This window comes from Urocitellus parryii, chromosome Y (assembly GCF_045843805.1).
Source record: "Urocitellus parryii isolate mUroPar1 chromosome Y, mUroPar1.hap1, whole genome shotgun sequence".
Taxonomy (NCBI): domain Eukaryota; kingdom Metazoa; phylum Chordata; class Mammalia; order Rodentia; family Sciuridae; genus Urocitellus; species Urocitellus parryii.
The window spans coordinates 61,738,366-61,810,454 of NC_135548.1; positions in this window are offsets into that span (position 1 = coordinate 61,738,366).

Here is a 72,089-nt window from a genome sequence, read left to right on the forward strand (position 1 = left end):
CAGAATAGGAGTCCTGGGCCATTCATCAGGGATCAGACTAGAGGGCCTGCTGGGCTCACCTGCCCTGTGCTACTCACTGTTACTCTTGAGCTCCTCTGCGACAATCTCCAGAGGCTCTGGCGTCTAAGATGAAGCCTCACCCAGTGTATCCACAAAAGGGCTAGTTGGCCCCCCTGAGATTCCTGGGAGCCTGAGGCTCGGCATTGTCTGCAACCACAGGAGAACATCCTTCTCCCTCCAGTGGCTCCAACCAAGTGAGCTCGGATGGCTTGGTCAGTGAAGTGGGTGCCTGGATACCAGGGTTCCATGTTCTGTTTGATCCATTGTCAAGGCAATGATGTCATTTCCTGTGCCCATACCTGAGCCTCTTTTCACATAAGACCACTTTCAACAGCCCTATGGGCTGCCGATTTCTCCTCCATGCCTACCCATCTCAGGTGCGCAGGTGTTCACCAACAACTACTCAAACATCCCCACCAGCATCTGCCCTGCTTGGTGCCACTAGAGTTCCAGCTTGGAGCCTTCAAAAATGCATTCACAACCAGTCCTTCCCTCTCAGCAGCTTTTGGACCCTGGTCCCATCATTGTGCAACTCATGGTGTGCCCAGTCTTTTCTGGAAAGTAGGGTAGCATCTAATCTCTAGGGTTTATTGTGTCTATTGGCCCATAACACCCTCTGTTCTCTCTGAAACCAGAGATGGGACTCACAGGTGGCTAAAGCACAAATGTAGAGATGGGATAATCACAAGAAAGGGAGAGACAAAGAATGCACCCTAACTCAATCAGGCCTGTGTCCCACACAGGGACATGGCCAATGTCCGTCCCATCGTGGCTGCAGTTCCCTCTCTACACCATGGCAAGTTGGAGGGGACTGAGATGCAGAGGCTGCTCCCCTCTGCCATACAACTTCCCAAGGCTTCTCCTAAGATTTCAAAAGGGCCAAGTGTGTCTAGTGTTGGGGTCTCACAGAGACTCCGAGGTACCACAGCATCCTGCTGCCCAGAACCGGTTCACCCCTCACCTCAAGGGGGCTCAGCCTCTGGATTCATGGGAATTGAAGTGGGTACAGGTGATGGGATATCACCTCCAAGACTGAGTTATGCCAAGTCCATGACCCCTGTCTGCATCCCTGTCTCCAGCACCACTCCCCCCTCTCTCTTTCCTCCTCAGAGCAAACAAATCCATTTAGCAAGTGTGTCCTGTGATAAAGACATGACGGTCACCCATCCTCTCATTACAAAAACACTGAGGCTCAGCCAACATGGATCCTACAGGGAACACAGGCATAAACTCAGACTCCGATCCTCCCAGCCGAGCCTCAGTGGAGCCTGGACTCCCAGCCTCCTGAGTCAAGGAAACAGAGGTTCCTAGCCGAGCCACCTTGGATGCAGCCGCACACAAACTGAACTCATCAATGCCCCTTGCTCTCAGTTGTGAGTAAGAGGGGAAGTGGTGTTTCACAACCCTGGACATCAAGTGCAGTCTCCAGGCTTTGGGGTGTGCCCTGGCCTCTGTCTATCTGCCCAGGCTCTCCAACCCACACTGGCCTCTTACCCAACCTCCTCTTAGGGCCAAACTCAATCCTGCCTCTCAATTTCTGCTGCCTTCCCCAACACACTGCTCCCCAAAATGAGCAGGGCTGGCTCCCGGTTATCATGCTGGTGCCAGCAGCAATGCCACCCCACTGACATAATTCTGAGTCCCAACATAGGCACTCCAGCTGTCTTTGCCACACCTGGCCTGTTTGGGCTCTGGCTCTTGCTCTTTTCTTTCATGTGCATGTGTTTTGAGGTTTTGAGTTTCTCCCACTGCAGAACTGCAGCTGTGGCAGGGTAGAGCTCATGAGGGTGACATTCTGAGCCACATCCAATCCCATCAGGACTGTTCACTGGGGTGACTGCTGGAACACAGTGATGAGTGAACACATGGGAGGTGGTTGGACCCACCTTGCCTCTGAGTGGCTTCCTTTCAGGACAGGAATGTAGGCATGGGAGCCCCTGGCGTGGGATGCTTTGCACAAGGCGTGACCATGGGCTCTCTTTCCTGGCAAAAATGGCTCCACTCAGCATGGAGAGCACTGTCATTCCTGGTGGCTAACAACAGCCCTGGACCCCAGAAAGGAACCCACACTCAAGATTAACGTCTGAGTGTGTGTGTCCTCGAGGAAATGAGGTCTCCTGATCCCAGGTGCAAAGGGGTAAGTCCTCTAACTCCAGGGGCCATGAAGGGACATCTGAGTTTCCCTCGTCCTTCTTTCCCTCTCTAACTAACCACAGTTAGGACCCTGGCCTCATTCCCCAGTGAGGATCATTAGGCTCCATAAAGGACAGTCTCTAAGATGCTCAGTGGACCAACACCCTCTGCACAACCCATAACCCTATTCACCCAAGAGGCAAGAGGATTTCTATTCAGGAAAACCAGGAAAGGGAGAGCCTTTCTCAAGGACACAAGGACATTAGTGAGTGAGGGAGTGATTAATGGATGGAGAACTATTTCCAACACCAACTTGCAGGAGCATATATGGCCCCCTGGAGAATTCTGCAGTGTGTTGGTGATTAAGGAGAACGTGTGAATTCAGGGGTCACTAGGTCCTGTCAGCCATAAGGAGGGAAACTGCCATAAAGGAACTAGGACAAGGGTGCGAGGAATGCTCACTGGTGGGAGATCGGAAGGAAGGAAAGTGTACTCATTAGAAAAGTGTCGCCTGAAAATTCTTAGCCAGCCAAAAGTCGTGCGAACTTGTGTGGGAAAAGAGTCTTTGCACAGTGATGAAGCTAAGAGCTCACATGATGGAACACAGCATCAACTGGGACCAAATCCAATATCTGATATTCTTGTAGGAAGAGGAGAGTCTGGACCCAGATACCAGGGAGACTGGGGGATACCGGATATGTGAGGTTGGAGCCAGGGCGGGATGCCCATATGGGAACCACAGATCGTGGGCAGCAATAGGAGAGTGGGCAAGGGCTGGGAGAGTTGGGGAGACAGTCCCCTTGAAACCTGGGAGGGGTTATGGCACTGGGACAGCCCAACACCTACTGTGTTGAGCCTCTGGAGCTCAACGGAAGACACTTCCTCTGTTGTCGGCCACCCAGTTAACAGAGTTTGGTTGCAGCAGCCTAGGACCCAGCTGAAGGTCTGAGCATGTTGGCCATGCAGGTTGGATCTGGACCACAGACACCCTCATCAGAGATTGTAGGGTCTCAGCCCTGAGGCAAGACAGGCACTAAGTCAGGCCAGGTGGGGAAACGGATAGGCACACACTCTGGGGTCTGGTGCCTGTGTTACTGGGAGCACTTCTGATCGCAATTCCCTGATCTGCTGCCAACACAGGCTACAGAGGAGGGTACAGAAACACAGACCACGGATCTGCCCCACTCAGTGGGCCCAGGCCAACACCACACCCAGCAGCCTCGTGCCATACCCAATGAGTCTCGAAGCGGCCCCCTCTTCCCATCCTGAGAGCTCTTCCCTTCCTCATGTGCCAATAGCTCCCTACTGTCACTGGCAATATCTACTCTGTGAGATGTCAACATCCGTGGGTACTGTTCTCTCATCCCAGGACAGTGTGGTCCCACACACCCTGGTGAAATGGGCCACCTGGAGGCGGGACCTGGAGGTTGTTGAGGCTGAATGGCAGCGGTGGTCCTCTGGCACTTAATATTATTTAAGTTAATAAAAAAAAAAAAAAACAAAAACAAAAACAAAAAACGGGTCTTGGTGCTCAAAAATGTTTGATTTGCATATTCTCATCCCCTAACCCCAATATTTTCATTATTTCCTCACATATGAAATCTTACTAGCATAAAGGTAATTTCGTATTAAACAAAGTGGATTGAAATAACATTGGTAAAAATAATCAATCACCATACTTTCAATTTTTGTTCTGCTTTCCTATTAGAAACCACTTGGATACAAGAGAACAGAGGACAGACTCATGGAAATGCTTGAAATGACAAGAAGCTCCCACTCAAGCTCAGCATTCAGTCCTGGACAGGGTAAGACCAGGCCACTTTGACATCTGTGCCAAAGAATCTACCAGACAGAATCCTCTGACTGATCCCTGACTGAGCCATAGGAACTGGCTAGAAAAGCCTTCACATCCTCAATACATTCTTCACGTCAGAATACTTGACAACCATTGATATCCATCTCTCTCGATAACTTGCTCCCCAGCCAACCATTCTTCAACAAATTCAAAGGAGTAACTCATGCAAGCACATAGAAAGGGGTGTTCACTACACACATCCATGTGCGAAAAAGACAACTGGTATTTCTTGTTTGGGCTATTTCAAATGAAATCCCTTCTGCATGAACTCCATAAACCAAAGGAAAATATTTGTGAAATTCCCACGTAGAAGACAAGATACACTTGCCAAAGAGGCAGTGGCAAGAATTTTGACACTCCAAATGTAGAGTGTGTGTTTAGGAAGCAGTCACAGTTTCCATGAGAGAGTCCCATGAAATCAATTAGGAAGATCCATGCTCTAGCCCTACCATGCAAGTGATGTGACTTGAAAGAGTCACTTAGTCTTAGTAACCATCATCACTAACAAGTAAGTCAATGAATAAAGGTCCTCAGGTGCCAAGCTACAAAATGTGGGATGAGCATGGATGAGGATGGGTGGGAGAAGTCTCCAACTCTAACACAATTAGGGAAGGATGTGCTGACCTCAAGTGGCTGGGGGGGCTGGGATCCTGCCACAGAGGGGGATTCCAAACCTCACATCCCCTGACCCAGGCCAGAAGACCAGGTAGAGTCCAAGGACCCTGGGGTGGCCCAATGGCAATAAAGGTCAAAAGGAACTAGGGATCTGCCTGGTCCCTCAATCCCCTACTCTGAGCAGGGCTGCATGACGAGGCCAGAGGCCATCCACAGCAATCTGCCTTTACAGGAAAACAGGGACTGCAGGCTGCCTCTGGCTCACTGAATCAGGGTGGTGTTTTCATAAAACAAGACCACTTCCTCACATTTGACCAGCAGCTCATGTGTTGACAGCACAATGACTGACTTGACTCAGGCCCTGATGAATGAAATAGAAAATTCATAGCAAACCCATCTTTAGCTCTTCCACATCATCAGGGGCTCTGATTCAATTCCGTCCAGAAAGGTGTCTGAAATGATTTCTAAACATGCTGGGGACTCACCTCTGTGTGGAACTTTTCAGGAAAAAGGGGATCAAATCTCATGAAGCAACTCTTCTCTCTTCTAGCCCATGGGCAATGCAAGGAACCTGCATGATACCAGAGGCTCACTTCTCTCTTCTCATGTCTTCTGGAAAGGATTCGTTAATGCTTCCTGCAAGGTGAAGCAGAAGCCTGCATCCCCAGCTGCACAGAAGTGTTTTAGGGCAGTGTCTCCCTTAAAACCCAAAAATAAAAAAAACAGGTCATTCAACAGGCACATGGATTCGAGTACATGTTCAATGATCCCTCCTCCCTGGAGCCTTCCACATGCCCATCTTCCACATTCACAGAGCAATGCTTGGCCATTCTCAAGACCAGGAGACCATGATGCTCATCACCAGGAAGTCAATAAGGAACATGAAGAGAGCAGCATGGATTGCAGAAGGTGGCACATCAAGGATCTTCAGCTCTGCTGCTAGAACACAAGAGCTTAACTTCAGTATTGACTTTTTGCCAACTACCAAGTACGATAGCAGTGTCAAGCCCAATATGCAGATATGCAAGTAGTAGGTGACACCCCGCATCCATTCACAAAAGTGGGCAACATCTGCCTCAGAACAAGGAAGTATCTTACCCTTACTCATAAAAATCATCAGAAACAAAATAAAATGGATGCAAGACTTCTCATTTCACTATTAGGTAGCTGTTGGAATTCCCTATTAAATAATACCTCCTCCAAAATAAAAAGTATCTCAGACATGTGTCAACTATTCAATGGATGACATTTTAAAAACTATGGACTTTACTTAATATTTATGTATGCTATATCCCTGCCTAAGGCTCTATGAGAAAGGAGCACATAGAATTGGATCTTTGAAAATCTCACATTTGCTGATAAATATTACTGCTGATCTCAGGCATGGCGAAGTGAAAAGTGGGACTTTGGATATTCCAAGAATGCTATGTTGTGGGATTGGTGTCCCTGATTCATACATAGCATATGGTTTCTATGAAATCCAGTGAGGGAGCAGGAGTAACGAAGCTGATTGCACAGATGACCTCAGGGAATACTGACAGATAGGCCAAATGAAAAATATGCTCCAGCTAACCATTGGTATTTGGGCTTCTGATCCCAGTCCTGTTTTTAAAAAAGGTGCAGACAGGCAGTGTTCATTAAAAACTGTCTACCATGTAAAAGTGGGTAATTTAAATGGCATCTAGTTACACATCTGATAGAATGGTCTGGCAACATATGAATTTCATTCTAACAACAACAACAACAACAAAACATAGAAAATGAGACATAAAGATAAAACCTTGTCTTCACCAGGATGCCTAAAAATAGGTTTTATTTGGCTCATGCAAATAAATATCTTTCAATAGAATTTCTGATTTCTGAATGAATCCATTCAACTTCATACTGCACAGATCACAAGGTTTTCTTTACAGAATATTCTCTTCTTCTTCTTAAAGCCTCACATAGAAAATGTCTCACAGGACATAGGAGGGGAATGACCCAAAGGATGAGAGAATGGCTGGAACCGTTCTCAAATGTGCCCATGTAGCCTAAAGTTTGAAGGCATCTAATTGTACTCTTAAACAATTATGAACCTATTCGATCCATTATTAATAAATATCACCACTTTACCACTTGAACCAAATCACAGAAAATTGGAAACAGATGATCATTGGCTTTGATACCTTTACTTCTGTTTCATTACTCAGAGTCGATCAACTCTATACTTCAAGTGACACAGATTTATTACAGAATGCCTAAGATCCTAAGGATCTATTTTAGCTCAGCCCATGGTATTGCTTCATTATTTTATTATTTTGTAAGTAATAAAATATAACTTCATGTTGGATGATATATTCAAGCCATGAATATATCATCCAACATTGTTCTTCCCAAAATATTAGCCCAATTTCTGCGCGCGCTCACTTACTGTTCAGGAATTTTACTAATTGTTTGAAGGTTCTAGAGGACCTGTTAGACTCCTAATGGACAAACCATACAACATACTCCAGAGAACGGACGAGTGCCATAAGAAGAAAATAAGGTCAGCCTACAGCAATGGGCAGCTGCCTGCCCTCGGCTGGGAGGAGCCCTGGCCATGGCACCAGGGCTGCTGGGCAGCAGAAGCCTCCACAGCCCTGCAGGGAGCCTGGAGCACAGCTCTGCCTAACCATGCTCAGCCCTGGACAGATGCACATGAGTTCCCATCACAGGCTCGAGTGTGACAGTCCCAGGTGCATGCCTGTCATGCCAGCCACCAGGGAGGCTGAGGCAAGAGGAACGTTTGAGGTCAGCCTTGGCAACTTAGACCCCGAGGCAAAGGGGAAATACTTTTACAGGGGTCTCTGAGGGTGTAGCTCAGGTAGGTCACTTGCCTCACAGGCTCAAGGCCCTGGGTTCAATCCCCAGAACCCACGTACACACAAAAAGTGAACTTGGAATATTGTTTAAAATGATGGGTCAGGTACACACAAGGACTTCAATATGACCTCTCAGAGGAGCTCAATTTGAGATCAGACTGAACAAAAGACCACCTGGACCATTGACTCAGTGTCTGAAACCCTCTGTGAGCATGGGAAGCACTGCTGGCAAGACACCAGAGGGCCAAAGCACTTGTGCCCCCTGCAGGGGCGTCTCTTGTCTACCGCCAAAGACTGTTCCCCTCCTGGGGCAGCTGAGAGCAAGCTGGGCCTTGGAGCAAGGACTAGTGCTTTAGATATAGACTATGCAAGCAAGGGGCAATGTCTTTAATAAAACTAAAATTAAAAAGTCACATTGAAAAAATTTTAAAAAGAAGAAAATAAGGTCAAGTAGAGGAAGCCCATTTTCACAGGAAAAAATCCCCCAGTGAAAAGCATCAGAATAGATACCAAGAAAAATACCAACAAACACAGTGTGCTCCCCCTATGTATCTACTCAACATGCAAAAGTTAGAAAGCTAGATAATACAATCCTGGCCACAGGTAGAGCTATGCAGAAGAGCCACCTGGCAGTGCTTAGTCAAAGAAGTAAACATGCACACTTTGACCTAGAAATTCCACCTGTGTGTAAACCAGGCGGTGCTTAAGCAGTTTCACAAGGGGACATGCACAGGGAAATTTATCCTCAGGTTCTTATAGAGTTGTCTGTGCTTACAGGGAGTTGATGGTTGTCAAGATGCCCACAGCTGCGAAAGTCAAAAGCTAAAAAAAATAATAGATGCCAACCTGGATATATTAATAATCCCGTATCTATGATCACCTTCATAAGGTAGCTTCCCAACTTCTGTGTGGAAGTGTGTTTCTCCTTGGCCCTTACACTGTTGTGGAGACCACTAGGAGTTCAGCTTTGTGCAGGATCATCTGACCTGGACTTTTGGCAAGACCTGTACAGCCCTCACACATGCTCAGATGCTACAGGACTTTTCAGACCAGTCCAGACAACAGTAGGCATCCATTCATTGTCTGCACTCTACAGATTCCTAGATGCACGACATTCATTACCATCAAATGCAGAATTTTCATCAAAAACTAATATATATATCATTCCAATCTGAATCAAGAAAATCGGAAATATCCCCAAATCCAAAGAGTGGATCCCCATTGTGATGCTACAAGTTGAAAATTCCACAGCTGACCTCATGGGATGGTTCACAGTCAAAAGACAGCTGCATGAAAAATATTACATGACCTTCCTGCTATGTGAAAAGTGGCATGTGAAGTACACATGCATGTCTTCCTCAGACATGGGTTCATTTGCAAGACACCTTGTGCAATTGAAAATACTCCAAAAGGGGAGAAATCAGAACCATGTCTCCAAAGTATTTCAGCAGAGACCAACTCCATCTGTCTATCTATCTCTCAGTGAGTGTGTGTGCTCTTGTGTGTGTTTGTGTGTCTTTGTTTGTGTTTGTACCATCATAGCTGATACTTCATTGCCCCCATTGGAAAACTGACTCAGATAATGCCATCTGCCAAACTCCTAAAAACCAAAGTTCTTGCTGATAGAATGAAACATTCCTTCCTGTTGGTTTGGATGTGTCCTTTAGGAATCACTGCTACATTTAGTATACTCAAATCATCACAGTAGATCAGGTAACAAAAACATATATATTTTAAAATAATAATAATATATTAATGGAAACAACAAATACAGGATAGAGTAACAACTGTGTTACTAAACAAGGTCAAGGACAATGGCAAACTATAGATTCAAACTTTGAAGAAAATAGTAATCAATGTAAATATTCCTGGGCTGCCTCAGCCCCGCCCAGGCACACAGCAACAGAATGGTTTTGCAAGCATCCTCAGGAGGGCAGGAGCCTTCTTTGCAGGACGAGAGGGAGGTTGAGGCTCGATCCACCCATCATTCTTTTGGGAGAGGCTCCTTTTCCTCAGCACAAAGTTGGATTTTTTGTGAGGATTCTTGGCATCAAATACGTTGGCCTCTGCTGGAATCCTCAGCTCTGGGGAGAGAGGGGTGTACAAAAAGAAGGTGGCACTCAGGAGGTGCTCCCTAGGACACGCCAACATCTGAGAGCCTGTGCCAGAAAAGGCCAGAGCCACACACCTGAGAGCTCTCCAATTCAGCACCAATACCAACAAAGACAGCCTCCACAGTCCTCCCTGAGGAAGAACTAGGCAGAGCACTTCAACAGACCTAATGTCTGTTTCTACCGAAGGCTTTGGACTCCAGAATATCTCAGGTCCTCTTGCATCTGCCAAAGAACACCACTAGGGTTTGCATCTGAAATCTCCCACAAAAGGCTCCTGTGCCGAAGATTCAGTCCCCACATGAGCCATCTTCATAGGTGGGTTTGGAGGGAAGCACTGGATGGTGAGTGCTCTGATGTCAACATGAAATTCTCATTCAAGATGAATACACTACTGGGGGGTGGGAGGGACTGGAAGAAAGGTTGAGCATGGTTGGAGTAAGACCTAAACAGGGTTGTGCCCTGGGCAACAGTACCTTGTTCCTGTTGGCTCCACTGAATCCTCATTCTCCAAGGAGAGGTCCTCCCTCTCCATCTTTCTCTCTCTCCCTCTCTGCCAGCCTCGTTCTCTCTCTCCCAGTCTATGCCTTTGTGGCAAGGGCTGAGGAGCTCTCCACTGCCACACACTACAGCTTTATGGACAGCCTCAGTGCACAACCAAAGAGAAAGCTATGAAACCCAGAGAAAAAAGGCCTAGGATTCCTCCTCTGAGTTATTTTCCTCAAGTATGGCCACAGTGAGGACAGGCTGACCAGCGCGGATACCACGTTAGAGCCATGCCTCTGCCTTGGTGGAGCCCGCCTCCACGTGAACCAGGCTTCTGAGAATGGAGGCCACATTCCAAATACTGCCCTACTGAGAACAATGGTTCCAAAGACCAGCAAAGGGACTGCTTCCCTCCAACATGGTGTATGGCCCAGTGGTGCCATGACCCCGAGTGGGGGAATACAACAGCCGCTTCTCCTTCCTCTGAACATGTGTATCCTGTCGCCCTCCTCTAACCTAGAGCCTGTTCTCCATCCCTTCTGGGTTGGATGTGGAGATCTCTGCTATGAATTTCTTAGGCTACCAAGGCCCCAGACAGACTTCCTCTTCCATAGACTCTACTAACCTAACAGTAGGTTAAGATAGGAGACAAGTGATCCTAGAACTCATAGGGATGGTGGTCTTCAGGGTACATAGGCTGGGATAATGGCTGCTGTGGTGTTTGGCTCACAAAAACCAACCAACCAACCAACGAAAAAGCGCTGGCATTATTATCAGATGAGCTCTGTGGCTACGTGCTCAGGAAGCCCTCATCTGACTTAGTTAGGGATCACAACCTGGCTATTGTGATCACTCCTTGCCTAGTGGACTCAGGTGCGTAAGACCATGGAATTTATGCAAAAACAGATGATTCAGGCTGTCTCCCAGGCTGTGTTTTCTTCCCAATTTCATCCTTTTACTGCTTGCTAGAATCCTGGCAATGCTCTGCCCAGGCAGTGGTTTTTTGGTCACACAGAAGGCTTTCAATAGTACTGCTTCAGTCCACAAAATGCCAGTTCCCTCTTTAGCCCATGCATTCCCATGTTCCTTTGAAACCACTCCTATCCCAGACCATGAAATCATACTGCTCCTGGAGAGAGGCTTTCCTCCTCACTCCTCAAAGATGTCAGCTTTGGATGCCTGTTCATGTCCAGGGGAGGGCACCTGGTGGGGAGCCGCAATATCCACCGGGGTATACCATTGGACCTCAAGACCTTCCACCAGCAGAAGTGCAGTTGGCTTTGTGCACGAACCCAACACACCTGTTGGAGTGTTCTTGGGGGTCAGAGACTACTCTTTGTTGCTAAGAGTTGACCTGAGTCCACATCCTGACCCTTGCTCTCTGCTATCTGATTGTCTCACTTACTCTGACGGCGAGAGATGATTTGGCCCAGCTCATAATCCTCTGGAGTCTCCTCAGTAAGGAAGTGTAGGTCGAGGGCTCTGCGGATGACGACAGGAGCCCTATCCTGGCAGGTAACCTGGAGCAGAATGGGAGACAGGCCTTCAGGAAATGGGCCTTGAAGTGACTACTCAAGGACAGTGGGCAGGGGCATTCTGGAGGCACCTCCACTCTAAATACAAGGGCAACATCCATGACCCTACTACCCGAGGCTGACCTCCTGCTCATCGTGTGGGCTCTTCCCACAGGCTACTAGCCCAATCCTTGTACATAGGACTTCCTGGGCCTGCCATTGCTCTTTGTGGAGCTGCACTCCTCTCGGAGTGAAAGGACCCCACTACCTGCATACAGATGCAATCTCATCCCACAAGTTGGGAGGAATGGGACAATAGCCTCCAAGATCCCAGGTCTGCCCGAGGATGCAGGCGGCATTGGGAATGGCCTAGGCACAAAACCTAGAGGCTTTGGTCTGGATTGCCAGGGCCAAAAACAGACCCAGGAACATGACCACACACAGGAGAGCTGAAAGATAGCCACGAGAGCTCCTGGCCTCCAGAGGCTCAGTGCTGGCTGGGATGTAGGAGGGCACCTCATCCGGCAAGGGTGGTCATTGGGTTACCTGGACATTTAGTGTGCTTGCTCCACATCCATATCGACTCTGCAGAGAGACTCTCTCAGCTCCTTGTTCAAGGAACATGGAGAACCTCACACTGCTGTCCTCCTCCATAGACGTCAGCATCCCATACAAGGGAACCTGCAACCTAGTTCCTGTCCTATTCTCATCTGTCACCCATACCTGTCCCTGCCCTTCTGGACTGCATGCTGCCACCTGACACACAGACTCCCTCAGACATGGCAGTGGACAAGCTGCTGCACTCGCTCATCTCAGCTCCAGCCCTTCACACTGACCTCTCCCTTCTTGATTCCCATCTATCCTCCTGATCATCCAGAAGCTCCAAATTCAAGAGGGCATGAGTAGTCCATGGTATTGGACCAGTGTCTGCTCCCCACCCAGGTGTAAGCACCACGGGACACCCCTGCTCCCAGGCTTACCAGAACACTCTTGGCCATCTCTGGACTTTGTGTTTCTAAGTGGACACGAATTAAGCAGGTGTCTCCCACCTGCTTGTGGGAAAGCGGCCTGGAGGACTTGCAGGTTGATTCTGAGAACTGTGGGGGATGGAACATCAGCAAACCCAGAAACAGAAAGCCACCCCAGACTGTCAGTTGGCTCTATGGGCTTCCAGCAAATATGTCCAGGTGCTGAGGCTTCTTATTTCCTCAGGTCGGAGTGGAATGGCAGCACATGCACAGCTTGAATAAGGTAGGTGTTTACCTCCTTTCCCTTGACCTGGGGGCGTTTCCTCACCATGAAATATTGTATTCCCAGATTCATGGACAGACACACGAGTGAGTGGTCAGAGACCTTGATTTCTGCAGAGCGAAGTGGAGAGAATTGTTAGGTGGCACTCAAGGATTATACCACAAAACACCCACAACCCCTGAGAGTCTCCGCCAGGCCCATCACACTTTGGTATTTTGGGGCCAAGGCCCACTTTCTCTTGGCTGTCAGTTATCCTGAGCCCACTGTGGATCATGTCTCCCCACTGTCTGATTGTCCTACTTACTCTCATCCTCAGACATCATATACAGCAGCTCAAAGTTGTCCACATCCTCATGCTGCAACAAATTTTGGTCCAAGGCCCTGCGGATGAGGCTTGTCACCGTCTTCTGAAAGGTCACCTGGATCAGGGTGGGACAAATGTCATCAGAGAATGGCTTTTAGAAGAGCTACCCAGAAGACTGTGGTCAAACATTCAGGAGAAATCTCAGCTACATATACAAGGGCACAATCTTGTTATCCTGCTACCTGAGTGTGTCCTCCATATACCACCTGGGTTCTTGCAATGTGCTACAAGAACAATCCTGGTACAAATATCTGCCTGTACCTGCCATCTCCCCTCCCCCTGGGGAGCCACATTCCACTCATGTCAAAGGACCAAACTGCCTATGCACAGACACACTCTCATCTCACTGAGATGAGAGCAATGGGCCAGGGATCTGCGCACCAAGTGTGATCTGGGATGCAGGCTGCCTTTGTGGGTGGAAGAGGCAGATGCACTGAAAATTTGGGTCCTGACTGCCACGACACAAAACAGACTCAGATACAAGAGTGTGCACTTGAGTGCTTCATGATAGCTTTGAGAGGCCCTGGCCTCTGGAAGCTCGGTGCGGGTCTGGTTGTCATGATGTACTTGACTCAGCACTGGCAGTCACTGAACATGTCTCCTCTGCAGCTGGACACCTGCAGCATTAGCGTGTCTACTGCACATCCATAGAAATTCTGCCAAGAACCCCTTTAGCTCCGTATTTACATACATGCAAAGCCTAACATACCGAAGCTTTGGCATGACCCCCCAGGTGACCCCGACCCCAAATTCCTACACCTAGTCATGCTAAGGAGGTTCTCTTCCCTGCCACCAGGAACACATCCCCTCCTACACATGTGACAAGTCACTGCCACCTCCTCTGCTCCAACTTCACTCATTGAGAATACCAAGTTCTAGGCACTGCAGCCTGCACCCTGGACATATCTCTGCCTTCATCTGTCCACAGCACTTCCGTCTGCACTTCTGGCCTGCAAAACCCACAATACACAGGCCCACTCACCACTGAAGCTGGGCATGCTGATGCTCTCCCTCCTCAGGTCAAGCCCTTAAGACGGACCTCTCTCGTCTTTATTTCCCACCATAGCCCTGGGGTTGGCTGTGTCTCCTGCCTTCCACTGTGTGGACACCCAGGAGGCAGCCCTGCTGTCGGGCTTACCGGGATGCGCTTTGTCTCCCTCAGGCTCTGTCCCTCTAGGAGGACGTGAACAACGCGGCTGTCTTCCACCTGCTCGCTGGAGTGAAGCAGTGAGGAGCTGCTACTCACAGCTGCTGGGGTCCTGGATGCCACTGCCACAGAAGGTTCCAAGAACTGTGGGGGATGACAACATCAGCAAAGCCCAGCAACTGCACCCCACCCAGCCTGGCAGTTGGCTCTGTGGGCATTCTACAACATCCATCCAGAACCTGAGGTTCTTGTCCCCTTGGAGGATGTGGAGTGGCACCAGGAGTAAAGACTGAAGAAGGTGGCTGTTTTGGGAACAAGAGATCCAGCACCTGCTGGGTGGGGATGAAATCCCAGGAGATTAACCCCATGTTGCTGCTGAAATGTAGGTTCCTCCCACAAATGACAGGCAGGAGCTCATTCCTAAGCTGGTCCTGCCTGTAAGGTTCAAGGCTCTGAACCCTGAAGGGCTCCTCCGTGTTCTGATCATTTTCACCCTGGGTTGGGACCAAGAATGGTGGGTTCAAAATGGAAATGGTGACAAACAGAAAAATGACTTGTGCCAATACACTAGAGTCAAAGCACAATGGGACAGTTCCCATCAGTACAAACACACACACACACACACACACACACACACACAGAGAGTCAGAATAGGAGTCCTGGGCCATTCATCAGGGATCAGACTAGAGGGCCTGCTGGGCTCACCTGCCCTGTGCTACTCACTGTTACTCTTGAGCTCCTCTGCGACAATCGCCAGAGGCTCTGGCGTCTAAGATGAAGCCTCACCCAGTGTATCCACAAAAGGGCTAGTTGGCCCCCCTGAGATTCCTGGGAGCCTGAGGCTCGGCATTGTCTGCAACCACAGGAGAACATCCTTCTCCCTCCAGTGGCTCCAACCAAGTGAGCTCGGATGGCTTGGTCAGTGAAGTGGGTGCCTGGATACCAGGGTTCCATGTTCTGTTTGATCCATTGTCAAGGCAATGATGTCATTTCCTGTGCCCATACCTGAGCCTCTTTTCACATAAGACCACTTTCAACAGCCCTATGGGCTGCCGATTTCTCCTTCATGCCTACCCATCTCAGGTGCGCAGGTGTTCACCAACAACTACCCAAACATCCCCACCAGCATCTGCCCTGCTTGGTTCCACTAGAGTTCCAGCTTGGAGCCTTCAAAAATGCATTCACAACCAGTCCTTCCCTCTCAGCAGCTTTTGGACCCTGGTCCCATCATTGTGCAACTCATGGTGTGCCCAGTCTTTTCTGGAAAGTAGGGTAGCATCTAATCTCTAGGGTTTATTGTGTCTATTGGCCCATAACACCCTCTGTTCTCTCTGAAACCAGAGATGGGACTCACAGGTGGCTAAAGCACAAATGTAGAGATGGGATAATCACAAGAAAGGGAGAGACAAAGAATGCACCCTAACTCAATCAGGCCTGTGTCCCACAGAGGGACATGGCCAATGTCCGTCCCATCGTGGCTGCAGTTCCCTCTCTACACCATGGCAAGTTGGAGGGGACTGAGATGCAGAGGCTGCTCCCCTCTGCCATACAACTTCCCAAGGCTTCTCCTAAGATTTCAAAAGGGCCAAGTGTGTCTAGTGTTGGGGTCTCACAGAGACTCCGAGGTACCACAGCATCCTGCTGCCCAGAACCGGTTCACCCCTCACCTCAAGGGGGCTCAGCCTCTGGATTCATGGGAATTGAAGTGGGTACAGGTGATGGGATATCACCTCCAAGACTGAGTTATGCCAAGTCCATGACCCCTGTCTGCATCCCTGTCTCCAGCACCACTCCCCCCTCTCTCTTTCCTCCTCAGAGCAAACAAATCCATTTAGCAAGTGTGTCCTGTGATAAAGACATGACAGTCACCCATCCTCTCATTACAAAAACACTGAGGCTCAGCCAACATGGATCCTACAGGGAACACAGGCATAAACTCAGACTCCGATCCTCCCAGCCGAGCCTCAGTGGAGCCTGGACTCCCAGCCTCCTGAGTCAAGGAAACAGAGGTTCCTAGCCGAGCCACCTTGGATGCAGCCGCACACAAACTGAACTCATCAATGCCCCTTGCTCTCAGTTGTGAGTAAGAGGGGAAGTGGTGTTTCACAACCCTGGACATCAAGTGCAGTCTCCAGGCTTTTGGGTGTGCCCTGGCCTCTGTCTATCTGCCCAGGCTCTCCAACCCACACTGGCCTCTTACCCAACCTCCTCCTAGGGCCAAACTCAATCCTGCCTCTCAATTTCTGCTGCCTTCCCCAACACACTGCTCCCCAAAATGAGCAGGGCTGGCTCTCGGTTATCATGCTGGTGCCAGCAGCAATGCCACCCCACTGACATAATTCTGAGTCCCAACCTAGGCACTCCAGCTGTCTTTGCCACACCTGGCCTGTTTGGGCTCTGGCTCTTGCTCTTTTCTTTCATGTGCATGTGTTTTGAGGTTTTGAGTTTCTCCCACTGCAGAACTGCAGCTGTGGCAGGGTAGAGCTCATGAGGGTGACATTCTGAGCCACATCCAATCCCATCAGGACTGTTCACTGGGGTGACTGCTGGAACACAGTGATGAGTGAACACATGGGAGGTGGTTGGACCCACCTTGCCTCTGAGTGGCTTCCTTTCAGGACAGGAATGTAGGCATGGGAGCCCCTGGCGTGGGATGCTTTGCACAAGGCGTGACCATGGGCTCTCTTTCCTGGCAAAAATGGCTCCACTCAGCATGGAGAGCACTGTCATTCCTGGTGGCTAACAACAGCCCTGGACCCCAGAAAGGAACCCACACTCAAGATTAACGTCTGAGTGTGCGTGTCCTCGAGGAAATGAGGTCTCCTGATCCCAGGTGCAAAGGGGTAAGTCCTCTAACTCCAGGGGCCATGAAGGGACATCTGAGTTTCCCTTGTCCTTCTTTCCCTCTCTAACTAACCACAGTTAGGACCCTGGCCTCATTCCCCAGTGGGGATCATTAGGCTCCATAAAGGACAGTCTCTAAGATGCTCAGTGGACCAACACCCTCTGCACAACCCATAACCCTATTCACCCAAGAGGCAAGAGGATTTCTATTCAGGAAAACCAGGAAAGGGAGAGCCTTTCTCAAGGACACAAGGACATTAGTGAGTGAGGGAGTGATTAATGGATGGAGAACTATTTCCAACACCAACTTCCAGGAGCATATATGGCCCCCTGGAGAATTCTGCAGTGTGTTGGTGATTAAGGAGAACGTGTGAATTCAGGGGTCACTAGGTCCTCTCAGCCATAAGGAGGGAAACTGCCATAAAGGAACTAGGACAAGGGTGCGAGGAATGCTCACTGGTGGGAGATCGGAAGGAAGGAAAGTGTACTCATTAGAAAAGTGTCGCCTGAAAATTCTTAGCCAGCCAAAAGTCGTGTGAACTTGTGTGGGAAAAGAGTCTTTGCACAGTGATGAAGCTAAGAGCTCACATGATGGAACACAGCATCAACTGGGACCAAATCCAATATCTGATATTCTTGTAGGAAGAGGAGAGTCTGGACCCAGATACCAGGGAGACTGGGGGATACCGGATATGTGAGGTTGGAGCCAGGGCGGGATGCCCATATGGGAACCACAGATCGTGGGCAGCAATAGGAGAGTGGGCAAGGGCTGGGAGAGTTGGGAAGACAGTCCCCTTGAAACCTGGGAGGGGTTATGGCACTGGGACAGCCCAACACCTACTGTGTTGAGCCTCTGGAGCTCAACGGAAGACACTTCCTCTGTTGTCGGCCACCCAGTTAACAGAGTTTGGTTGCAGCAGCCTAGGACCCAGCTGAAGGTCTGAGCATGTTGGCCATGCAGGTTGGATCTGGACCACAGACACCCTCATCAGAGATTGTAGGGTCTCAGCCCTGAGGCAAGACAGGCACTAAGTCATGCCAGGTGGGGAAACGGATAGGCACACACTCTGGGGGCTGGTGCCTGTGTTACTGGGAGCACTTCTGATCGCAATTCCCTGATCTGCTGCCAACACAGGCTACAGAGGAGGGTACAGAAACACAGACCACGGATCTGCCCCACTCAGTGGGCCCAGGCCAACACCACACCCAGCAGCCTCGTGCCATACCCAATGAGTCTCGAAGCGGCCCCCTCTTCCCATCCTGAGAGCTCTTCCCTTCCTCATGTGCCAATAGCTCCCTACTGTCACTGGCAATATCTACTCTGTGAGATGTCAACATCCGTGGGTACTGTTCTCTCATCCCAGGACAGTGTGGTCCCACACACCCTGGTGAAATGGGCCACCTGGAGGCTGGACCTGGAGGTTGTTGAGGCTGAATGGCAGCGGTGGTCCTCTGGCACTTAATATTATTTAAGTTAAAAAAAAAAAAAAAAAAAAAAAAAACGGGTCTTGGTGCTCAAAAATGTTTGATTTGCATATTCTCATCCCCTAACCCCAATATTTTCATTATTTCCTCACATATGAAATCTTACTAGCATAAAGGTAATTTCGTATTAAACAAAGTGGATTGAAATAACATTGGTAAAAATAATCAATCACCATACTTTCAATTTTTGTTCTGCTTTCCTATTAGAAACCACTTGGATACAAGAGAACAGAGGACAGACTCATGGAAATGCTTGAAATGACAAGAAGCTCCCACTCAAGCTCAGCATTCAGTCCTGGACAGGGTAAGACCAGGCCACTTTGACATCTGTGCCAAAGAGTCTACCAGACAGAATCCTCTGACTGATCCCTGACTGAGCCATAGGAACTGGCTAGAAAAGCCTTCACATCCTCAATACATTCTTCACGTCAGAATACTTGACAACCATTGATATCCATCTCTCGTTAACTTGCTCCCCAGCCAACCATTCTTCAACAAATTCAAAGGAGTAACTCATGCAAGCACACAGAAAGGGGTGTTCACTACACACATCCATGTGCGAAAAAGACAACTGGTATTTCTTGTTTGGGCTATTTCAAATGAAATCCCTTCTGCATGACCTCCACAAACCAAAGGAAAATATTTGTGAAATTCCCACGTAGAAGACAAGATACACTTGCCAAGGAGGCAGTGGCAAGAATTTTGACACTCCAAATGTAGAGTGTGTGTTTAGGAAGCAGTCACAGTTTCCATGAGAGAGTCCCATGAAATCAATTAGGAAGATCCATGCTCTAGCCCTACCATGCAAGTGATGTGACTTGAAAGAGTCACTTAGTCTTAGTAACCATCATCACTAACAACTAAGTCAATGAATAAAGGTCCTCAGGTGCCAAGCTACAAAATGTGGGATGAGCATGGATGAGGATGGGTGGGAGAAGTCTCCAACTCTAACACAATTAGGGAAGGATGTGCTGACCTCAAGTGGCTGGGGGGCTGGGATCCTGCCACAGAGGGGGATTCCAAACCTCACATCCCCTGACCCAGGCCAGAAGACCAGGTAGAGTCCAAGGACCCTGGGGTGGCCCAATGGCAATAAAGGTCAAAAGGAACTAGGGATCTGCCTGGTCCCTCAATCCCCTACTCTGAGCAGGGCTGCATGACGAGGCCAGAGGCCATCCACAGCAATCTGCCTTTACAGGAAAACAGGGACTGCAGGCTGCCTCTGGCTCACTGAATCAGGGTGGTGTTTTCATAAAGCAAGACCACTTCCTCACATTTGACCAGCAGCTCATGTGTTGACAGCACAATGACTGACTTGACTCAGGCCCTGATGAATGAAATAGAAAATTCATAGCAAACCCATCTTTAGCTCTTCCACATCATCAGGGGCTCTGATTCAATTCCGTCCAGAAAGGTGTCTGAAATGATTTCTAAACATGCTGGGGACTCACCTCTGTGTGGAACTTTTCAGGAAAAAGGGGATCAAATCTCATGAAGCAACTCTTCTCTCTTCTAGCCCATGGGCAATGCAAGGAACCTGCATGATACCAGAGGCTCACTTCTCTCTTCTCATGTCTTCTGGAAAGGATTCGTTAATGCTTCCTGCAAGGTGAAGCAGAAGCCTGCATCCCCAGCTGCACAGAAGTGTTTTAGGGCAGTGTCTCCCTTAAAACCCAAAAATAAAAAAAAAAAAACAGGTCATTCAACAGGCACATGGATTCGAGTACATGTTCAATGATCCCTCCTCCCTGGAGCCTTCCACATGCCCATCTTCCACATTCACAGAGCAATGCTTGGCCATTCTCAAGACCAGGAGACCATGATGCTCATCACCAGGAAGTCAATAAGGAACATGAAGAGAGCAGCATGGATTGCAGAAGGTGGCACATCAAGGATCTTCAGCTCTGCTGCTAGAACACAAGAGCTTAACTTCAGTATTGACTTTTTGCCAACTACCAAGTACGATAGCAGTGTCAAGCCCAATATGCAGATATGCAAGTAGTAGGTGACACCCCGCATCCATTCACAAAAGTGGGCAACATCTGCATCAGAACAAGGAAGTATCTTACCCTTACTCATAAAAATCATCAGAAACAAAATAAAATGGATGCAAGACTTCTCATTTCACTATTAGGTAGCTGTTGGAATTCCCTATTAAATAATACCTCCTCCAAAATAAAAAGTATCTCAGACATGTGTCAACTATTCAATGGATGACATTTTAAAAACTATGGACTTTACTTAATATTTATGTATGCTATATCCCTGCCTAAGGCTCTATGAGAAAGGAGCACATAGAATTGGATCTTTGAAAATCTCACATTTGCTGATAAATATTACTGCTGATCTCAGGCATGGCGAAGTGAAAAGTGGGACTTTGGATATTCCAAGAATGCTATGTTGTGGGATTGGTGTCCCTGATTCATACATAGCATATGGTTTCTATGAAATCCAGTGAGGGAGCAGGAGTAACGAAGCTGATTGCACAGATGACCTCAGGGAATACTGACAGATAGGCCAAATGAAAAATATGCTCCAGCTAACCATTGGTATTTGGGCTTCTGATCCCAGTCCTGTTTTTAAAAAAGGTGCAGACAGGCAGTGTTCATTAAAAACTGTCTACCATGTAAAAGTGGGTAATTTAAATGGCATCTAGTTACACATCTGATAGAATGGTCTGGCAACATATGAATTTCATTCTAACAACAACAACAACAACAAAACATAGAAAATGAGACATAAAGATAAAACCTTGTCTTCACCAGGATGCCTAAAAATAGGTTTTATTTGGCTCATGCAAAGAAATATCTTTCAATAGAATTTCTGATTTCTGAATGAATCCATTCAACTTCATACTGCACAGATCACAAGGTTTTCTTTACAGAATATTCTCTTCTTCTTCTTAAAGCCTCACATAGAAAATGTCTCAAAGGACATAGGAGGGGAATGGCCCAAAGGATGAGAGAATGGCTGGAACCGTTCTCAAATGTGCCCATGTAGCCTAAAATTTGAAGGCATCTAATTGTACTTTAAAACAATTATGAACCTATTCGATCCATTATTAATAAATATCACCACTTTACCACTTGAACCAAATCACAGAAAATTGGAAACAGATGATCATTGGCTTTGATACCTTTACTTCTGTTTCATTACTCAGAGTCGATCAACTCTATACTTCAAGTGACACAGATTTATTACAGAATGCCTAAGATCCTAAGGATCTATTTTAGCTCAGCCCATGGTATTGCTTCATTATTTTATTATTTTGTAAGTAATAAAATATAACTTCATGTTGGATGACATATTCAAGCCATGGATATATCATCCAACATTGTTCTTCCCAAAATATTAGCCCAATTTCTGCGCGCGCTCACTTACTGTTCAGGAATTTTACTAATTGTTTGAAGGTTCTAGAGGACCTGTTAGACTCCTAATGGACAAACCATACAACATACTCCAGAGAACGGACGAGTGCCATAAGAAGAAAATAAGGTCAGCCTACAGCAATGGGCAGCTGCCTGCCCTCGGCTGGGAGGAGCCCTGGCCATGGCACCAGGGCTGCTGGGCAGCAGAAGCCTCCACAGCCCTGCAGGGAGCCTGGAGCACAGCTCTGCCTAACCATGCTCAGCCCTGGACAGATGCACATGAGTTCCCATCACAGGCTCGAGTGTGACAGTCCCAGGTGCATGCCTGTCATGCCAGCCACCAGGGAGGCTGAGGCAAGAGGAACGTTTGAGGTCAGCCTTGGCAACTTAGACCCCGAGGCAAAGGGGAAATACTTTTACAGGGGTCTCTGAGGGTGTAGCTCAGGTAGGTCACTTGCCTCACAGGCTCAAGGCCCTGGGTTCAATCCCCAGAACCCATGTACACACAAAAAGTGAACTTGGAATATTGTTTAAAATGATGGGTCAGGTACACACAAGGACTTCAATATGACCTCTCAGAGGAGCTCAATTTGAGATCAGACTGAACAAAAGACCACCTGGACCATTGACTCAGTGTCTGAAACCCTCTGTGAGCATGGGAAGCACTGCTGGCAAGACACCAGAGGGCCAAAGCACTTGTGCCCCCTGCAGGGGCGTCTCTTGTCTACCGCCAAAGACTGTTCCCCTCCTGGGGCAGCTGAGAGCAAGCTGGGCCTTGGAGCAAGGACTAGTGCTTTAGATATAGACTATGCAAGCAAGGGGCAATGTCTTTAATAAAACTAAAATTAAAAAGTCACATTGAAAAAATTTTAAAAAGAAGAAAATAAGGTCAAGTAGAGGAAGCCCATTTTCACAGGAAATAATCCCCCAGTGAAAAGCATCAGAATAGATACCAAGAAAAATACCAACAAAAACAGTGTGCTCCCACTATGTATCTACTCAACATGCAAAAGTTAGAAAGCTAGATAATACAATCCTGGCCACAGGTAGAGCTATGCAGAAGAGCCACCTGGCAGTGCTTATTCAAAGAAGTAAACATGCACACTTTGACCTAGAAATTCCACCTGTGTGTAAACCAGGCGGTGCTTAAGCAGTTTCACAAGGGGACATGCACAGGGAAATTTATCCTCAGGTTCTTATAGAGTTGTCTGTGCTTACAGGGAGTTGATGGTTGTCAAGATGCCCACAGCTGCGAAAGTCAAAAGCTAAAAAAATAATAGATGCCAACCTGGATATATTAATAATCCCGTATCTATGATCACCTTCATAAGGTAGCTTCCCAACTTCTGTGTGGAAGTGAGTTCCTCCTTGGCCCTTACACTGTTGTGGAGACCACTAGGAGTTCAGCTTTGTGCAGGATCATCTGACCTGGACTTTTGGCAAGACCTGTACAGCCCTCACACATGCTCAGATGCTACAGGACTTTTCAGACCAGTCCAGACAACAGTAGGCATCCATTCATTGTCTGCACTCTACAGATTCCTAGATGCACGACATTCATTACCATCAAATGCAGAATTTTCATCAAAAACTAATATATATATCATTCCAATCTGAATCAAGAAAATCGGAAATATCCCCAAATCCAAAGAGTGGATCCCCATTGTGATGCTACAAGTTGAAAATTCCACAGCTGACCTCATGGGATGGTTCACAGTCAAAAGACAGCTGCATGAAAAATATTACATGACCTTCCTGCTATGTGAAAAGTGGCATGTGAAGTACACATGCATGTCTTCCTCAGACATGGGTTCATTTGCAAGACACCTTGTGCAATTGAAAATACTCCAAAAGGGGAGAAATCAGAACCATGTCGCCAAAGTATTTCAGCAGAGACCAACTCCATCTGTCTATCTATCTCTCAGTGAGCGTGTGTGCTCTTGTGTGTGTTTGTGTGTCTTTGTTTGTGTTTGTACCATCATAGCTGATACTTCATTGCCCCCATTGGAAAACTGACTCAGATAATGCCATCTGCCAAACTCCTAAAACCAAAGTTCTTGCTGATAGAATGAAACATTCCTTCCTGTTGGTTTGGATGTGTCCTTTAGGAATCACTGCTACATTTAGTATACTCAAATCATCACAGTAGATCAGGTAACAAAAACATATATATTTTAAAATAATAATAATATATTAATGGAAACAACAAATACAGGATAGAGTAACAACTGTGTTACTAAACAAGGTCAAGGACAATGGCAAACTATAGATTCAAACATTGAAGAAAATAGTAATCAATGTAAATATTCCTGGGCTGCCTCAGCCCCGCCCAGGCACACAGCAACAGAATGGTTTTGCAAGCATCCTCAGGAGGGCAGGAGCCTTCTTTGCAGGACGAGAGGGAGGTTGAGGCTCGATCCACCCATCATTCTTTTGGGAGAGGCTCCTTTTCCTCAGCACAAAGTTGGATTTTTTGTGAGGATTCTTGGCATCAAATACGTTGGCCTCTGCTGGAATCCTCAGCTCTGGGGAGAGAGGGGTGTACAAAAAGAAGGTGGCACTCAGGAGGTGCTCCCTAGGACACGCCAACATCTGAGAGCCTGTGCCAGAAAAGGCCAGAGCCACACACCTGAGAGCTCTCCAATTCAGCACCAATACCAACAAAGACAGCCTCCACAGTCCTCCCTGAGGAAGAACTAGGCAGAGCACTTCAACAGACCTAATGTCTGTTCCTACCGAAGGATTTGGACTCCAGAATATCTCAGGTCCTCTTGCATCTGCCAAAGCACACCACTAGGGTTTGCATCTGAAATCTCCCACAAAAGGCTCCTGTGCCGAAGATTCAGTCCCCACATGAGCCATCTTCATAGGTGGGTTTGGAGGGAAGCATTGGATGGTGAGTGCTCTGATGTCAACATGAAATTCTCATTCAAGATGAATACACTACTGGGGGGTGGGAAGGACTGGAAGAAAGGTTGAGCATGGTTGGAGTAAGACCTAAACAGGGTTGTGCCCTGGGCAACAGTACCTTGTTCCTGTTGGCTCCACTGAATCCTCATTCTCCAAGGAGAGGTCCTCCCTCTCCATCTTTCTCTCTCTCCCTCTCTGCCAGCCTCGTTCTCTCTCTCCCAGTCTATGCCTTTGTGGCAAGGGCTGAGGAGCTCTCCACTGCCACACACTAGAGCTTTATAGACAGCCTCAGTGCACAACCAAAGAGAAAGCTATGAAACCCAGAGAAAAAAGGCCTAGGATTCCTCCTCTGAGTTATTTTCCTCAAGTATGGCCACAGTGAGGACAGGCTGACCAGTGCAGATACCACGTTAGAGCCATGCTTCTGCGTTGGTGGAGCCCGCCTCCATGTGAACCAGGCTTCTGAGAATGGAGGCCACATTCCAAATACTGCCCTACTGAGAACAATGGTTCCAAAGACCAGCAAAGGGACTGCTTCCCTCCAACATGGTGTATGGCCCAGTGGTGCCATGACCCCGAGTGGGGGAATACAACAGCCGCTTCTCCTTCCTCTGAACATGTGTTTCCTGTCGCCCTCCTCTAACCTAGAGCCTGTTCTCCATCCCTTCTGGGTTGGATGTGGAGATCTCTGCTATGAATTTCTTAGGCTACCAAGGCCCCAGACAGACTTCCTCTTCCATAGACTCTACTAACCTAACAGTAGGTTAAGATAGGAGACAAGTGATCCTAGAACTCATAGGGATGGTGGTCTTCAGGGTACATAGGCTGGGATAATGGCTGCTGTGGTGTTTGGCTCACAAAAACCAACCAACCAACCAACGAAAAAGCGCTGGCATTATTATCAGATGAGCTCTGTGGCTACGTGCTCAGGAAGCCCTCATCTGACTTTAGTTAGGGATCACAACCTGGCTATTGTGATCACTCCTTGCCTAGTGGACTCAGGTGCGTAAGACCATGGAATTTATGCAAAAACAGATGATTCAGGCTGTCTCCCAGGCTGTGTTTTCTTCCCAATTTCATCCTGTTACTGCTTGCTAGAATCCTGGCAATGCTCTGCCCAGGCAGTGGTTTTTTGGTCACACAGAAGGCTTTCAATAGTACTGCTTCAGTCCACAAAATGCCAGTTCCCTCTTTAGCCCATGCATTCCCATGTTCCTTTGAAACCACTCCTATCCCAGACCATGAAAACATACTGCTCCTGGAGAGAGGCTTTCCTCCTCACTCCTCAAAGATGTCAGCTTTGGATGCCTGTTCATGTCCAGGGGAGGGCACCTGGTGGGGAGCCGCAATATCCACCGGGGTATACCATTGGACCTCAAGACCTTCCACCAGCAGAAGTGGAGTTGGCTTTGTGCACGAACCCAACACACCTGTTGGAGTGTTCTTGGGGGTCATAGACTAGTCTTTGTTGCTAAGAGTTGACCTGAGTCCACATCCTGACCCTTGCTCTCTGCTATCTGATTGTCTCACTTACTCTGACGGCGAGAGATGATTTGGCCCAGCTCATAATCCTCTGGATTCTCCTCAGTAAGGAAGTGTAGGTCGAGGGCGCTGCGGATGACGACAGGAGCCCTATCGTGGCAGGTCACCTGGAGCAGCATGGGAGACAGGCCTTCAGGAAATGGGCCTTGAAGTGACTACTCAAGGACAGTGGGCAGGGGCATTCTGGAGGCACCTCCACTCTAAATACAAGGGCAACATCCATGACCCTACTACCCGAGGCTGACCTCCTGCTCATCGTGTGGGCTCTTCCCACAGGCTACTAGCCCAATCCTTGTACATAGGACTTCCTGGGCCTGCCATTGCTCTTTGTGGAGCTGCACTCCTCTCGGAGTGAAAGGACCCCACTACCTGCATACAGATGCAATCTCATCCCACAAGTTGGGAGGAATGGGACAATAGCCTCCAAGATCCCAGGTCTGCCCGAGGATGCAGGCGGCATTGGGAATGGCATAGGCACAAAACCTAGAGGCTTTGGTCTGGATTGCCAGGGCCAAAAACAGACCCAGCAACATGACCACACACAGGAGAGCTGAAAGATAGCCACGAGAGCTCCTGGCCTCCAGAGGCTCAGTGCTGGCTGGGATGTAGGAGGGCACCTCATCCGGCAAGGGTGGTCATTGGGTTACCTGGACATTTAGTGTGCTTGCTCCACATCCATATCGACTCTGCAGAGAGACTCTCTCAGCTCCTTGTTCAAGGAACATGGAGAACCTCACACTGCTGTCCTCCTCCATAGACGTCAGCATCCCATACAAGGGAACCTGCAACCTAGTTCCTGTCCTATTCTCATCTGTCACCCATACCTGTCCCTGCCCTTCTGGACTGCATGCTGCCACCTGACACACAGACTCCCTCAGACATGGCAGTGGACAAGCTGCTGCACTCGCTCATCTCAGCTCCAGCCCTTCACACTGACCTCTCCCTTCTTGATTCCCATCTATCCTCCTGATCATCCAGAAGCTCCAAATTCAAGAGGGCATGAGTAGTCCATGGTATTGGACCAGTGTCTGCTCCCCACCCAGGTGTAAGCACCACGGGACACCCCTGCTCCCAGGCTTACCAGAACACTCTTGGCCATCTCTGGACTCTGTGTTTCTAAGTGGACACGAATTAAGCAGGTGTCTCCCACCTGCTTGTGGGAAAGCGGCCTGGAGGACTTGCAGGTTGATTCTGAGAACTGTGGGGGATGGAACATCAGCAAACCCAGAAACAGAAAGCCACCCCAGACTGTCAGTTGGCTCTATGGGCTTCCAGCAAATATGTCCAGGTGCTGAGGCTTCTTATTTCCTCAGGTCGGAGTGGAATGGCAGCACATGCACAGCTTGAATAAGGTAGGTGTTTACCTCCTTTCCCTTGACCTGGGGGCGTTTCCTCACCATGAAATATTGTATTCCCAGATTCATGGACAGACACACGAGTGAGTGGTCAGAGACCTTGATTTCTGCAGAGCGAAGTGGAGAGAATTGTTAGGTGGCACTCAAGGATTATACCACAAAACACCCACAACCCCTGAGAGTCTCCGCCAGGCCCATCACACTTTGGTATTTTGGGGCCAAGGCCCACTTTCTCTTGGCTGTCAGTTATCCTGAGCCCACTGTGGATCATGTCTCCCCACTGTCTGATTGTCCTACTTACTCTCATCCTCAGACATCATATACAGCAGCTCAAAGTTGTCCACATCCTCATGCTGCAACAAATTTTGGTCCAAGGCCCTGCGGATGAGGCTTGTCACCGTCTCCTGAAAGGTCACCTGGATCAGGGTGGGACAAATGTCATCAGAGAATGGCTTTTAGAAGAGCTACCCAGAAGACTGTGGTCAAACATTCAGGAGAAATCTCAGCTACATATACAAGGGCACAATCTTGTTATCCTGCTACCTGAGTGTGTCCTCCATATACCACCTGGGTTCTTGCAATGTGCTACTAGAACAATCCTGGTACAAATATCTGCCTGTACCTGCCATCTCCCCTCCCCCTGGGGAGCCACATTCCACTCATGTCAAAGGACCAAACTGCCTATGCACAGACACACTCTCATCTCACTGAGATGAGAGCAATGGGCCAGGGATCTGCGCACCAAGTGTGATCTGGGATGCAGGCTGCCTTTGTGGGTGCAAGAGGCAGATGCACTGAAAATTTGGGTCCTGACTGCCACGACACAAAACAGACTCAGATACAAGAGTGTGCACTTGAGTGCTTCATGATAGCTTTGAGAGGCCCTGGCCTCTGGAAGCTCGGTGCGGGTCTGGTTGTCATGATGTACTTGACTCAGCACTGGCAGTCACTGAACATGTCTCCTCTGCAGCTGGACACCTGCAGCATTAGCGTGTCTACTGCACATCCATAGAAATTCTGCCAAGAACCCCTTTAGCTCCGTATTTACATACATGCAAAGCCTAACATTCCGAAGCTTTGGCATGACCCCCCAGGTGATCCCGACCCCAAATTCCTACACCTAGTCATGCTAAGGAGGTTCTCTTCCCTGCCACCAGGAACACATCCCCTCCTACACATGTGACAAGTCACTGCCACCTCCTCTGCTCCAACTTCACTCATTGAGAATACCAAGTTCTAGGCACTGCAGCCTGCACCCTGGACATATCTCTGCCTTCATCTGTCCACAGCACTTCCGTCTGCACTTCTGGCCTGCAAAACCCACAATACACAGGCCCACTCACCACTGAAGCTGGGCATGCTGATGCTCTCCCTCCTCAGGTCAAGCCCTTAAGACGGACCTCTCTCGTCTTTATTTCCCACCATAGCCCTGGGGTTGGCTGTGTCTCCTGCCTTCCACTGTGTGGACACCCAGGAGGCAGCCCTGCTGTCGGGCTTACCGGGATGCGCTTTGTCTCCCTCAGGCTCTGTCCCTCTAGGAGGACGTGAACAACGCGGCTGTCTTCCACCTGCTCGCTGGAGTGAAGCAGTGAGGAGCTGCTACTCACAGCTGCTGGGGTCCTGGATGCCACTGCCACAGAAGGTTCCAAGAACTGTGGGGGATGACAACATCAGCAAAGCCCAGCAACTGCACCCCACCCAGCCTGGCAGTTGGCTCTGTGGGCATTCTACAACATCCATCCAGAACCTGAGGTTCTTGTCCCCTTGGAGGATGTGGAGTGGCACCAGGAGTAAAGACTGAAGAAGGTGGCTGTTTTGGGAACAAGAGATCCAGCACCTGCTGGGTGGGGATGAAATCCCAGGAGATTAACCCCATGTTGCTGCTGAAATGTAGGTTCCTCCCACAAATGACAGGCAGGAGCTCATTCCTAAGCTGGTCCTGCCTGTAAGGTTCAAGGCTCTGAACCCTGAAGGGCTCCTCCGTGTTCTGATCATTTTCACCCTGGGTTGGGACCAAGAATGGTGGGTTCAAAATGGAAATGGTGACAAACAGAAAAATGACTTGTGCCAATACACTAGAGTCAAAGCACAATGGGACAGTTCCCATCAGTACAAACACACACACACACACACACACACACACACACACACACACACACACACACAGAGTCAGAAGAGGAGTCCTGGGCCATTCATCAGGGATCAGACTAGAGGGCCTGCTGGGCTCACCTGCCCTGTGCTACTCACTGTAACTCTTGAGCTCCTCTGCGACAATCGCCAGAGGCTCTGGCGTCTAAGATGAAGCCTCACCCAGTGTATCCACAAAAGGGCTAGTTGGCCCCCCTGAGATTCCTGGGAGCCTGAGGCTCGGCATTGTCTGCAACCACAGGAGAACATCCTTCTCCCTCCAGTGGCTCCAACCAAGTGAGCTCGGATGGCTTGGTCAGTGAAGTGGGTGCCTGGATACCAGGGTTCCATGTTCTGTTTGATCCATTGTCAAGGCAATGATGTCATTTCCTGTGCCCATACCTGAGCCTCTTTTCACATAAGACCACTTTCAACAGCCCTATGGGCTGCCGATTTCTCCTCCATGCCTACCCATCTCAGGTGCGCAGGTGTTCACCAACAACTACCCAAACATCACCACCAGCATCTGCCCTGCTTGGTGCCACTAGAGTTCCAGCTTGGAGCCTTCAAAAATGCATTCACAACCAGTCCTTCCCTCTCAGCAGCTTTTGGACCCTGGTCCCATCATTGTGCAACTCATGGTGTGCCCAGTCTTTTCTGGAAAGTAGGGTAGCATCTAATCTCTAGGTTTTATTGTGTCTATTGGCCCATAACACCCTCTGTTCTCTCTGAAACCAGAGATGGGACTCACAGGTGGCTAAAGCACAAATGTAGAGATGGGATAATGACAAGAAAGGGAGAGACAAAGAATGCACCCTAACTCAATCAGGCCTGTGTCCCACACAGGGACATGGCCAATGTCCGTCCCATCGTGGCTGCAGTTCCCTCTCTACACCATGGCAAGTTGGAGGGGACTGAGATGCAGAGGCTGCTCCCCTCTGCCATACAACTTCCCAAGGCTTCTCCTAAGATTTCAAAAGGGCCAAGTGTGTCTAGTGTTGGGGTCTCACAGAGACTCCGAGGTACCACAGCATCCTGCTGCCCAGAACCGGTTCACCCCTCACCTCAAGGGGGCTCAGCCTCTGGATTCATGGGAATTGAAGTGGGTACAGGTGATGGGATATCACCTCCAAGACTGAGTTATGCCAAGTCCATGACCCCTGTCTGCATCCCTGTCTCCAGCACCACTCCCCCCTCTCTCTTTCCTCCTCAGAGCAAACAAATCCATTTAGCGAGTGTGTCCTGTGATAAAGACATGAGGGTCACCCATCCTCTCATTACAAAAACACTGAGGCTCAGCCAACATGGATCCTACAGGGAACACAGGCATAAACTCAGACTCCGATCCTCCCAGCCGAGCCTCAGTGGAGCCTGGACTCCCAGCCTCCTGAGTCAAGGAAACAGAGGTTCCTAGCCGAGCCACCTTGGATGCAGCCGCACACAAACTGAACTCATCAATGCTCTCAGTTATGAATAAGAGGGGAAGTGGTGTTTCACAACCCTGGACATCAAGTGCAGTCTCCAGGCTTTGGGGTGTGCCCTGGCCTCTGTCTATCTGCCCAGGCTCTCCAACCCACACTGGCCTCTTACCCAACCTCCTCCTAGGGCCAAACTCAATCCTGCCTCTCAATTTCTGCTGCCTTCCCCAACACACTGCTCCCCAAAATGAGCAGGGCTGGCTCTCGGTTATCATGCTGGTGCCAGCAGCAATGCCACCCCACTGACATAATTCTGAGTCCCAACCTAGGCACTCCAGCTGTCTTTGCCACACCTGGCCTGTTTGGGCTCTGGCTCTTGCTCTTTTCTTTCATGTGCATGTGTTTTGAGGTTTTGAGTTTCTCCCACTGCAGAACTGCAGCTGTGGCAGGGTAGAGCTCATGAGGGTGACATTCTGAGCCACATCCAATCCCATCAGGACTGTTCACTGGGGTGACTGCTGGAACACAGTGATGAGTGAACACATGGGAGGTGGTTGGACCCACCTTGCCTCTGAGTGGCTTCCTTTCAGGACAGGAATGTAGGCATGGGAGCCCCTGGCGTGGGATGCTTTGCACAAGGCGTGACCATGGGCTCTCTTTCCTGGCAAAAATGGCTCCACTCAGCATGGAGAGCACTGTCATTCCTGGTGGCTAACAACAGCCCTGGACCCCAGAAAGGAACCCACACTCAAGATTAACGTCTGAGTGTGCGTGTCCTCGAGGAAATGAGGTCTCCTGATCCCAGGTGCAAAGGGGTAAGTCCTCTAACTCCAGGGGCCATGAAGGGACATCTGAGTTTCCCTCGTCCTTCTTTCCCTCTCTAACTAACCACAGTTAGGACCCTGGCCTCATTCCCCAGTGAGGATCATTAGGCTCCATAAAGGACAGTCTCTAAGATGCTCAGTGGACCAACACCCTCTGCACAACCCATAACCCTATTCACCCAAGAGGCAAGAGGATTTCTATTCAGGAAAACCAGGAAAGGGAGAGCCTTTCTCAAGGACACAAGGACATTAGTGAGTGAGGGAGTGATTAATGGATGGAGAACTATTTCCAACACCAACTTCCAGGAGCATATATGGCCCCCTGGAGAATTCTGCAGTGTGTTGGTGATTAAGGAGAACGTGTGAATTCAGGGGTCACTAGGTCCTCTCAGCCATAAGGAGGGAAACTGCCATAAAGGAACTAGGACAAGGGTGCGAGGAATGCTCACTGGTGGGAGATCGGAAGGAAGGAAAGTGTACTCATTAGAAAAGTGTCGCCTGAAAATTCTTAGCCAGCCAAAAGTCGTGCGAACTTGTGTGGGAAAAGAGTCTTTGCACAGTGATGAAGCTAAGAGCTCACATGATGGAACACAGCATCAACTGGGACCAAATCCAATATCTGATATTCTTGTAGGAAGAGGAGAGTCTGGACCCAGATACCAGGGAGACTGGGGGATACCGGATATGTGAGGTTGGAGCCAGGGCGGGATGCCCATATGGGAACCACAGATCGTGGGCAGCAATAGGAGAGTGGGCATGGGCTGGGAGAGTTGGGGAGACAGTCCCCTTGAAACCTGGGAGGGGTTATGGCACTGGGACAGCCCAACACCTACTGTGTTGAGCCTCTGGAGCTCAACGGAAGACACTTCCTCTGTTGTCGGCCACCCAGTTAACAGAGTTTGGTTGCAGCAGCCTAGGACCCAGCTGAAGGTCTGAGCATGTTGGCCATGCAGGTTGGATCTGGACCACAGACACCCTCATCAGAGATTGTAGGGTCTCAGCCCTGAGGCAAGACAGGCACTAAGTCAGGCCAGGTGGGGAAACGGATAGGCACACACTCTGGGGGCTGGTGCCTGTGTTACTGGGAGCACTTCTGATCGCAATTCCCTGATCTGCTGCCAACACAGGCTACAGAGGAGGGTACAGAAACACAGACCACGGATCTGCCCCACTCAGTGGGCCCAGGCCAACACCACACCCAGCAGCCTCGTGCCATACCCAATGAGTCTCGAAGCGGCCCCCTCTTCCCATCCTGAGAGCTCTTCCCTTCCTCATGTGCCAATAGCTCCCTACTGTCACTGGCAATATCTACTCTGTGAGATGTCAACATCCGTGGGTACTGTTCTCTCATCCCAGGACAGTGTGGTCCCACACACCCTGGTGAAATGGGCCACCTGGAGGCTGGACCTGGAGGTTGTTGAGGCTGAATGGCAGCGGTGGTCCTCTGGCACTTAATATTATTTAAGTTAAAAAAAAACAAAAACAAAAACAAAAAACGGGTCTTGGTGCTCGAAAATGTTTGATTTGCATATTCTCATCCCCTAACCCCAATATTTTCATTATTTCCTCACATATGAAATCTTACTAGCATAAAGGTAATTTCGTATTAAACAAAGTGGATTGAAATAACATTGGTAAAAATAATCAATCACCATACTTTCAATTTTTGTTCTGCTTTCCTATTAGAAACCACTTGGATACAAGAGAACAGAGGACAGACTCATGGAAATGCTTGAAATGACAAGAAGCTCCCACTCAAGCTCAGCATTCAGTCCTGGACAGGGTAAGACCAGGCCACTTTGACATCTGTGCCAAAGAGTCTACCAGACAGAATCCTCTGACTGATCCCTGACTGAGCCATAGGAACTGGCTAGAAAAGCCTTCACATCCTCAATACATTCTTCACGTCAGAATACTTGACAACCATTGATATCCATCTCTCGTTAACTTGCTCCCCAGCCAACCATTCTTCAACAAATTCAAAGGAGTAACTCATGCAAGCACACAGAAAGGGGTGTTCACTACACACATCCATGTGCGAAAAAGACAACTGGTATTTCTTGTTTGGGCTATTTCAAATGAAATCCCTTCTGCATGACCTCCACAAACCAAAGGAAAATATTTGTGAAATTCCCACGTAGAAGACAAGATACACTTGCCAAGGAGGCAGTGGCAAGAATTTTGACACTCCAAATGTAGAGTGTGTGTTTAGGAAGCAGTCACAGTTTCCATGAGAGAGTCCCATGAAATCAATTAGGAAGATCCATGCTCTAGCCCTACCATGCAAGTGATGTGACGTGAAAGAGTCACTTAGTCTTAGTAACCATCATCACTAACAACTAAGTCAATGAATAAAGGTCCTCAGGTGCCAAGCTACAAAATGTGGGATGAGCATGGATGAGGATGGGTGGGAGAAGTCTCCAACTCTAACACAATTAGGGAAGGATGTGCTGACCTCAAGTGGCTGGGGGGGCTGGGATCTTGCCACAGAGGGGGATTCCAAACCTCACATCCCCTGACCCAGGCCAGAAGACCAGGTAGAGTCCAAGGACCCTGGGGTGGCCCAATGGCAATAAAGGTCAAAAGGAACTAGGGATCTGCCTGGTCCCTCAATCCCCTACTCTGAGCAGGGCTGCATGACGAGGCCAGAGGCCATCCACAGCAATCTGCCTTTACAGGAAAACAGGGACTGCAGGCTGCCTCTGGCTCACTGAATCAGGGTGGTGTTTTCATAAAGCAAGACCACTTCCTCACATTTGACCAGCAGCTCATGTGTTGACAGCACAATGACTGACTTGACTCAGGCCCTGATGAATGAAATAGAAAATTCATAGCAAACCCATCTTTAGCTCTTCCACATCATCAGGGGCTCTGATTCAATTCCGTCCAGAAAGGTGTCTGAAATGATTTCTAAACATGCTGGGGACTCACCTCTGTGTGGAACTTTTCAGGAAAAAGGGGATCAAATCTCATGAAGCAACTCTTCTCTCTTCTAGCCCATGGGCAATGCAAGGAACCTGCATGATACCAGAGGCTCACTTCTCTCTTCTCATGTCTTCTGGAAAGGATTCGTTAATGCTTCCTGCAAGGTGAAGCAGAAGCCTGCATCCCCAGCTGCACAGAAGTGTTTTAGGGCAGTGTCTCCCTTAAAACCCAAAAATAAAAAAACAGGTCATTCAACAGGCACATGGATTCGAGTACATGTTCAATGATCCCTCCTCCCTGGAGCCTTCCACATGCCCATCTTCCACATTCACAGAGCAATGCTTGGCCATTCTCAAGACCAGGAGACCATGATGCTCATCACCAGGAAGTCAATAAGGAACATGAAGAGAGCAGCATGGATTGCAGAAGGTGGCACATCAAGGATCTTCAGCTCTGCTGCTAGAACACAAGAGCTTAACTTCAGTATTGACTTTTTGCCAACTACCAAGTACGATAGCAGTGTCAAGCCCAATATGCAGATATGCAAGTAGTAGGTGACACCCCGCATCCATTCACAAAAGTGGGCAACATCTGCATCAGAACAAGGAAGTATCTTACCCTTACTCATAAAAATCATCAGAAACGAAATAAAATGGATGCAAGACTTCTCATTTCACTATTAGGTAGCTGTTGGAATTCCCTATTAAATAATACCTCCTCCAAAATAAAAAGTATCTCAGACATGTGTCAACTATTCAATGGATGACATTTTAAAAACTATGGACTTTACTTAATATTTATGTATGCTATATCCCTGCCTAAGGCTCTATGAGAAAGGAGCACATAGAATTGGATCTTTGAAAATCTCACATTTGCTGATAAATATTACTGCTGATCTCAGGCATGGCGAAGTGAAAAGTGGGACTTTGGATATTCCAAGAATGCTATGTTGTGGGATTGGTGTCCCTGATTCATACATAGCATATGGTTTCTATGAAATCCAGTGAGGGAGCAGGAGTAACGAAGCTGATTGCACAGATGACCTCAGGGAATACTGACAGATAGGCCAAATGAAAAAATATGCTCCAGCTAACCATTGGTATTTGGGCTTCTGATCCCAGTCCTGTTTTTAAAAAAGGTGCAGACAGGCAGTGTTCATTAAAAACTGTCTACCATGTAAAAGTGGGTAATTTAAATGGCATCTAGTTACACATCTGATAGAATGGTCTGGCAACATATGAATTTCATTCTAACAACAACAACAACAACAAAACATAGAAAATGAGACATAAAGATAAAACCTTGTCTTCACCAGGATGCCTAAAAATAGGTTTTATTTGGCTCATGCAAATAAATATCTTTCAATAGAATTTCTGATTTCTGAATGAATCCATTCAACTTCATACTGCACAGATCACAATGTTTTCTTTACAGAATATTCTCTTCTTCTTCTTAAAGCCTCACATAGAAAATGTCTCACAGGACATAGGAGGGGAATGACCCAAAGGATGAGAGAATGGCTGGAACCGTTCTCAAATGTGCCCATGTAGCCTAAAGTTTGAAGGCATCTAATTGTACTCTAAAACAATTATGAACCTATTCGATCCATTATTAATAAATATCACCACTTTACCACTTGAACCAAATCACAGAAAATTGGAAACAGATGATCATTGGCTTTGATACCTTTACTTCTGTTTCATTACTCAGAGTCGATCAACTCTATACTTCAAGTGACACAGATTTATTACAGAATGCCTAAGATCCTAAGGATCTATTTTAGCTCAGCCCATGGTATTGCTTCATTATTTTATTATTTTGTAAGTAATAAAATATAACTTCATGTTGGATGACATATTCAAGCCATGAATATATCATCCAACATTGTTCTTCCCAAAATATTAGCCCAATTTCTGCGTGCGCTCACTTACTGTTCAGGAATTTTACTAATTGTTTGAAGGTTCTAGAGGACCTGTTAGACTCCTAATGGACAAACCATACAACATACTCCAGAGAACGGACGAGTGCCATAAGAAGAAAATAAGGTCAGCCTACAGCAATGGGCAGCTGCCTGCCCTCGGCTGGGAGGAGCCCTGGCCATGGCACCAGGGCTGCTGGGCAGCAGAAGCCTCCACAGCCCTGCAGGGAGCCTGGAGCACAGCTCTGCCTAACCATGCTCAGCCCTGGACAGATGCACATGAGTTCCCATCACAGGCTCGAGTGTGACAGTCCCAGGTGCATGCCTGTCATGCCAGCCACCAGGGAGGCTGAGGCAAGAGGAACGTTTGAGGTCAGCCTTGGCAACTTAGACCCCGAGGCAAGGGGAAATACTTTTACAGGGGTCTCTGAGGGTGTAGCTCAGGTAGGTCACTTGCCTCACAGGCTCAAGGCCCTGGGTTCAATCCCCAGAACCCACGTACACACAAAAAGTGAACTTGGAATATTGTTTAAAATGATGGATCAGGTACACACAAGGACTTCAATATGACCTCTCAGAGGAGCTCAATTTGAGATCAGACTGAACAAAAGACCACCTGGACCATTGACTCAGTGTCTGAAACCCTCTGTGAGCATGGGAAGCACTGCTGGCAAGACACCAGAGGGCCAAAGCACTTGTGCCCCCTGCAGGGGCGTCTCTTGTCTACCGCCAAAGACTGTTCCCCTCCTGGGGCAGCTGAGAGCAAGCTGGGCCTTGGAGCAAGGACTAGTGCTTTAGATATAGACTATGCAAGCAAGGGGCAATGTCTTTAATAAAACTAAAATTAAAAAGTCACATTGAAATAATTTTAAAAAGAAGAAAATAAGGTCAAGTAGAGGAAGCCCATTTTCACAGGAAAAAATCCCCCAGTGAAAAGCATCAGAATAGATACCAAGAAAAATACCAACAAAAACAGTGTGCTCCCACTATGTATCTACTCAACATGCAAAAGTTAGAAAGCTAGATAATACAATCCTGGCCACAGGTAGAGCTATGCAGAAGAGCCACCTGGCAGTGCTTAGTCAAAGAAGTAAACATGCACACTTTGACCTAGAAATTCCACCTGTGTGTAAACCAGGCGGTGCTTAAGCAGTTTCACAAGGGGACATGCACAGGGAAATTTATCCTCAGGTTCTTATAGAGTTGTCTGTGCTTACAGGGAGTTGATGGTTGTCAAGATGCCCACAGCTGCGAAAGTCAAAAGCTAAAAAAATAATAGATGCCAACCTGGATATATTAATAAACCCGTATCTATGATCACCTTCATAAGGTAGCTTCCCAACTTCTGTGTGGAAGTGAGTTCCTCCTTGGCCCTTACAAAGTTGTGGAGACCACTAGGAGTTCAGCTTTGTGCAGGATCATCTGACCTGGACTTTTGGCAAGACCTGTACAGCCCTCACACATGCTCAGATGCTACAGGACTTTTCAGACCAGTCCAGACAACAGTAGGCATCCATTCATTGTCTGCACTCTACAGATTCCTAGATGCACGACATTCATTACCATCAAATGCAGAATTTTCATCAAAAACTAATATATATATCATTCCAATCTGAATCAAGAAAATCGGAAATATCCCCAAATCCAAAGAGTGGATCCCCATTGTGATGCTACAAGTTGAAAATTCCACAGCTGACCTCATGGGATGGTTCACAGTCAAAAGACAGCTGCATGAAAAATATTACATGACCTTCCTGCTATGTGAAAAGTGGCATGTGAAGTACACATGCATGTCTTCCTCAGACATGGGTTCATTTGCAAGACACCTTGTGCAATTGAAAATACTCCAAAAGGGGAGAAATCCGAACCATGTCGCCAAAGTATTTCAGCAGAGACCAACTCCATCTGTCTATCTATCTCTCAGTGAGCGTGTGTGCTCTTGTGTGTGTTTGTGTGTCTTTGTTTGTGTTTGTACCATCATAGCTGATACTTCATTGCCCCCATTGGAAAACTGACTCAGATAATGCCATCTGCCAAACTCCTAAAACCAAAGTTCTTGCTGATAGAATGAAACATTCCTTCCTGTTGGTTTGGATGTGTCCTTTAGGAATCACTGCTACATTTAGTATACTCAAATCATCACAGTAGATCAGGTAACAAAAACATATATATTTTAAAATAATAATAATATATTAATGGAAACAACAAATACAGGATAGAGTAACAACTGTGTTACTAAACAAGGTCAAGGACAATGGCAAACTATAGATTCAAACATTGAAGAAAATAGTAATCAATGTAAATATTCCTGGGCTGCCTCAGCCCCGCCCAGGCACACAGCAACAGAATGGTTTTGCAAGCATCCTCAGGAGGGCAGGAGCCTTCTTTGCAGGACGAGAGGGAGGTTGAGGCTCGATCCACCCATCATTCTTTTGGGAGAGGCTCCTTTTCCTCAGCACAAAGTTGGATTTTTTGTGAGGATTCTTGGCATCAAATACGTTGGCCTCTGCTGGAATCCTCAGCTCTGGGGAGAGAGGGGTGTACAAAAAGAAGGTGGCACTCAGGAGGTGCTCCCTAGGACACGCCAACATCCGAGAGCCTGTGCCAGAAAAGGCCAGAGCCACACACCTGAGAGCTCTCCAATTCAGCACCAATACCAACAAAGACAGCCTCCACAGTCCTCCCTGAGGAAGAACTAGGCAGAGCACTTCAACAGACCTAATGTCTGTTCCTACCGAAGGCTTTGGACTCCAGAATATCTCAGGTCCTCTTGCATCTGCCAAAGCACACCACTAGGGTTTGCATCTGAAATCTCCCACAAAAGGCTCCTGTGCCAAAGATTCAGTCCCCACATGAGCCATCTTCATAGGTGGGTTTGGAGGGAAGCATTGGATGGTGAGTGCTCTGATGTCAACATGAAATTCTCATTCAAGATGAATACACTACTGGGGGGTGGGAGGGACTGGAAGAAAGGTTGAGCATGGTTGGAGTAAGACCTAAACAGGGTTGTGCCCTGGGCAACAGTACCTTGTTCCTGTTGGCTCCACTGAATCCTCATTCTCCAAGGAGAGGTCCTCCCTCTCCATCTTTCTCTCTCTCCCTCTCTGCCAGCCTCGTTCTCTCTCTCCCAGTCTATGCCTTTGTGGCAAGGGCTGAGGAGCTCTCCACTGCCACACACTAGAGCTTTATGGACAGCCTCAGTGCACAACCAAAGAGAAAGCTATGAAACCCAGAGAAAAAAGGCCTAGGATTCCTCCTCTGAGTTATTTTCCTCAAGTATGGCCACAGTGAGGACAGGCTGACCAGCACGGATACCACGTTAGAGCCATGCATCTGCGTTGGTGGAGCCCGCCTCCATGTGAACCAGGCTTCTGAGAATGGAGGCCACATTCCAAATACTGCCCTACTGAGAACAATGGTTCCAAAGACCAGCAAAGGGACTGCTTCCCTCCAACATGGCGTATGGCCCAGTGGTGCCATGACCCCGAGTGGGGGAATACAACAGCCGCTTCTCCTTCCTCTGAACATGTGTTTCCTGTCGCCCTCCTCTAACCTAGAGCCTGTTCTCCATCCCTTCTGGGTTGGATGTGGAGATCTCTGCTATGAATTTCTTAGGCTACCAAGGCCCCAGACAGACTTCCTCTTCCATAGACTCTACTAACCTAACAGTAGGTTAAGATAGGAGACAAGTGATCCTAGAACTCATAGGGATGGTGGTCTTCAGGGTACATAGGCTGGGATAATGGCTGCTGTGGTGTTTGGCTCACAAAAACCAACCAACCAACCAACGAAAAAGCGCTGGCATTATTATCAGATGAGCTCTGTGGCTACGTGCTCAGGAAGCCCTCATCTGACTTTAGTTAGGGATCACAACCTGGCTATTGTGATCACTCCTTGCCTAGTGGACTCAGGTGCGTAAGACCATGGAATTTATGCAAAAACAGATGATTCAGGCTGTCTCCCAGGCTGTGTTTTCTTCCCAATTTCATCCTGTTACTGCTTACTAGAATCCTGGCAATGCTCTGCCCAGGCAGTGGTTTTTTGGTCACACAGAAGGCTTTCAATAGTACTGCTTCAGTCCACAAAATGCCAGTTCCCTCTTTAGCCCATGCATTCCCATGTTCCTTTGAAACCACTCCTATCCCAGACCATGAAAACATACTGCTCCTGGAGAGAGGCTTTCCTCCTCACTCCTCAAAGATGTCAGCTTTGGATGCCTGTTCATGTCCAGGGGAGGGCACCTGGTGGGGAGCCGCAATATCCACCGGGGTATACCATTGGACCTCAAGACCTTCCACCAGCAGAAGTGCAGTTGGCTTTGTGCACGAACCCAACACACCTGTTGGAGTGTTCTTGGGGGTCAGAGACTACTCTTTGTTGCTAAGAGTTGACCTGAGTCCACATCCTGACCCTTGCTCTCTGCTATCTGATTGTCTCACTTACTCTGACGGCGAGAGATGATTTGGCCCAGCTCATAATCCTCTGGATTCTCCTCAGTAAGGAAGTGTAGGTCGAGGGCGCTGCGGATGACGACAGGAGCCCTATCGTGGCAGGTCACCTGGAGCAGCATGGGAGACAGGCCTTCAGGAAATGGGCCTTGAAGTGACTACTCAAGGACAGTGGGCAGGGGCATTCTGGAGGCACCTCCACTCTAAATACAAGGGCAACATCCATGACCCTACTACCCGAGGCTGACCTCCTGCTCATCGTGTGGGCTCTTCCCACAGGCTACTAGCCCAATCCTTGTACATAGGACTTCCTGGGCCTGCCATTGCTCTTTGTGGAGCTGCACTCCTCTCGGAGTGAAAGGACCCCACTACCTGCATACAGATGCAATCTCATCCCACAAGTTGGGAGGAATGGGACAATAGCCTCCAAGATCCCAGGTCTGCCCGAGGATGCAGGCGGCATTGGGAATGGCCTAGGCACAAAACCTAGAGGCTTTGGTCTGGATTGCCAGGGCCAAAAACAGACCCAGGAACATGACCACACACAGGAGAGCTGAAAGATAGCCACGAGAGCTCCTGGCCTCCAGAGGCTCAGTGCTGGCTGGGATGTAGGAGGGCACCTCATCCGGCAAGGGTGGTCATTGGGTTACCTGGACATTTAGTGTGCTTGCTCCACATCCATATCGACTCTGCAGAGAGACTCTCTCAGCTCCTTGTTCAAGGAACATGGAGAACCTCACACTGCTGTCCTCCTCCATAGACGTCAGCATCCCATACAAGGGAACCTGCAACCTAGTTCCTGTCCTATTCTCATCTGTCACCCATACCTGTCCCTGCCCTTCTGGACTGCATGCTGCCACCTGACACACAGACTCCCTCAGACATGGCAGTGGACAAGCTGCTGCACTCGCTCATCTCAGCTCCAGCCCTTCACACTGACCTCTCCCTTCTTGATTCCCATCTATCCTCCTGATCATCCAGAAGCTCCAAATTCAAGAGGGCATGAGTAGTCCATGGTATTGGACCAGTGTCTGCTCCCCACCCAGGTGTAAGCACCACGGGACACCCCTGCTCCCAGGCTTACCAGAACACTCTTGGCCATCTCTGGACTTTGTGTTTCTAAGTGGACACGAATTAAGCAGGTGTCTCCCACCTGCTTGTGGGAAAGCGGCCTGGAGGACTTGCAGGTTGATTCTGAGAACTGTGGGGGATGGAACATCAGCAAACCCAGAAACAGAAAGCCACCCCAGACTGTCAGTTGGCTCTATGGGCTTCCAGCAAATATGTCCAGGTGCTGAGGCTTCTTATTTCCTCAGGTCGGAGTGGAATGGCAGCACATGCACAGCTTGAATAAGGTAGTTGTTTACCTCCTTTCCCTTGACCTGGGGGCGTTTCCTCACGATGAAATATTGTATTCCCAGATTCATGGACAGACACACGAGTGAGTGGTCAGAGACCTTGATTTCTGCAGAGCGAAGTGGAGAGAATTGTTAGGTGGCACTCAAGGATTATACCACAAAACACCCACAACCCCTGAGAGTCTCCGCCAGGCCCATCACACTTTGGTATTTTGGGGCCAAGGCCCACTTTCTCTTGGCTGTCAGTTATCCTGAGCCCACTGTGGATCATGTCTCCCCACTGTCTGATTGTCCTACTTACTCTCATCCTCAGACATCATATACAGCAGCTCAAAGTTGTCCACATCCTCATGCTGCAACAAATTTTGGTCCAAGGCCCTGCGGATGAGGCTTGTCACCGTCTCCTGAAAGGTCACCTGGATCAGGGTGGGACAAATGTCATCAGAGAATGGCTTTTAGAAGAGCTACCCAGAAGACTGTGGTCAAACATTCAGGAGAAATCTCAGCTACATATACAAGGGCACAATCTTGTTATCCTGCTACCTGAGTGTGTCCTCCATATACCACCTGGGTTCTTGCAATGTGCTACTAGAACAATCCTGGTACAAATATCTGCCTGTACCTGCCATCTCCCCTCCCCCTGGGGAGCCACATTCCACTCATGTCAAAGGACCAAACTGCCTATGCACAGACACACTCTCATCTCACTGAGATGAGAGCAATGGGCCAGGGATCTGCGCACCAAGTGTGATCTGGGATGCAGGCTGCCTTTGTGGGTGGAAGAGGCAGATGCACTGAAAATTTGGGTCCTGACTGCCACGACACAAAACAGACTCAGATACAAGAGTGTGCACTTGAGTGCTTCATGATAGCTTTGAGAGGCCCTGGCCTCTGGAAGCTCGGTGCGGGTCTGTTGTAATGATGTACTTGACTCAGCACTCGCAGTCACTGAACATGTCTCCTCTGCAGCTGGACACCTGCAGCATTAGCGTGTCTACTGCACATCCATAGAAATTCTGCCAAGAACCCCTTTAGCTCCGTATTTACCTACATGCAAAGCCTAACATTCCGAAGCTTTGGCATGACCCCCCAGGTGATCCCGACCCCAAATTCCTACACCTAGTCATGCTAAGGAGGTTCTCTTCCCTGCCACCAGGAACACATCCCCTCCTACACATGTGACAAGTCACTGCCACCTCCTCTGCTCCAACTTCACTCATTGAGAATACCAAGTTCTAGGCACTGCAGCCTGCACCCTGGACATATCTCTGCCTTCATCTGTCCACAGCACTTCCGTCTGCACTTCTGGCCTGCAAAACCCACAATACACAGGCCCACTCACCACTGAAGCTGGGCATGCTGATGCTCTCCCTCCTCAGGTCAAGCCCTTAAGACGGACCTCTCTCTTCTTTATTTCCCACCATAGCCCTGGGGTTGGCTGTGTCTCCTGCCTTCCACTGTGTGGACACCCAGGAGGCAGCCCTGCTGTCGGGCTTACCGGGATGCGCTTTGTCTCCCTCAGGCTCTGTCCCTCTAGGAGGACGTGAACAACGCGGCTGTCTTCCACCTGCTCGCTGGAGTGAAGCAGTGAGGAGCTGCTACTCACAGCTGCTGGGGTCCTGGATGCCACTGCCACAGAAGGTTCCAAGAACTGTGGGGGATGACAACATCAGCAAAGCCCAGCAACTGCACCCCACCCAGCCTGGCAGTTGGCTCTGTGGGCATTCTACAACATCCATCCAGAACCTGAGGTTCTTGTCCCCTTGGAGGATGTGGAGTGGCACCAGGAGTAAAGACTGAAGAAGGTGGCTGTTTTGGGAACAAGAGATCCAGCACCTGCTGGGTGGGGATGAAATCCCAGGAGATTAACCCCATGTTGCTGCTGAAATGTAGGTTCCTCCCACAAATGACAGGCAGGAGCTCATTCCTAAGCTGGTCCTGCCTGTAAGGTTCAAGGCTCTGAACCCTGAAGGGCTCCTCCGTGTTCTGATCATTTTCACCCTGGGTTGGGACCAAGAATGGTGGGTTCAAAATGGAAATGGTGACAAACAGAAAAATGACTTGTGCCAATACACTAGAGTCAAAGCACAATGGGACAGTTCCCATCAGTACAAACACACACACACACACACACACACACACACACACACACACACACACAGAGTCAGAATAGGAGTCCTGGGCCATTCATCAGGGATCAGACTAGAGGGCCTGCTGGGCTCACCTGCCCTGTGCTACTCACTGTTACTCTTGAGCTCCTCTGCGACAATCGCCAGAGGCTCTGGCGTCTAAGATGAAGCCTCACCCAGTGTATCCACAAAAGGGCTAGTTGGCCCCCCTGAGATTCCTGGGAGCCTGAGGCTCGGCATTGTCTGCAACCACAGGAGAACATCCTTCTCCCTCCAGTGGCTCCAACCAAGTGAGCTCGGATGGCTTGGTCAGTGAAGTGGGTGCCTGGATACCAGGGTTCCATGTTCTGTTTGATCCATTGTCAAGGCAATGATGTCATTTCCTGTGCCCATACCTGAGCCTCTTTTCACATAAGACCACTTTCAACAGCCCTATGGGCTGCCGATTTCTCCTCCATGCCTACCCATCTCAGGTGCGCAGGTGTTCACCAACAACTACCCAAACATCCCCACCAGCATCTGCCCTGCTTGGTGCCACTAGAGTTCCAGCTTGGAGCCTTCAAAAATGCATTCACAACCAGTCCTTCCCTCTCAGCAGCTTTTGGACCCTGGTCCCATCATTGTGCAACTCATGGTGTGCCCAGTCTTTTCTGGAAAGTAGGGTAGCATCTAATCTCTAGGGTTTATTGTGTCTATTGGCCCATAACACCCTCTGTTCTCTCTGAAACCAGAGATGGGACTCACAGGTGGCTAAAGCACAAATGTAGAGATGGGATAATGACAAGAAAGGGAGAGACAAAGAATGCACCCTAACTCAATCAGGCCTGTGTCCCACACAGGGACATGGCCAATGTCCGTCCCATCGTGGCTGCAGTTCCCTCTCTACACCATGGCAAGTTGGAGGGGACTGAGATGCAGAGGCTGCTCCCCTCTGCCATACAACTTCCCAAGGCTTCTCCTAAGATTTCAAAAGGGCCAAGTGTGTCTAGTGTTGGGGTCTCACAGAGACTCCGAGGTACCACAGCATCCTGCTTCCCAGAACCGGTTCACCCCTCACCTCAAGGGGGCTCAGCCTCTGGATTCATGGGAATTGAAGTGGGTACAGGTGATGGGATATCACCTCCAAGACTGAGTTATGCCAAGTCCATGACCCCTGTCTGCATCCCTGTCTCCAGCACCACTCCCCCCTCTCTCTTTCCTCCTCAGAGCAAACAAATCCATTTAGCGAGTGTGTCCTGTGATAAAGACATGACGGTCACCCATCCTCTCATTACAAAAACACTGAGGCTCAGCCAACATGGATCCTACAGGGAACACAGGCATAAACTCAGACTCCGATCCTCCCAGCCGAGCCTCAGTGGAGCCTGGACTCCCAGCCTCCTGAGTCAAGGAAACAGAGGTTCCTAGCCGAGCCACCTTGGATGCAGCCGCACACAAACTGAACTCATCAATGCCCCTTGCTCTCAGTTGTGAGTAAGAGGGGAAGTGGTGTTTCACAACCCTGGACATCAAGGGCAGTCTCCAGGCTTTGGGGTGTGCCCTGGCCTCTGTCTATCTGCCCAGGCTCTCCTACCCACACTGGCCTCTTACCCAACCTCCTCCTAGGGCCAAACTCAATCCTGCCTCTCAATTTCTGCTGCCTTCCCCAACACACTGCTCCCCAAAATGAGCAGGGCTGGCTCTCGGTTATCATGCTGGTGCCAGCAGCAATGCCACCCCACTGACATAATTCTGAGTCCCAACCTAGGCACTCCAGCTGTCTTTGCCACACCTGGCCTGTTTTGGCTCTGGCTCTTGCTCTTTTCTTTCATGTGCATGTGTTTTGAGGTTTTGAGTTTCTCCCACTGCAGAACTGCAGCTGTGGCAGGGTAGAGCTCATGAGGGTGACATTCTGAGCCACATCCAATCCCATCAGGACTGTTCACTGGGGTGACTGCTGGAACACAGTGATGAGTGAACACATGGGAGGTGGTTGGACCCACCTTGCCTCTGAGTGGCTACCTTTCAGGACAGGAATGTAGGCATGGGAGCCCCTGGCGTGGGATGCTTTGCACAAGGCGTGACCATGGGCTCTCTTTCCTGGCAAAAATGGCTCCACTCAGCATGGAGAGCACTGTCATTCCTGGTGGCTAACAACAGCCCTGGACCCCAGAAAGGAACCCACACTCAAGATTAACGTCTGAGTGTGCGTGTCCTCGAGGAAATGAGGTCTCCTGATCCCAGGTGCAAAGGGGTAAGTCCTCTAACTCCAGGGGCCATGAAGGGACATCTGAGTTTCCCTCGTCCTTCTTTCCCTCTCTAACTAACCACAGTTAGGACCCTGGCCTCATTCCCCAGTGAGGATCATTAGGCTCCATAAAGGACAGTCTCTAAGATGCTCAGTGGACCAACACCCTCTGCACAACCCATAACCCTATTCACCCAAGAGGCAAGAGGATTTCTATTCAGGAAAACCAGGAAAGGGAGAGCCTTTCTCAAGGACACAAGGACATTAGTGAGTGAGGGAGTGATTAATGGATGGAGAACTATTTCCAACACCAACTTCCAGGAGCATATATGGCCCCCTGGAGAATTCTGCAGTGTGTTGGTGATTAAGGAGAACGTGTGAATTCAGGGGTCACTAGGTCCTCTCAGCCATAAGGAGGGAAACTGCCATAAAGGAACTAGGACAAGGGTGCGAGGAATGCTCACTGGTGGGAGATCGGAAGGAAGGAAAGTGTACTCATTAGAAAAGTGTCGCCTGAAAATTCTTAGCCAGCCAAAAGTCGTGCGAACTTGTGTGGGAAAAGAGTCTTTGCACAGTGATGAAGCTAAGAGCTCACATGATGGAACACAGCATCAACTGGGACCAAATCCAATATCTGATATTCTTGTAGGAAGAGGAGAGTCTGGACCCAGATACCAAGGAGACTGGGGGATACCGGATATGTGAGGTTGGAGCCAGGGCGGGATGCCCATATGGGAACCACAGATCGTGGGCAGCAATAGGAGAGTGGGCAAGGGCTGGGAGAGTTGGGGAGACAGTCCCCTTGAAACCTGGGAGGGGTTATGGCACTGGGACAGCCCAACACCTACTGTGTTGAGCCTCTGGAGCTCAACGGAAGACACTTCCTCTGTTGTCGGCCACCCAGTTAACAGAGTTTGGTTGCAGCAGCCTAGGACCCAGCTGAAGGTCTGAGCATGTTGGCCATGCAGGTTGGATCTGGACCACAGACACCCTCATCAGAGATTGTAGGGTCTCAGCCCTGAGGCAAGACAGGCACTAAGTCAGGCCAGGTGGGGAAACGGATAGGCACACACTCTGGGGGCTGGTGCCTGTGTTACTGGGAGCACTTCTGATCGCAATTCCCTGATCTGCTGCCAACACAGGCTACAGAGGAGCGTACAGAAACACAGACCACGGATCTGCCCCACTCAGTGGGCCCAGGCCAACACCACACCCAGCAGCCTCGTGCCATACCCAATGAGTCTCGAAGCGGCCCCCTCTTCCCATCCTGAGAGCTCTTCCCTTCCTCATGTGCCAATAGCTCCCTACTGTCACTGGCAATATCTACTCTGTGAGATGTCAACATCCGTGGGTACTGTTCTCTCATCCCAGGACAGTGTGGTCCCACACACCCTGGTGAAATGGGCCACCTGGAGGCTGGACCTGGAGGTTGTTGAGGCTGAATGGCAGCGGTGGTCCTCTGGCACTTAATATTATTTAAGTTAAAAAAAAACAAAAACAAAAACAAAAAACGGGTCTTGGTGCTCGAAAATGTTTGATTTGCATATTCTCATCCCCTAACCCCAATATTTTCATTATTTCCTCACATATGAAATCTTACTAGCATAAAGGTAATTTCGTATTAAACAAAGTGGATTGAAATAACATTGGTAAAAATAATCAATCACCATACTTTCAATTTTTGTTCTGCTTTCCTATTAGAAACCACTTGGATACAAGAGAACAGAGGACAGACTCATGGAAATGCTTGAAATGACAAGAAGCTCCCACTCAAGCTCAGCATTCAGTCCTGGACAGGGTAAGACCAGGCCACTTTGACATCTGTGCCAAAGAGTCTACCAGACAGAATCCTCTGACTGATCCCTGACTGAGCCATAGGAACTGGCTAGAAAAGCCTTCACATCCTCAATACATTCTTCACGTCAGAATACTTGACAACCATTGATATCCATCTCTCGTTAACTTGCTCCCCAGCCAACCATTCTTCAACAAATTCAAAGGAGTAACTCATGCAAGCACACAGAAAGGGGTGTTCACTACACACATCCATGTGCGAAAAAGACAACTGGTATTTCTTGTTTGGGCTATTTCAAATGAAATCCCTTCTGCATGACCTCCACAAACCAAAGGAAAATATTTGTGAAATTCCCACGTAGAAGACAAGATACACTTGCCAAGGAGGCAGTGGCAAGAATTTTGACACTCCAAATGTAGAGTGTGTGTTTAGGAAGCAGTCACAGTTTCCATGAGAGAGTCCCATGAAATCAATTAGGAAGATCCATGCTCTAGCCCTACCATGCAAGTGATGTGACTTGAAAGAGTCACTTAGTCTTAGTAACCATCATCACTAACAACTAAGTCAATGAATAAAGGTCCTCAGGTGCCAAGCTACAAAATGTGGGATGAGCATGGATGAGGATGGCTGGGAGAAGTCTCCAACTCTAACACAATTAGGGAAGGATGTGCTGACCTCAAGTGGCTGGGGGGGCTGGGATCCTGCCACAGAGGGGGATTCCAAACCTCACATCCCCTGACCCAGGCCAGAAGACCAGGTAGAGTCCAAGGACCCTGGGGTGGCCCAATGGCAATAAAGGTCAAAAGGAACTAGGGATCTGCCTGGTCCCTCAATCCCCTACTCTGAGCAGGGCTGCATGACGAGGCCAGAGGCCATCCACAGCAATCTGCCTTTACAGGAAAACAGGGACTGCAGGCTGCCTCTGGCTCACTGAATCAGGGTGGTGTTTTCATAAAGCAAGACCACTTCCTCACATTTGACCAGCAGCTCATGTGTTGACAGCACAATGACTGACTTGACTCAGGCCCTGATGAATGAAATAGAAAATTCATAGCAAACCCATCTTTAGCTCTTCCACATCATCAGGGGCTCTGATTCAATTCCGTCCAGAAAGGTGTCTGAAATGATTTCTAAACATGCTGGGGACTCACCTCTGTGTGGAACTTTTCAGGAAAAAGGGGATCAAATCTCATGAAGCAACTCTTCTCTCTTCTAGCCCATGGGCAATGCAAGGAACCTGCATGATACCAGAGGCTCACTTCTCTCTTCTCATGTCTTCTGGAAAGGATTCGTTAATGCTTCCTGCAAGGTGAAGCAGAAGCCTGCATCCCCAGCTGCACAGAAGTGTTTTAGGGCAGTGTCTCCCTTAAAACCCAAAAATAAAAAAAAACAGGTCATTCAACAGGCACATGGATTCGAGTACATGTTCAATGATCCCTCCTCCCTGGAGCCTTCCACATGCCCATCTTCCACATTCACAGAGCAATGCTTGGCCATTCTCAAGACCAGGAGACCATGATGCTCATCACCAGGAAGTCAATAAGGAACATGAAGAGAGCAGCATGGATTGCAGAAGGTGGCACATCAAGGATCTTCAGCTCTGCTGCTAGAACACAAGAGCTTAACTTCAGTATTGACTTTTTGCCAACTACCAAGTACGATAGCAGTGTCAAGCCCAATATGCAGATATGCAAGTAGTAGGTGACACCCCGCATCCATTCACAAAAGTGGGCAACATCTGCATCAGACCAAGGAAGTATCTTACCCTTACTCATAAAAATCATCAGAAACAAAATAAAATGGATGCAAGACTTCTCATTTCACTATTAGGTAGCTGTTGGAATTCCCTATTAAATAATACCTCCTCCAAAATAAAAAGTATCTCAGACATGTGTCAACTATTCAATGGATGACATTTTAAAAACTATGGACTTTACTTAATATTTATGTATGCTATATCCCTGCCTAAGGCTCTATGAGAAAGGAGCACATAGAATTGGATCTTTGAAAATCTCACATTTGCTGATAAATATTACTGCTGATCTCAGGCATGGCGAAGTGAAAAGTGGGACTTTGGATATTCCAAGAATGCTATGTTGTGGGATTGGTGTCCCTGATTCATACATAGCATATGGTTTCTATGAAATCCTGTGAGGGAGCAGGAGTAACGAAGCTGATTGCACAGATGACCTCAGGGAATACTGACAGATAGGCCAAATGAAAAATATGCTCCAGCTAACCATTGGTATTTGGGCTTCTGATCCCAGTCCTGTTTTTAAAAAAGGTGCAGACAGGCAGTGTTCATTAAAAACTATCTACCATGTAAAAGTGGGTAATTTAAATGGCATCTAGTTACACATCTGATAGAATGGTCTGGCAACATATGAATTTCATTCTAACAACAACAACAACAACAAAACATAGAAAATGAGACATAAAGATAAAACCTTGTCTTCACCAGGATGCCTAAAAATAGGTTTTATTTGGCTCATGCAAATAAATATCTTTCAATAGAATTTCTGATTTCTGAATGAATCCATTCAACTTCATACTGCACAGATCACAAGGTTTTCTTTACAGAATATTCTCTTCTTCTTCTTAAAGCCTCACATAGAAAATGTCTCACAGGACATAGGAGGGGAATGACCCAAAGGATGAGAGAATGGCTGGAACCGTTCTCAAATGTGCCCATGTAGCCTAAAGTTTGAAGGCATCTAATTGTACTCTAAAACAATTATGAACCTATTCGATCCATTATTAATAAATATCACCACTTTACCACTTGAACCAAATCACAGAAAATTGGAAACAGATGATCATTGGCTTTGATACCTTTACTTCTGTTTCATTACTCAGAGTCGATCAACTCTATACTTCAAGTGACACAGATTTATTACAGAATGCCTAAGATCCTAAGGATCTATTTTAGCTCAGCCCATGGTATTGCTTCATTATTTTATTATTTTGTAAGTAATAAAATATAACTTCATGTTGGATGACATATTCAAGCCATGAATATATCATCCAACATTGTTCTTCCCAAAATATTAGCCCAATTTCTGCGTGCGCTCACTTACTGTTCAGGAATTTTACTAATTGTTTGAAGGTTCTAGAGGACCTGTTAGACTCCTAATGGACAAACCATACAACATACTCCAGAGAACGGACGAGTGCCATAAGAAGAAAATAAGGTCAGCCTACAGCAATGGGCAGCTGCCTGCCCTCGGCTGGGAGGAGCCCTGGCCATGGCACCAGGGCTGCTGGGCAGCAGAAGCCTCCACAGCCCTGCAGGGAGCCTGGAGCACAGCTCTGCCTAACCATGCTCAGCCCTGGACAGATGCACATGAGTTCCCATCACAGGCTCGAGTGTGACAGTCCCAGGTGCATGCCTGTCATGCCAGCCACCAGGGAGGCTGAGGCAAGAGGAACGTTTGAGGTCAGCCTTGGCAACTTAGACCCCGAGGCAAGGGGAAATACTTTTACAGGGGTCTCTGAGGGTGTAGCTCAGGTAGGTCACTTGCCTCACAGGCTCAAGGCCCTGGGTTCAATCCCCAGAACCCACGTACACACAAAAAGTGAACTTGGAATATTGTTTAAAATGATGGGTCAGGTACACACAAGGACTTCAATATGACCTCTCAGAGGAGCTCAATTTGAGATCAGACTGAACAAAAGACCACCTGGACCATTGACTCAGTGTCTGAAACCCTCTGTGAGCATGGGAAGCACTGCTGGCAAGACACCAGAGGGCCAAAGCACTTGTGCCCCCTGCAGGGGCGTCTCTTGTCTACCGCCAAAGACTGTTCCCCTCCTGGGGCAGCTGAGAGCAAGCTGGGCCTTGGAGCAAGGACTAGTGCTTTAGATATAGACTATGCAAGCAAGGGGCAATGTCTTTAATAAAACTAAAATTAAAAAGTCACATTGAAAAAATTTTAAAAAGAAGAAAATAAGGTCAAGTAGAGGAAGCCCATTTTCACAGGAAAAAATCCCCCAGTGAAAAGCATCAGAATAGATACCAAGAAAAATACCAACAAAAACAGTGTGCTCCCACTATGTAAGTACTCAACATGCAAAAGTTAGAAAGCTAGATAATACAATCCTGGCCACAGGTAGAGCTATGCAGAAGAGCCACCTGGCAGTGCTTAGTCAAAGAAGTAAACATGCACACTTTGACCTAGAAATTCCACCTGTGTGTAAACCAGGCGGTGCTTAAGCAGTTTCACAAGGGGACATGCACAGGGAAATTTATCCTCAGGTTCTTATAGAGTTGTCTGTGCTTACAGGGAGTTGATGGTTGTCAAGATGCCCACAGCTGCGAAAGTCAAAAGCTAAAAAAATAATAGATGCCAACCTGGATATATTAATAATCCCGTATCTATGATCACCTTCATAAGGTAGCTTCCCAACTTCTGTGTGGAAGTGAGTTCCTCCTTGGCCCTTACACTCTTGTGGAGACCACTAGGAGTTCAGCTTTGTGCAGGATCATCTGACCTGGACTTTTGGCAAGACCTGTACAGCCCTCACACATGCTCAGATGCTACAGGACTTTTCAGACCAGTCCAGACAACAGTAGGCATCCATTCATTGTCTGCACTCTACAGATTCCTAGATGCACGACATTCATTACCATCAAATGCAGAATTTTCATCAAAAACTAATATATATATCATTCCAATCTGAATCAAGAAAATCGGAAATATCCCCAAATCCAAAGAGTGGATCCCCATTGTGATGCTACAAGTTGAAAATTCCACAGCTGACCTCATGGGATGGTTCACAGTCAAAAGACAGCTGCATGAAAAAGATTACATGACCTTCCTGCTATGTGAAAAGTGGCATGTGAAGTACACATGCATGTCTTCCTCAGACATGGGTTCATTTGCAAGACACCTTGTGCAATTGAAAATACTCCAAAAGGGGAGAAATCAGAACCATGTCGCCAAAGTATTTCAGCAGAGAACAACTCCATCTGTCTATCTATCTCTCAGTGAGTGTGTGTGCTCTTGTGTGTGTTTGTGTGTCTTTGTTTGTGTTTGTACCATCATAGCTGATACTTCATTGCCCCCATTGGAAAACTGACTCAGATAATGCCATCTGCCAAACTCCTAAAAACCAAAGTTCTTGCTGATAGAATGAAACATTCCTTCCTGTTGGTTTGGATGTGTCCTTTAGGAATCACTGCTACATTTAGTATACTCAAATCATCACAGTAGATCAGGTAACAAAAACATATATATTTTAAAATAATAATAAAATATTAATGGAAACAACAAATACAGGATAGAGTAACAACTGTGTTACTAAACAAGGTCAAGGAAAATGGCAAACTATAGATTCAAACTTTGAAGAAAATAGTAATCAATGTAAATATTCCTGGGCTGCCTCAGCCCCGCCCAGGCACACAGCAACAGAATGGTTTTGCAAGCATCCTCAGGAGGGCAGGAGCCTTCTTTGCAGGACGAGAGGGAGGTTGAGGCTCGATCCACCCATCATTCTTTTGGGAGAGGCTCCTTTTCCTCAGCACAAAGTTGGATTTTTTGTGAGGATTCTTGGCATCAAATACGTTGGCCTCTGCTGAAATCCTCAGCTCTGGGGAGAGAGGGGTGTACAAAAAGAAGGTGGCACTCAGGAGGTGCTCCCTAGGACACGCTAACATCTGAGAGCCTGTGCCAGAAAAGGCCAGAGCCACACACCTGAGAGCTCTCCAATTCAGCACCAATACCAACAAAGACAGCCTCCACAGTCCTCCCTGAGGAAGAACTAGGCAGAGCACTTCAACAGACCTAATGTCTGTTCCTACCGAAGGCTTTGGACTCCAGAATATCTCAGGTCCTCTTGCATCTGCCAAAGCACACCACTAGGGTTTGCATCTGAAATCTCCCACAAAAGGCTCCTGTGCCGAAGATTCAGTCCCCACATGAGCCATCTTCATAGGTGGGTTTGGAGGGAAGCATTGGATGGTGAGTGCTCTGATGTCAACATGAAATTCTCATTCAAGATGAATACACTACTGGGGGGTGGGAGGGACTGGAAGAAAGGTTGAGCATGGTTGGAGTAAGACCTAAACAGGGTTGTGCCCTGGGCAACAGTACCTTGTTCCTGTTGGCTCCACTGAATCCTCATTCTCCAAGGAGAGGTCCTCCCTCTCCATCTTTCTCTCTCTCCCTCTCTGCCAGCCTCGTTCTCTCTCTCCCAGTCTATGCCTTTGTGGCAAGGGCTGAGGAGCTCTCCACTGCCACACACTAGAGCTTTATGGACAGCCTCAGTGCACAACCAAAGAGAAAGCTATGAAACCCAGAGAAAAAAGGCCTAGGATTCCTCCTCTGAGTTATTTTCCTCAAGTATGGCCACAGTGAGGACAGGCTGACCAGCGCGGATACCACGTTAGAGCCATGCTTCTGCGTTGGTGGAGCCCGCCTCCATGTGAACCAGGCTTCTGAGAATGGAGGCCACATTCCAAATACTGCCCTACTGAGAACAATGGTTCCAAAGACCAGCAAAGGGACTGCTTCCCTCCAACATGGCGTATGGCCCAGTGGTGCCATGACCCCGAGTGGGGGAATACAACAGCCGCTTCTCCTTCCTCTGAACATGTGTTTCCTGTCGCCCTCCTCTAACCTAGAGCCTGTTCTCCATCCCTTCTGGGTTGGATGTGGAGATCTCTGCTATGAATTTCTTAGGCTACCAAGGCCCCAGACAGACTTCCTCTTCCATAGACTCTACTAACCTAACAGTAGGTTAAGATAGGAGACAAGTGATCCTAGAACTCATAGGGATGGTGGTCTTCAGGGTTCATAGGCTGGGATAATGGCTGCTGTGGTGTTTGGCTCACAAAAACCAACCAACCAACCAACGAAAAAGCGCTGGCATTATTATCAGATGAGCTCTGTGGCTACGTGCTCAGGAAGCCCTCATCTGACTTTAGTTAGGGATCACAACCTGGCTATTGTGATCACTCCTTGCCTAGTGGACTCAGGTGCGTAAGACCATGGAATTTATGCAAAAACAGATGATTCAGGCTGTCTCCCAGGCTGTGTTTTCTTCCCAATTTCATCCTGTTACTGCTTGCTAGAATCCTGGCAATGCTCTGCCCAGGCAGTGGTTTTTTGGTCACACAGAAGGCTTTCAATAGTACTGCTTCAGTCCACAAAATGCCAGTTCCCTCTTTAGCCCATGCATTCCCATGTTCCTTTGAAACCACTCCTATCCCAGACCATGAAAACATACTGCTCCTGGAGAGAGGCTTTCCTCCTCACTCCTCAAAGATGTCAGCTTTGGATGCCTGTTCATGTCCAGGGGAGGGCACCTGGTGGGGAGCCGCAATATCCACCGGGGTATACCATTGGACCTCAAGACCTTCCACCAGCAGAAGTGCAGTTGGCTTTGTGCACGAACCCAACACACCTGTTGGAGTGTTCTTGGGGGTCAGAGACTACTCTTTGTTGCTAAGAGTTGACCTGAGTCCACATCCTGACCCTTGCTCTCTGCTATCTGATTGTCTCACTTACTCTGATGGCGAGAGATGATTTGGCCCAGCTCATAATCCTCTGGATTCTCCTCAGTAAGGAAGTGTAGGTCGAGGGCGCTGCGGATGACGACAGGAGCCCTATCATGGCAGGTCACCTGGAGCAGCATGGGAGACAGGCCTTCAGGAAATGGACCTTGAAGTGACTACTCAAGGACAGTGGGCAGGAGCATTCTGGAGGCACCTCCACTCTAAATACAAGGGCAACATCCATGCCCCTACTACCCGATGCTGACCTCCTGCTCATCGTGTGGGCTCTTCCCACAGGCTACTAGCCCAATCCTTGTACATAGGACTTCCTGGGCCTGCCATTGCTCTTTGTGGAGCTGCACTCCTCTCGGAGTGAAAGGACCCCACTACCTGCATACAGATGCAATCTCATCCCACAAGTTGGGAGGAATGGGACAATAGCCTCCAAGATCCCAGGTCTGCCCGAGGATGCAGGCGGCATTTGGAATGGCATAGGCACAAAACCTAGAGGCTTTGGTCTGGATTGCCAGGGCCAAAAACAGACCCAGGAACATGACCACACACAGGAGAGCTGAAAGATAGCCACGAGAGCTCCTGGCCTCCAGAGGCTCAGTGCTGGCTGGGATGTAGGAGGGCACCTCATCCGGCAAGGGTGGTCATTGGGTTACCTGGACATTTAGTGTGCTTGCTCCACATCCATATCGACTCTGCAGAGAGACTCTCTCAGCTCCTTGTTCAAGGAACATGGAGAACCTCACACTGCTGTCCTCCTCCATAGACGTCAGCATCCCATACAAGGGAACCTGCAACCTAGTTCCTGTCCTATTCTCATCTGTCACCCATACCTGTCCCTGCCCTTCTGGACTGCATGCTGCCACCTGACACACAGACTCCCTCAGACATGGCAGTGGACAAGCTGCTGCACTCGCTCATCTCAGCTCCAGCCCTTCACACTGACCTCTCCCTTCTTGATTCCCATCTATCCTCCTGATCATCCAGAAGCTCCAAATTCAAGAGGGCATGAGTAGTCCATGGTATTGGACCAGTGTCTGCTCCCCACCCAGGTGTAAGCACCACGGGACACCCCTGCTCCCAGGCTTACCAGAACACTCTTGGCCATCTCTGGACTTTGTGTTTCTAAGTGGACACGAATTAAGCAGGTGTCTCCCACCTGCTTGTGGGAAAGCGGCCTGGAGGACTTGCAGGTTGATTCTGAGAACTGTGGGGGATGGAACATCAGCAAACCCAGAAACAGAAAGCCACCCCAGACTGTCAGTTGGCTCTATGGGCTTCCAGCAAATATGTCCAGGTGCTGAGGCTTCTTATTTCCTCAGGTCGGAGTGGAATGGCAGCACATGCACAGCTTGAATAAGGTAGGTGTTTACCTCCTTTCCCTTGACCTGGGGGCGTTTCCTCACGATGAAATATTGTATTCCCAGATTCATGGACAGACACACGAGTGAGTGGTCAGAGACCTTGATTTCTGCAGAGCGAAGTGGAGAGAATTGTTAGGTGGCACTCAAGGATTATACCACAAAACACCCACAACCCCTGAGAGTCTCCGCCAGGCCCATCACACTTTGGTATTTTGGGGCCAAGGCCCACTTTCTCTTGGCTGTCAGTTATCCTGAGCCCACTGTGGATCATGTCTCCCCACTGTCTGATTGTCCTACTTACTCTCATCCTCAGACATCATATACAGCAGCTCAAAGTTGTCCACATCCTCATGCTGCAACAAATTTTGGTCCAAGGCCCTGCGGATGAGGCTTGTCACCGTCTCCTGAAAGGTCACCTGGATCAGGGTGGGACAAATGTCATCAGAGAATGGCTTTTAGAAGAGCTACCCAGAAGACTGTGGTCAAACATTCAGGAGAAATCTCAGCTACATATACAAGGGCACAATCTTGTTATCCTGCTACCTGAGTGTGTCCTCCATATACCACCTGGGTTCTTGCAATGTGCTACTAGAACAATCCTGGTACAAATATCTGCCTGTACCTGCCATCTCCCCTCCCCCTGGGGAGCCACATTCCACTCATGTCAAAGGACCAAACTGCCTATGCACAGACACACTCTCATCTCACTGAGATGAGAGCAATGGGCCAGGGATCTGCGCACCAAGTGTGATCTGGGATGCAGGCTGCCTTTGTGGGTGGAAGAGGCAGATGCACTGAAAATTTGGGTCCTGACTGCCACGACACAAAACAGACTCAGATACAAGAGTGTGCACTTGAGTGCTTCATGATAGCTTTGAGATGCCCTGGCCTCTGGAAGCTCGGTGCGGGTCTGGTTGTCATGATGTACTTGACTCAGCACTGGCAGTCACTGAACATGTCTCCTCTGCAGCTGGACACCTGCAGCATTAGCGTGTCTACTGCACATCCATAGAAATTCTGCCAAGAACCCCTTTAGCTCCGTATTTACATACATGCAAAGCCTAACATTCCGAAGCTTTGGCATGACCCCCCAGGTGATCCCGACCCCAAATTCCTACACCTAGTCATGCTAAGGAGGTTCTCTTCCCTGCCACCAGGAACACATCCCCTCCTACACATGTGACAAGTCACTGCCACCTCCTCTGCTCCAACTTCACTCATTGAGAATACCAAGTTCTAGGCACTGCAGCCTGCACCCTGGACATATCTCTGCCTTCATCTGTCCACAGCACTTCCGTCTGCACTTCTGGCCTGCAAAACCCACAATACACAGGCCCACTCACCACTGAAGCTGGGCATGCTGATGCTCTCCCTCCTCAGGTCAAGCCCTTAAGACGGACCTCTCTCTTCTTTATTTCCCACCATAGCCCTGGGGTTGGCTGTGTCTCCTGCCTTCCACTGTGTGGACACCCAGGAGGCAGCCCTGCTGTCGGGCTTACCGGGATGCGCTTTGTCTCCCTCAGGCTCTGTCCCTCTAGGAGGACGTGAACAACGCGGCTGTCTTCCACCTGCTCGCTGGAGTGAAGCAGTGAGGAGCTGCTACTCACAGCTGCTGGGGTCCTGGATGCCACTGCCAAAGAAGGTTCCAAGAACTGTGGGGGATGACAACATCAGCAAAGCCCAGCAACTGCACCCCACCCAGCCTGGCAGTTGGCTCTGTGGGCATTCTACAACATCCATCCAGAACCTGAGGTTCTTGTCCCCTTGGAGGATGTGGAGTGGCACCAGGAGTAAAGACTGAAGAAGGTGGCTGTTTTGGGAACAAGAGATCCAGCACCTGCTGGGTGGGGATGAAATCCCAGGAGATTAACCCCATGTTGCTGCTGAAATGTAGGTTCCTCCCACAAATGACAGGCAGGAGCTCATTCCTAAGCTGGTCCTGCCTGTAAGGTTCAAGGCTCTGAACCCTGAAGGGCTCCTCCGTGTTCTGATTATTTTCACCCTGGGTTGGGACCAAGAATGGTGGGTTCAAAATGGAAATGGTTACAAACAGAAAAATGACTTGTGCCAATACACTAGAGTCAAAGCACAATGGGACAGTTCCCATCAGTACAAACACACACACACACACACACACACACACAGAGTCAGAATAGGAGTCCTGGGCCATTCATCAGGGATCAGACTAGAGGGCCTGCTGGGCTCACCTGCCCTGTGCTACTCACTGTTACTCTTGAGCTCCTCTGCGACAATCGCCAGAGGCTCTGGCGTCTAAGATGAAGCCTCACCAAGTGTATCCACAAAAGGGCTAGTTGGCCCCCCTGAGATTCCTGGGAGCCTGAGGCTCGGCATTGTCTGCAACCACAGGAGAACATCCTTCTCCCTCCAGTGGCTCCAACCAAGTGAGCTCGGATGGCTTGGTCAGTGAAGTGGGTGCCTGGATACCAGGGTTTCCATGTTCTGTTTGATCCATTGTCAAGGCAATGATGTCATTTCCTGTGCCCATACCTGAGCCTCTTTTCACATAAGACCACTTTCAACAGCCCTATGGGCTGCCGATTTCTCCTCCATGCCTACCCATCTCAGGTGCGCAGGTGTTCACCAACAACTACCCAAACATCCCCACCATCATCTGCCCTGCTTGGTGCCACTAGAGTTCCAGCTTGGAGCCTTCAAAAATGCATTCACAACCAGTCCTTCCCTCTCAGCAGCTTTTGGACCCTGGTCCCATCATTGTGCAACTCATGGTGTGCCCAGTCTTTTCTGGAAAGTAGGGTAGCATCTAATCTCTAGGGTTTATTGTGTCTATTGGCCCATAACACCCTCTGTTCTCTCTGAAACCAGAGATGGGACTCACAGGTGGCTAAAGCACAAATGTAGAGATGGGATAATCACAAGAAAGGGAGAGACAAAGAATGCACCCTAACTCAATCAGGCCTGTGTCCCACACAGGGACATGGCCAATGTCCGTCCCATCGTGGCTGCAGTTCCCTCTCTACACCATGGCAAGTTGGAGGGGACTGAGATGCAGAGGCTGCTCCCCTCTGCCATACAACTTCCCAAGGCTTCTCCTAAGATTTCAAAAGGGCCAAGTGTGTCTAGTGTTGGGGTCTCACAGAGACTCCGAGGTACCACAGCATCCTGCTGCCCAGAACCGGTTCACCCCTCACCTCAAGGGGGCTCAGCCTCTGGATTCATGGGAATTGAAGTGGGTACAGGTGATGGGATATCACCTCCAAGACTGAGTTATGCCAAGTCCATGACCCCTGTCTGCATCCCTGTCTCCAGCACCACTCCCCCCTCTCTCTTTCCTCCTCAGAGCAAACAAATCCATTTAGCAAGTGTGTCCTGTGATAAAGACATGACGGTCACCCATCCTCTCATTACAAAAACAATGAGGCTCAGCCAACATGGATCCTACAGGGAACACAGGCATAAACTCAGACTCCGATCCTCCCAGCCGAGCCTCAGTGGAGCCTGGACTCCCAGCCTCCTGAGTCAAGGAAACAGAGGTTCCTAGCCAAGCCACCTTGGATGCAGCCGCACACAAACTGAACTCATCAATGCCCCTTGCTCTCAGTTGTGAGTAAGAGGGGAAGTGGTGTTTCACAACCCTGGACATCAAGTGCAGTCTCCAGGCTTTGGGGTGTGCCCTGGCCTCTGTCTATCTGCCCAGGCTCTCCTACCCACACTGGCCTCTTACCCAACCTCCTCCTAGGGCCAAACTCAATCCTGCCTCTCAATTTCTTCTGCCTTCCCCAACACACTGCTCCCCAAAATGAGCAGGGCTGGCTCTCGGTTATCATGCTGGTGCCAGCAGCAATGCCACCCCACTGACATAATTCTGAGTCCCAACCTAGGCACTCCAGCTGTCTTTGCCACACCTGGCCTGTTTGGGCTCTGGCTCTTGCTCTTTTCTTTCATGTGCATGTGTTTTGAGGTTTTGAGTTTCTCCCACTGCAGAACTGCAGCTGTGGCAGGGTAGAGCTCATGAGGGTGGCATTCTGAGCCACATCCAATCCCATCAGGACTGTTCACTGGGGTGACTGCTGGAACACAGTGATGAGTGAACACATGGGAGGTGGTTGGACCCACCTTGCCTCTGAGTGGCTTCCTTTCAGGACAGGAATGTAGGCATGGGAGCCCCTGGCGTGGGATGCTTTGCACAAGGCGTGACCATGGGCTCTCTTTCCTGGCAAAAATGGCTCCACTCAGCATGGAGAGCACTGTCATTCCTGGTGGCTAACAACAGCCCTGGACCCCAGAAAGGAACCCACACTCAAGATTAACATCTGAGTGTGCGTGTCCTCGAGGAAATGAGGTCTCCTGATCCCAGGTGCAAAGGGGTAAGTCCTCTAACTCCAGGGGCCATGAAGGGACATCTGAGTTTCCCTCGTCCTTCTTTCCCTCTTTAACTAACCACAGTTAGGACCCTGGCCTCATTCCCCAGTGAGGATCATTAGGCTCCATAAAGGACAGTCTCTAAGATGCTCAGTGGACCAACACCCTCTGCACAACCCATAACCCTATTCACCCAAGAGGCAAGAGGATTTCTATTCAGGAAAACCAGGAAAGGGAGAGCCTTTCTCAAGGACACAAGGACATTAGTGAGTGAGGGAGTGATTAATGGATGGAGAACTATTTCCAACACCAACTTCCAGGAGCATATATGGCCCCCTGGAGAATTCTGCAGTGTGTTGGTGATTAAGGAGAACGTGTGAATTCAGGGGTCACTAGGTCCTCTCAGCCATAAGGAGGGAAACTGCCATAAAGGAACTAGGACAAGGGTGCGAGGAATGCTCACTGGTGGGAGATCGGAAGGAAGGAAAGTGTACTCATTAGAAAAGTGTCGCCTGAAAATTCTTAGCCAGCCAAAAGTCGTGCGAACTTGTGTGGGAAAAGAGTCTTTGCACAGTGATGAAGCTAAGAGCTCACATGATGGAACACAGCATCAACTGGGACCAAATCCAATATCTGATATTCTTGTAGGAAGAGGAGAGTCTGGACCCAGATACCAGGGAGACTGGGGGATACCGGATATGTGAGGTTGGAGCCAGGGCGGGATGCCCATATGGGAACCACAGATCGTGGGCAGCAATAGGAGAGTGGGCAAGGGCTGGGAGAGTTGGGGAGACAGTCCCCTTGAAACCTGGGAGGGGTTATGGCACTGGGACAGCCCAACACCTACTGTGTTGAGCCTCTGGAGCTCAACGGAAGACACTTCCTCTGTTGTCGGCCACCCAGTTAACAGAGTTTGGTTGCAGCAGCCTAGGACCCAGCTGAAGGTCTGAGCATGTTGGCCATGCAGGTTGGATCTGGACCACAGACACCCTCATCAGAGATTGTAGGGTCTCAGCCCTGAGGCAAGACAGGCACTAAGTCAGGCCAGGTGGGGAAACGGATAGGCACACACTCTGGGGGCTGGTGCCTGTGTTACTGGGAGCACTTCTGATCGCAATTCCCTGATCTGCTGCCAACACAGGCTACAGAGGAGGGTACAGAAACACAGACCACGGATCTGCCCCACTCAGTGGGCCCAGGCCAACACCACACCCAGCAGCCTCGTGCCATACCCAATGAGTCTCGAAGCGGCCCCCTCTTCCCATCCTGAGAGCTCTTCCCTTCCTCATGTGCCAATAGCTCCCTACTGTCACTGGCAATATCTACTCTGTGAGATGTCAACATCCGTGGGTACTGTTCTCTCATCCCAGGACAGTGTGGTCCCACACACCCTGGTGAAATGGGCCACCTGGAGGCTGGACCTGGAGGTTGTTGAGGCTGAATGGCAGCGGTGGTCCTCTGGCACTTAATATTATTTAAGTTAAAAAAAAAAAAAAAAAAAAAAAAAAAAAAAAAAACGGGTCTTGGTGCTCAAAAATGTTTGATTTGCATATTCTCATCCCCTAACCCCAATATTTTCATTATTTCCTCACATATGAAATCTTACTAGCATAAAGGTAATTTCGTATTAAACAAAGTGGATTGAAATAACATTGGTAAAAATAATCAATCACCATACTTTCAATTTTTGTTCTGCTTTCCTATTAGAAACCACTTGGATACAAGAGAACAGAGGACAGACTCATGGAAATGCTTGAAATGACAAGAAGCTCCCACTCAAGCTCAGCATTCAGTCCTGGACAGGGTAAGACCAGGCCACTTTGACATCTGTGCCAAAGAGTCTACCAGACAGAATCCTCTGACTGATCCCTGACTGAGCCATAGGAACTGGCTAGAAAAGCCTTCACATCCTCAATACATTCTTCACGTCAGAATACTTGACAACCATTGATATCCATCTCTCGTTAACTTGCTCCCCAGCCAACCATTCTTCAACAAATTCAAAGGAGTAACTCATGCAAGCACACAGAAAGGGGTGTTCACTACACACATCCATGTGCGAAAAAGACAACTGGTATTTCTTGTTTGGGCTATTTCAAATGAAATCCCTTCTGCATGACCTCCACAAACCAAAGGAAAATATTTGTGAAATTCCCACGTAGAAGACAAGATACACTTGCCAAGGAGGCAGTGGCAAGAATTTTGACACTCCAAATGTAGAGTGTGTGTTTAGGAAGCAGTCACAGTTTCCATGAGAGAGTCCCATGAAATCAATTAGGAAGATCCATGCTCTAGCCCTACCATGCAAGTGATGTGACTTGAAAGAGTCACTTAGTCTTAGTAACCATCATCACTAACAACTAAGTCAATGAATAAACGTCCTCAGGTGCCAAGCTACAAAATGTGGGATGAGCATGGATGAGGATGGGTGGGAGAAGTCTCCAACTCTAACACAATTAGGGAAGGATGTGCTGACCTCAAGTGGCTGGGGGGGCTGGGATCCTGCCACAGAGGGGGATTCCAAACCTCACATCCCCTGACCCAGGCCAGAAGACCAGGTAGAGTCCAAGGACCCTGGGGTGGCCCAATGGCAATAAAGGTCAAAAGGAACTAGGGATCTGCCTGGTCCCTCAATCCCCTACTCTGAGCAGGGCTGCATGACGAGGCCAGGGGCCATCCACAGCAATCTGCCGTTACAGGAAAACAGGGACTGCAGGCTGCCTCTGGCTCACTGAATCAGGGTGGTGTTTTCATAAAGCAAGACCACTTCCTCACATTTGACCAGCAGCTCATGTGTTGACAGCACAATGACTGACTTGACTCAGGCCCTGATGAATGAAATAGAAAATTCATAGCAAACCCATCTTTAGCTCTTCCACATCATCAGGGGCTCTGATTCAATTCCGTCCAGAAAGGTGTCTGAAATGATTTCTAAACATGCTGGGGACTCACCTCTGTGTGGAACTTTTCAGGAAAAAGGGATCAAATCTCATGAAGCAACTCTTCTCTCTTCTAGCCCATGGGCAATGCAAGGAACCTGCATGATACCAGAGGCTCACTTCTCTCTTCTCGTGTCTTCTGGAAAGGATTCGTTAATGCTTCCTGCAAGGTGAAGCAGAAGCCTGCATCCCCTGCTGCACAGAAGTGTTTTAGGGCAGTGTCTCCCTTAAAACACAAAAATAAAAAAAACAGGTCATTCAACAGGCACATGGATTCGAGTACATGTTCAATGATCCCTCCTCCCTGGAGCCTTCCACATGCCCGTCTTCCACATTCACAGAGCAATGCTTGGCCATTCTCAAGACCAGGAGACCATGATGCTCATCACCAGGAAGTCAATAAGGAACATGAAGAGAGCAGCATGGATTGCAGAAGGTGGCACATCAAGGATCTTCAGCTCTGCTGCTAGAACACAAGAGCTTAACTTCAGTATTGACTTTTTGCCAACTACCAAGTACGATAGCAGTGTCAAGCCCAATATGCAGATATGCAAGTAGTAGGTGACACCCCGCATCCATTCACAAAAGTGGACAACATCTGCATCAGAACAAGGAAGTATCTTACCCTTACTCATAAAAATCATCAGAAACAAAATAAAATGGATGCAAGACTTCTCATTTCACTATTAGGTAGCTGTTGGAATTCCCTATTAAATAATACCTCCTCCAAAATAAAAAGTATCTCAGACATGTGTCAACTATTCAATGGATGACATTTTAAAAACTATGGACTTTACTTAATATTTATGTATGCTATATCCCTGCCTAAGGCTCTATGAGAAAGGAGCACATAGAATTGGATCTTTGAAAATCTCACATTTGCTGATAAATATTACTGCTGATCTCAGGCATGGCGAAGTGAAAAGTGGGACTTTGGATATTCCAAGAATGCTATGTTGTGGGATTGGTGTCCCTGATTCATACATAGCATATGGTTTCTATGAAATCCAGTGAGGGAGCAGGAGTAACGAAGCTGATTGCACAGATGACCTCAGGGAATACTGACAGATAGGCCAAATGAAAAAATATGCTCCAGCTAACCATTGGTATTTGGGCTTCTGATCCCAGTCCTGTTTTTAAAAAAGGTGCAGACAGGCAGTGTTCATTAAAAACTGTCTACCATGTAAAAGTGGGTAATTTAAATGGCATCTAGTTACACATCTGATAGAATGGTCTGGCAACATATGAATTTCATTCTAACAACAACAACAACAACAAAACATAGAAAATGAGACATAAAGATAAAACCTTGTCTTCACCAGGATGCCTAAAAATAGGTTTTATTTGGCTCATGCCAATAAATATCTTTCAATAGAATTTCTGATTTCTGAATGAATCCATTCAACTTCATACTGCACAGATCACAAGGTTTTCTTTACAGAATATTCTCTTCTTCTTCTTAAAGCCTCACATAGAAAATGTCTCACAGGACATAGGAGGGGAATGACCCAAAGGATGAGAGAATGGCTGGAACCGTTCTCAAATGTGCCCATGTAGCCTAAAGTTTGAAGGCATCTAATTGTACTCTAAAACAATTATGAACCTATTCGATCCATTATTAATAAATATCACCACTTTACCACTTGAACCAAATCACAGAAAATTGGAAACAGATGATCATTGGCTTTGATACCTTTACTTCTGTTTCATTACTCAGAGTCGATCAACTCTATACTTCAAGTGACACAGATTTATTACAGAATGCCTAAGATCCTAAGGATCTATTTTAGCTCAGCCCATGGTATTGCTTCATTATTTTATTATTTTGTAAGTAATAAAATGTAACTTCATGTTGGATGATATATTCAAGCCATGAATATATCATCCAACATTGTTCTTCCCAAAATATTAGCCCAATTTCTGCGCGCGCTCACTTACTGTTCAGGAATTTTACTAATTGTTTGAAGGTTCTAGAGGACCTGTTAGACTCCTAATGGACAAACCATACAACATACTCCAGAGAACGGACGAGTGCCATAAGAAGAAAATAAGGTCAGCCTATAGCAATGGGCAGCTGCCTGCCCTCGGCTGGGAGGAGCCCTGGCCATGGCACCAGGGCTGCTGGGCAGCAGAAGCCTCCACAGCCCTGCAGGGAGCCTGGAGCACAGCTCTGTCTAACCATGCTCAGCCCTGGACAGATGCACATGAGTTCCCATCACAGGCTCGAGTGTGACAGTCCCAGGTGCATGCCTGTCATGCCAGCCACCAGGGAGGCTGAGGCAAGAGGAACGTTTGAGGTCAGCCTTGGCAACTTAGACCCCGAGGCAAAGGGGAAATACTTTTACAGGGGTCTCTGAGGGTGTAGCTCAGGTAGGTCACTTGCCTCACAGGCTCAAGGCCCTGGGTTCAATCCCCAGAACCCACGTACACACAAAAAGTGAACTTGGAATATTGTTTAAAATGATGGGTCAGGTACACACAAGGACTTCAATATGACCTCTCAGAGGAGCTCAATTTGAGATCAGACTGAACAAAGACCACCTGGACCATTGACTCAGTGTCTGAAACCCTCTGTGAGCATGAGAAGCACTGCTGGCAAGACACCAGAGGGCCAAAGCACTTGTGCCCCCTGCAGGGGCGTCTCTTGTCTACCGCCAAAGACTGTTCCCCTCCTGGGGCAGCTGAGAGCAAGCTGGGCCTTGGAGCAAGGACTAGTGCTTTAGATATAGACTATGCAAGCAAGGGGCAATGTCTTTAATAAAACTAAAATTAAAAAGTCACATTGAAACAATTTTAAAAAGAAGAAAATAAGGTCAAGTAGAGGAAGCCCATTTTCACAGGAAAAAATCCCCCAGTGAAAAGCATCAGAATAGATACCAAGAAAAATACCAACAAAAACAGTGTGCTCCCACTATGTATCTACTCAACCTGCAAAAGTTAGAAAGCTAGATAATACAATCCTGGCCACAGGTAGAGCTATGCAGAAGAGCCACCTGGCAGTGCTTAGTCAAAGAAGTAAACATGCACACTTTGACCTAGAAATTCCACCTGTGTGTAAACCAGGCAGTGCTTAAGCAGTTTCACAAGGGGACATGCACAGGGAAATTTATCCTCAGGTTCTTATAGAGTTGTCTGTGCTTACAGGGAGTTGATGGTTGTCAAGATGCCCACAGCTGCGAAAGTCAAAAGCTAAAAAAATAATAGATGCCAACCTGGATATATTAATAATCCCGTATCTATGATCACCTTCATAAGGTAGCTTCCCAACTTCTGTGTGGAAGTGAGTTTCTCCTTGGCCCTTACACTGTTGTGGAGACCACTAGGAGTTCAGCTTTGTGCAGGATCATCTGACCTGGACTTTTGGCAAGACCTGTACAGCCCTCACACATGCTCAGATGCTACAGGACTTTTCAGACCAGTCCAGACAACAGTAGGCATCCATTCATTGTCTGCACTCTACAGATTCCTAGATGCACGACATTCATTACCATCAAATGCAGAATTTTCATCAAAAACTAATATATATATCATTCCAATCTGAATCAAGAAAATCGGAAATATCCCCAAATCCAAAGAGTGGATCCCCATTGTGATGCTACAAGTTGAAAATTCCACAGCTGACCTCATGGGATGGTTCACAGTCAAAAGACAGCTGCATGAAAAATATTACATGACCTTCCTGCTATGTGAAAAGTGGCATGTGAAGTACACATGCATGTCTTCCTCAGACATGGGTTCATTTGCAAGACACCTTGTGCAATTGAAAATACTCCAAAAGGGGAGAAATCAGAACCATGTCTCCAAAGTATTTCAGCAGAGACCAACTCCATCTGTCTATCTATCTCTCAGTGAGCGTGTGTGCTCTTGTGTGTGTTTGTGTGTCTTTGTTTGTGTTTGTACCATCATAGCTGATACTTCATTGCCCCCATTGGAAAACTGACTCAGATAATGCCATCTGCCAAACTCCTAAAAACCAAAGTTCTTGCTGATAGAATGAAACATTCCTTCCTGTTGGTTTGGATGTGTCCTTTAGGAATCACTGCTACATTTAGTATACTCAAATCATCACAGTAGATCAGGTAACAAAAACATATATATTTTAAAATAATAATAATATATTAATGGAAACAACAAATACAGGATAGAGTAACAACTGTGTTACTAAACAAGGTCAAGGACAATGGCAAACTATAGATTCAAACTTTGAAGAAAATAGTAATCAATGTAAATATTTCTGGGCTGCCTCAGCCCCGCCCAGGCACACAGCAACAGAATGGTTTTGCAAGCATCCTCAGGAGGGCAGGAGCCTTCTTTGCAGGACGAGAGGGAGGTTGAGGCTCGATCCACCCATCATTCTTTTGGGAGAGGCTCCTTTTCCTCAGCACAAAGTTGGATTTTTTGTGAGGATTCTTGGCATCAAATACGTTGGCCTCTGCTGGAATCCTCAGCTCTGGGGAGAGAGGGGTGTACAAAAAGAAGGTGGCACTCAGGAGGTGCTCCCTAGGACACGCCAACATCTGAGAGCCTGTGCCAGAAAAGGCCAGAGCCACACACCTGAGAGCTCTCCAATTCAGCACCAATACCAACAAAGACAGCCTCCACAGTCCTCCCTGAGGAAGAACTAGGCAGAGCACTTCAACAGACCTAATGTCTGTTCCTACCGAAGGCTTTGGACTCCAGAATATCTCAGGTCCTCTTGCATCTGCCAAAGCACACCACTAGGGTTTGCATCTGAAATCTCCCACAAAAGGCTCCTGTGCCAAAGATTCAGTCCCCACATGAGCCATCTTCATAGGTGGGTTTGGAGGGAAGCATTGGATGGTGAGTGCTCTGATGTCAACATGAAATTCTCATTCAAGATGAATACACTACTGGGGGGTGGGAGGGACTGGAAGAAAGGTTGAGCATGGTTGGAGTAAGACCTAAACAGGGTTGTGCCCTGGGCAACAGTACCTTGTTCCTGTTGGCTCCACTGAATCCTCATTCTCCAAGGAGAGGTCCTCCCTCTCCATCTTTCTCTCTCTCCCTCTCTGCCAGCCTCGTTCTCTCTCTCCCAGTCTATGCCTTTGTGGCAAGGGCTGAGGAGCTCTCCACTGCCACACACTAGAGCTTTATGGACAGCCTCAGTGCACAACCAAAGAGAAAGCTATGAAACCCAGAGAAAAAAGGCCTAGGATTCCTCCTCTGAGTTATTTTCCTCAAGTATGGCCACAGTGAGGACAGGCTGACCAGCACGGATACCACGTTAGAGCCATGCTTCTGCGTTGGTGGAGCCCGCCTCCATGTGAACCAGGCTTCTGAGAATGGAGGCCACATTCCAAATACTGCCCTACTGAGAACAATGGTTCCAAAGACCAGCAAAGGGACTGCTTCCCTCCAACATGGCGTATGGCCCAGTGGTGCCATGACCCCGAGTGGGGGAATACAACAGCCGCTTCTCCTTCCTCTGAACATGTGTTTCCTGTCGCCCTCCTCTAACCTAGAGCCTGTTCTCCATCCCTTCTGGGTTGGATGTGGAGATCTCTGCTATGAATTTCTTAGGCTACCAAGGCCCCAGACAGACTTCCTCTTCCATAGACTCTACTAACCTAACAGTAGGTTAAGATAGGAGACAAGTGATCCTAGAACTCATAGTGATGGTGGTCTTCAGGGTACATAGGCTGGGATAATGGCTGCTGTGGTGTTTGGCTCACAAAAACCAACCAACCAACCAACGAAAAAGCGCTGGCATTATTATCAGATGAGCTCTGTGGCTACGTGCTCAGGAAGCCCTCATCTGACTTTAGTTAGGGATCACAACCTGGCTATTGTGATCACTCCTTGCCTAGTGGACTCAGGTGCGTAAGACCATGGAATTTATGCAAAAACAGATGATTCAGGCTGTCTCCCAGGCTGTGTTTTCTTCCCAATTTCATCCTGTTACTGCTTACTAGAATCCTGGCAATGCTCTGCCCAGGCAGTGGTTTTTTGGTCACACAGAAGGCTTTCAATAGTACTGCTTCAGTCCACAAAATGCCAGTTCCCTCTTTAGCCCATGCATTCCCATGTTCCTTTGAAACCACTCCTATCCCAGACCATGAAAACATACTGCTCCTGGAGAGAGGCTTTCCTCCTCACTCCTCAAAGATGTCAGCTTTGGATGCCTGTTCATGTCCAGGGGAGGGCACCTGGTGGGGAGCCGCAATATCCACCGGGGTATACCATTGGACCTCAAGACCTTCCACCAGCAGAAGTGCAGTTGGCTTTGTGCACGAACCCAACACACCTGTTGGAGTGTTCTTGGGGGTCAGAGACTACTCTTTGTTGCTAAGAGTTGACCTGAGTCCACATCCTGACCCTTGCTCTCTGCTATCTGATTGTCTCACTTACTCTGACGGCGAGAGATGATTTGGCCCAGCTCATAATCCTCTGGATTCTCCTCAGTAAGGAAGTGTAGGTCGAGGGCGCTGCGGATGACGACAGGAGCCCTATCGTGGCAGGTCACCTGGAGCAGCATGGGAGACAGGCCTTCAGGAAATGGGCCTTGAAGTGACTACTCAAGGACAGTGGGCAGGGGCATTCTGGAGGCACCTCCACTCTAAATACAAGGGCAACATCCATGACCCTACTACCCGAGGCTGACCTCCTGCTCATCCTGTGGGCTCTTGCCACAGGCTACTAGCCCAATCCTTGTACATAGGACTTCCTGGGCCTGCCATTGCTCTTTGTGGAGCTGCACTCCTCTCGGAGTGAAAGGACCCCACTACCTGCATACAGATGCAATCTCATCCCACAAGTTGGGAGGAATGGGACAATAGCCTCCAAGATCCCAGGTCTGCCCGAGGATGCAGGCGGCATTGGGAATGGCCTAGGCACAAAACCTAGAGGCTTTGGTCTGGATTGCCAGGGC